Source organism: Pangasianodon hypophthalmus, chromosome 20, assembly GCF_027358585.1.
Source record: "Pangasianodon hypophthalmus isolate fPanHyp1 chromosome 20, fPanHyp1.pri, whole genome shotgun sequence".
Taxonomy (NCBI): Eukaryota; Metazoa; Chordata; class Actinopteri; order Siluriformes; family Pangasiidae; genus Pangasianodon; species Pangasianodon hypophthalmus.
The window spans coordinates 5,425,562-5,486,509 of record NC_069729.1 but is presented as its reverse complement, the minus strand read 5'-3'; the positions used below and the strand labels follow the sequence as shown (position 1 = coordinate 5,486,509).

Sequence of the window (60,948 nt, the reverse complement as noted above, 5' to 3'; positions counted from 1 at the left end):
AATTTAAAAAATAAAGGTGAACTGATTTGTCGGTTTATTTTTATTTATTTATTTATTTATTTATTTATTTTTTAACCTCAGTCATAGATGTACTTTCAGTGTCCTGTCATGTAGCCTGTAGTTTAGCTTTCTAAAGTTTCTAAATGTTTACATTTTACATTTACATCTACGTTTATTCATTTAATAGATGCTGTTATCAAATAAATCAAGGATTAAGAGCCTTATCTCTTGCTGCTTTGTCTAGATGTGTAAAGCTTTTAAAGGACTTTTGTAGAAAAAGTTTAGTAGCTTACCTGAAAAATGAAATAAAATAAAGGAGAACCTTTTCATTTATATATATTTACCTCAGTCATGTCATGCAGCTTGTAGTTTAGCTACCTAAACTTTTCTGAGGTAAACATTTCCATTTTCCATTTATGTCAGCATTTATTCACTGAGCAGATACTTTTTTTTCAAATAATTTGAGGATTAAGAACTTTACTTTTGCTGTTTGGCGAGACTTACAAAGCTTTTAATGGCAATTTTAAATAACTTTAATGTAGCTACATTTTTGAAGAATAGCATGTAGCTTAGCTACATTTTTATAGTACATTTTTATATTAGCTTTCTCAACTCTGTTTTGCTGACATAACGTTAATGGTTATTAACACTTTAATGAAGCTATATTTTTGAAACATAACTATAAGTTATGGAGAATAGTATAGTAAGTACTTAAAAATAGTAAAGTACTTAAAATTAGCTTGCTCACATAACAAAATAAAATAAAATAAATGAAGGGGAACAGATTTTTTTTTAAAATTCAGTCATACATGTAGCTTCATTCTCATGAAATGGAGTTTGTAGTGTACCTAGAACTACATTTCTCTGTGGTAAACATTTGCATTTTAGAGCATTTATAGCTACATTTATTCACTTAGCAGACACTTTTAAGTGACCTACAACTGAGAAATAAACACTTGAGGATTAAAAATCTCTCTATTGCTGCTTGGTTATAGACACTGAAACCTTTCAATGGTTATTTTAACTAATGTTTAAAGTAGCTATTTTCATTCTTAGCCTAGCTAAGTGTATTATTTAAAAGTAGCTTGCCCTACCCTGTCTGCTTTGCTGACATAACATTTATTCTCACACACCCACATACAGACACACACCTAAGCACTCACACACATTGCTTGTCTCCTTGGTAATGTTCATGACCTGTAATATTTCATTTATTTTAGCATTTATTCAGGGACTGGCATGGTTTTCTTAAAGACTTAAATGAAAGTAATTACATCTGTGATTAATATTCATGTTGGCTTTGTCAATTTATCTTCAAAATAAAGCTCTGCAAATTGCCCTGACTTTTCACTCGGGACCAGACAGACAGTTTACCACAGCTGTTAAAATGTGTGGGCACAGTGCAAAACATAACTATCAGCATTAGGCTTAAATGTCACAAACACACGGACACACACACACATACATGCAAGCACTCTGGAGACACCTCGTTTTACATCGAGTTGTGTGTGTGTGTGTGTGTGTGTGCGTGTGTGTGTGTGTGGGCAGATGATCAGAGATATGACTCAAACAGAGAATCCCTCTTCATGTCTGTGTGTGTGTGTGGGGGCTTTACTTCAGTCACACAAGCTAAATTGCACGATGTAAAGTTAGGAGTAACACACTTTGATCTCTCATTATTGTACCATGTGTTACGATGTGTTTGACATTTCAGTTCAACATTCATCAGTCACTAAACAACACTGGCCTCGTTAATGTGTGATTATTCTAAATATGTCTTCTGCACCTCAGTGATTATGATAAAGAAAGTGTTCATATATGGTTATGTATGTATCACAAACACACACACACACACACACACATTACGCAATAAACCATGGACATGGTGGACACACGATACAGCTTTTCGCCCACTACTAGTGAAACTGCATTAATGTTTATTAATATACGGTTTGCAGTGATGGAGAGAGTGGTAGGGAGAGATGGAGGGGGAGAGAGAGAGAGAGAGAGAGAGAGAGAGAGAAAGGGCACAAGCTGAGAGGTGTTGGATAGCGTGAGCTGAGAGAGGAGAGTGGGAGAGAGTGAGAGAGCAAAAGAAAGAGAGAGAGAGAGAGAGAGAGAGAGAGGAAGAGACAGAGAGTGAGGGAGAGAGAGTAGGAGGAATGAAAGATAACAGTTTGTGTGCACGTCTGCATCAAAACTCTATGCACTTCCTCCTGGTGCTGCATCAGACCAGACCGTTGTGTTCATCTGGGAACAACAAGGTAGGGCATGCATTTCTAAAGTGGTGTGTGTATGTGTATATATATATATATATGTGTGTATGTGTGTGTGTGTGTGTGTGTGTGTGTGTGTTATGCAATTGCTTCAAGATGGCATTCTGTACACACCTATATTTCAGATTTGAAAGTGTGCAGAGAGTTACAACATGCTTATTAGGTCCTAAATGTAAATAGGATATGTGTTTAATACACAAATGAATGAGTGTTAAGTAATAATAAGGCTCAGTGTAAATGGAGAAAATCTGTACTCTTGGTAAGAGAATGCATTTATGCACTGATGTGCAGGAGCATGTGTCTGTGTGTGTCTACACTATTGTGCAATTGTGTCAGCACTTTTTTTTCTACAAGCACCAAGATAGCATTCTGTGCACACTTAATTTGCTGAAAAGTTTTTCAGCAATTTATCATATATAATTTAGATAGCTGTTTAATATACAGTCTGGTGGTAGTAACAGTGTTCAGTGTGGGTAGGGATGAATATTATCAGTATATTAATTCAGTATAAGACTTAATTGTATGAAGATCTATAGATTTGTGAATATTATTTATGAGCCACACACCTTTTCATGTGAAGATTTATGAGTCTTGCCACTTTTACACAGTGATTATAATAATTTCAGTTATTTGTATTTCACACATACTGTTTTTTTTTTCTTTATTATTTTACATAGTCTCAACTTTACAAATTATGTTTCACATTTCTTGAGTGGTGATCACTTAGCTTCACTTTTCTATATGATGTTTAATAATAGATGAAAATGCTTACTGCATCTTTAAGAGATTTATGAGAGAAAAAGATTTTTTAGTTTTAGTGGCCAGAGTGCATAAGTCAGGATGAGGCGTGGAACCTCATGGTTTTTCTGATCATGTTGCATTCCTTAGAATCCTTAGTTTGCTAATTGAAAATTTTTCTTGTGGATTCAATTATTTTCATTTGTAAATAATTTTTTTTTTTAAATAAAGAAGATGCATCAGTCGCTAGACTGTCCCTTGTTTGATATTGAACTAGATCATACACATTAAATCAGGTTTCATAGCGTACGCACAGAAGACACTATTTTGCATTTTGATGCTAGATGTTAGTACATACTGTATAACAGATTTAATCTCATGAAAAGTGCATGCTACTGTCTCTGTACTGTACTGGCACATGGTGCTATGTGTTTGCATCCTGTTATTCTTCTTAAACTCTCAGGAAATGTCCAGATTTATATTCATCCCTCTCATCACTGCAGATTTTTCCTGTTAGTTTCACTGTAGTTACTGAATCATATGCTTTAAGATGAATGAATGAATAGCTAGGACTTTAAAGGGTTAATTAGAACACACACACACACACACACACACACACACACACACACACACACACACACACACACACGGTCTTCCTTAATAAGTCTTGTAATCTGATTTATATATCATGTTTAACAAGCTTTAATCTTTGTGTCTCTGTATCTCTCTTTCTCTCTGTTTCTTGAAGAAAAAAAACTACGTTTTTTGCCTTTATATCAAACAGATGGATCGACATTCAGAAGTAGTACAGATTTATTGAGAAACAGATCATTTAACAAATGGAAGTCCTTCATCCACTCTGTATCAGCTCATTTTTAAATAAATAAGATGAAGTATATTACAAAATAGTATCCATGTTCATCTCCTACATCTCAGAAGCACTTGCATAGCAGTTTCTGAATGTTTTGTGTACTACATCTAATCCCGGGGAATTATATTTACATTTAAAGGATTTCACAGATGCTCTTATCCAGAGGTGGCAACATGGCTAATGAGAAAATCCAATGAAGCACAGAAAAAAAAATTGATTTTTACTACAAAAACCCTAGCATATGTTGGTGGATAGGAAGACTTCATGCTAACAACATAAATGATTCAACATATATCAGATGAGTCAATATTTAGCTATGATTTGGTCGAGTGTATAACCTTACTTTATACAATTGTTACTGTAGTCTTCTCCAAGTCAGATGATGCGCATAATAACAAAAATATATACAGTAAATATATATTATAACAAGTACGCCGATTCGACCAAGAAAAAAACTATATTTAAATCCTCTTTGAGCTTTTTTAAAAAAATTAAAAGCTCTACTAATCAACACATCACATGCAAAATATGTCTAGATACATTCAGTGCAAAGCAAAAGTGCAAGTCTTTCACATCCTGTGTCCTTTCCCCTTTAGTGAATTGGCTTGTGTGATGGCTGAATTTGGATCTTGTTAACACTGCTTCAGCTGAAATAAATAAATAAATAAAACAAAAACATAGTTTTCAAGTGGCTGCTGTATCACCTTAGCAATGGGTCAAAAACCTCCAATGCTTTGACTAAACTGTAGAGGTTGGTGCCTCTTAAAAAAGTGCCATGCAGTCTCCATCAAAAACATATCACCATGCTATTCCAAACAACTCAGGGTCTATTAAGCTAAAACCTTTTTAGAGTGCAACGAGTTGGTACTCCAACAAAAAACAGTAAAGTTTTTTTTAAAATCAGTGCTCATCAGTGCTTAGTGAACAATTTGTTGTCTTCGTTTAGATTTGAAGTGCACTCTGGTTACCCTGTAGATTCTTAATATTCAAAATATTTCCATATAAATGGTTAAAAGTGACTTCTGGGGATTTTCAAGCCATTTCAATAATTGATGTGTGCATTTGAATGAATACGCCACATTCATACATAAAGATTGTAAACTTCCTTTGAATGTGAGGTTAGCTCAAACTTTTCACATTGCAAGGTTTTTTTGCTGTTATAAATAGAAACCATAAATTTCATCACCACACACAAGCCAGTACAGTTCAGCCTAGAGACGGCTTCGTCTGAATTAACAGGTGTCCTGCTGCCGTTTTATTTTAACCTTCTAGCACGAGCTGCAGTTATTTCACTCTTAACCTCCTATAGACTGTGATATGCACTTTGTTTCCATAGTAACACTCTTAGACAAGAGACGAGGTTGAAATTTGCAGACTTTAATCAAGTATCACATTGTAGAATGTCGGGGACTGAAAGCTCTCAATGAAAGTGTTATAAAAGCACTTGTTTTGGAGCTATTTTCCTAACAACACACTTGCTACTTCGTTGACCAGATGAATGTGATCAGTGTGGGGATTTTCAGGTGCAGCAGTATCACCCGTTCTTGCCTCGTTCTCAGTTTACTGTTGAATCTCAGTTTTGAAGACTCGTTTCCATTGAGTATTTCAGAAACCCAAACTTTAGTTCTTTATATTCAACATTTTGAAAAAAAACTTTTCCCATTCGGTATACTACTCTTTTTTTGTCATTGGTCCATAATCTTCATTGCGTAATTGCCACCTAACCACATAATTCACCATGTTTCCTTTAGAAAACGTTCTCAACTCAAGGTGTGCAGACTGATCCGCAGAGTTTTTCCCCACTCCCATCATCTACAATTATTCATTCAGCAGACGCTTTTATCCAAAGCCACTTAAAAGTGATCCAGAATACAGTCCAAGCATATGGCTGAGCACTTGAGGGTTAAGGGCTCAACATTGGAACTCATGGGATTTGACTTCACAGTCTTCCAGTCACTAGCACAGAACTTTAATCTCTGGGCCACCGTGTGTTTATCTCACAACCAATTCATCAGCTCATTATCAACTCCCTCAGGAACTGAACCATGTCTGATGAGGTCAGGGGGAACTTAAAAGTCAGTGTACACTTAAAAAAAGGTTCCTAGTAGCACTCTAAAGAGTTTTTCAGCTTGTAGCCCTGGGGAAACCTCTGGGGAAGGGATTTTGTTTCAGAAAAGCTTCCAAATAGAACCCCTTTAGAAAGCTTGGACCGATAACCATCCAAAGAATCCTTGGGAAACCTTTTTTAAGAGTGTAGGGCAGTGGGTTTCTAGGACTGGAGCTGAGAACCCCTAGCTTAGCCAAAAACACATCAGAAGTAGGAGTCCTGTATGTACACTGTTTAATAAACAGGTTCCCCAGGGGGTTCTTTGGATAGTTGAGACTTTGTGAAGTACTATGTGGCGAGGTTCTACTTTAAGAGTATACATGTTTCTGTATCTAAAATGCTTATACATTTATCAAAAAGGGTGCAATAACACATTTGTCCTCTAACAGGAGACTGACACGTCTTGGACTTCACACTGAGGCGAACCCAAAGAACACTGATGTGTCAACCTAGAAATCTACGACCTTTCAAATCTGGACTGGATAAATTCCCCTAAATTGGATTAAACACTAATCAAATGGAACTACAGCCATTTACACTTTATTTAGGAACTAGCGACAACATGTGAAAAACACACCCTCTGAAAGTAATGTGCTAGAATACTTGGCCTCAACATGGCAGCTAATGGCTTAAGGGGTTCTCCTTCCATTCCTAAAACCCTCCCACCCAAGAAGAGGAATTCAACAGATAACTCAAACGAAGCTCCAGCTGAGCCAGTTTTCAAGACACCTTCTCCTTTCTGGAATCAGAATAACTTCAGGAGATCCAGGAGGACACGGGAACCAGCAACCGTCTCTTACATAGATCTTCAATCCGCAGCCACGTATCATCCACTGTGGACTGATGCTGGCTGTGCCTCAAACCAAGTTCTTTTACACCCATTAGGTGACAATGGTACATTCCCTTCATGGGGTCCATATTTTGAAGGCGGCGAACAGCTACTAGGTGTGTCAAACAATAATAGGAATGATCTGATGAGCGTCCATGATTTTTATGGAGCTTCTTCCTACTGGAGCTACGTTCCTCTTGCAGAACAAAGAGATTTGTTATTTAAAAGCTATGGATGGTTCTCCAATCAGTACAAGCCAAAAATCATAAAGCCTGTACCTCGGTCTTTGGTGTCTCATTGCACCAGAAGCGTTCTCCAAAAAGATTTCCCAAGGGGGCAGATTGACGTGGGGAGTGTGAGAGGTGCTCAGTGGGATGAGAAACTACAGAATGAGAGTGCTAAAAATGATATGAGGATGAGGAAGAGGAACTACATAAGAGAGGGAATGAAGCAGAATTCTGGTCAGTTTGCTGAGTCCGGAACAGATCTTTCCAGACACAAATATTATTCCAAGTTTAAGGGCTTATCACAAATGAAAGCCGCCAAGACAGAAGATCTCCAGCACCAGCGGTTTCCTGTTATTCACCAGTCTTGTTCCAGCAATGAGCAACTAAAGTCAGGGACTGAAGTGACACTGAGAGATGGGCACCCTCTGCTGGCCAGGAGTGAAAAATCAGAGACACAGGAACAGCAAGAACTTGCGTTACCTTCCTCTCGACTTTTGACACGCTTTTTTGAGGGCTCTCTGATTGAGCTTGATGGGGGTCGGCTGAAGCGTGTGGAGGACTTACAGTTGGAAGATTTTGAGTGCTGTACTGCGTCATGCCCAGAGTTAAGTCTGACGAGGTTCACTGTGAAGAAGATCACATGCTCTGATAAACCTGGACTGATCTGTTTGGAGGTAGAGGTTGAGGATAACCTCCATTCCAAGGTACACGCACAAAACAATGGTTAGAATACAATTAGCGGAGAAGAAAAATCCTTTAGGAACCCTTTTGAAACATAGAGATTTAGATTTTCCAAGGGACCTCGAAAGTGCTTTTCCACTGGACAGTATGATACAGCATGGTACAGTTGTTAATCTGAATCCAGAACTACCTGTTGGAGTGAGTTCTTGTGTTCAGTTCCCTTTATAAAAGAACAGTGTTTTCACAGGGAGTGGTCTATGAAGCACAGTCAGGGGTCTGTGATTTTTAAATGTTGTTACAATGGTTAAAACACAACCCACCATTCTCAGACTTCAGTCTTTTTGAATGGTTACTTGAACTGAATGAGTTTTATCCAAATCTTAATTACTCAAAAACATGTAAGTGTATATTAATGCCAGCTTAGACTTCATATGTTCTTTTGGCACTACGTTCAGTTATAGAGATATCCATGGCTCTAACAAATACACCTATATATTTTTGTACATATGTACACACAACCCCTGATCTAGAAGTAGAGTGGTAAATATTACCCATGTAATGCTATTTGATAATTGTTGAAAAGTGTAGCACTGATGGAGGAGCTTCGAGATTTGGTTTACTTTTTACGCACCATTGAATTCTAACCAGAAAAACAAAGCAGCCAAACAAAAGGAACTTTCCGGATAAGAGTGTTATTTTACAGGACTATTGAATTTTGCTGTACAAGTCGGTAGACTGAAGCTTAATATGATATATCCCAACCCGGTCCCTGGTTTAATCCTAAGCTTGGGTTACTGTGCAAGGTTTCAGGTGTTCTTCCCGTATCCATGTACTGTTGATTATTGAAATGTATTACAGCGATGTGCTAGGCAAGATGCAGCCACTGTTTTTTTTTTTTTCTTCAATTAAAGGCCTTCACTATTCCTGGCTCCAATCATATTCTGTATTCTTGGCACCCTGCCTGACCAAATTTAGTATGGTTACTTAAATCAGCCAGCATTGGAAATAATCACAAAACTGCTTATCTGTTTCCATACCATGCTAGTTTAATGGAAAAGTGCTATGAGTGAGTGATTGGTATCCATGAGAAAATTGTTTGCTATCCTGATGTTCATTGTTTTTAAATAACATGAAGTAATTAAGCTGATATTCACTGCTATTTCCAAAGGGCAAATAGATTCTGCATGATTCCCTTGAAGTTCAGCAACCTAGCACATGTTGTAAGTGTGATCTTTGGCAATGACAAAGCTTGAGGATCTTTATAGGAAATGTGAATTAGAATGTGACAGCTGCATGTTTGCCCTTATTCATTACATTCCACATTAAGTGAGTGTCTGGTTGCTATAACAATAAAGCCTGGGTGTGTTTCGCAGATCTCGCTGGAGGTGTGTGAGGAGTACCCGTTCTTTGTGTGCGGTCGTGGCTGGTCTTCTTGCAGCCCTGACAGAACCGCTAATCTCTGTTGCCTGCACTGCCAACAGCTGCACCTGGGGGACATGTGCCTGGCACTAACACCTGTACCAGTTCCACCTGCTGAGCCGACTCGGCCTGGCACAGGTGTGGGTGACGTCGGATTTCTGAACCGTGTGGAGGGAGCAAAACCGAGTAAACTGAGAAGGAGACACAGTTCAGCCCCAGAACTCAGAAACGTACAATAATATCAAACAGGACGACAGAGTTACAAAGTTTATTTTATAATATAACTATATACAACCGCTTACACAATGAAAAGATGATGATAGGGGCAAAAAAAAAACTGTCATATTTTCTATAGATCGACTTACTATGAAATTGCACTTAGGTGTTTTGTAAAAAAAAAAAAAAATACCAACAGTTGAATAAAATAATTAATTGTGTCATTTTCTAAAAAAGTTTTTAATGTCCTAAGGCAAGAATATTTGTTGGATTTGTGCAATAAAAGAGTCAATCCCCATCTGACTGTAGTTATGCGTTTGATGATCAACTTGACAAATGGGAATATAAGTTCTAAAAAGACTCCCATCTCCCATTTCTCCAAAACATCTGGACTTGTAGGTTGTATTCCCTCATTATTGCGAGTCTCCGTAAGCTCTGTTGTATAATAACATTCGCATGACCAAGAACAGCTGTAGAATTCCAGTTCTCTGCAGAAAAAAAAAAAAAATCAATTGCACCTGTCCCTATCCAGACAGTTCTATTTAGCTGCTTTATCATCCGGTCTATAGAGAGAACACAGATGAGAACCACATGCTGCTGTCCGGGCCGCCACCCGCAGCTTTGGACCCGCTTCAGAGGAGAGGACGGAGTAAGTGATGGTCCTGTTGCCGGCAGTTAACACATGCTGAACACTCGGCTGTGTGATAAATGCAGTGTGTGGGATGGGGGTTTAGCCACAAGGGGGTTGAAAACACACACACGCACACACACACACACACACTCACGCACACACTCACACACCTGCATGTATAAATTACACCCATGTAAATCTTTGAAGCTGACGGGGAAAAAAAACAACACTTTTACGTCACTTTGATTCCTGTACGCCAAATATGAAAAGAATTTCCCACTGTTCATCACACTGATATAGTTTTTGACCCGGTCTCCAGTGACTCAAGCAAGGAAAGTGTGCCTAATGCTAATTTAACACATCTCTTCATGTGCTCTTTTGCTGGACGTTTTACCATTCTCAGTTTTACAGCATATAATGAAAGCAGCCCCCATTCTACTTGGCTGCAGTTGTGACACACTTGAAACACGTGGGCACCGCTTTTCCCTCTAATAACGAGTCCTATTAAACCTATGGCTCCTGAAGGCACGGCTGGCCTCAATTCGATCTCCTCCTTTTCTGTCCTCCGAGTGTATGCGTGTCCGTCAGTGGCAGCCGCACGCTCGGACCACCATGTTGCGATATTTCTTGAGGATGACGTTGGAGCTGTCGTCGAAATACAGCACGGAGATGCCGTGGAGCTGAGTGGGGGCGCAGCACGGCTTCGGGACAGAGTCTGGGTTTATGAAGTGAACCTGCAAGAAAAAAATTGGAATTAATAAAAGAAGATAAACTTTGCAATTTCCCTTCAGGAATTAATACTGTTCCATTAGTGTAATGTGTTACACACGTAAACAGTCAAATACAGCAGAAAGTATATTATTGCACTTAGAGAGATATCGCATTATGAGATACACTTATATGGTACGTATGGAATAAAACATGACAAGACATGCTGTTATTAGACAATAATCAATGCCTGGGTTACTGTTACTGGGACCTACTGGTGTTTTATTCCTCTTACACCACAGAAATTTGACAACGATAACATTTTTGAATTTATTAAAGAATGACATCATACTTTTTATCATTTATAGTTACATTTAATGTTGTGGAATCTCCAAAAAACGTTATGTCCTGCCATTAATTACATCAAAACAGCTATAAACTGCCCTTCCCTCACCAGTCTATCTTTTTTCTCTTTCTTAAAGTTAATAAGTTAAAAAATGCCACATGTAATGGCACCGATAAACCTGAAACCACAAAGCCCTCCATCCAGAAGGCTTTCTCATGGCAGTTACAGCTTTACGTCTGAGTTTACAAAGTGCTAACGCTGAAGACTCCTTCCAAGAATGTTAAATAAACTTCTTACAGAAAACTTTACTAAATCAATGAACACACATACTAGCTCCTGTGCATGTTGTCACTATAGAATCAGTAACATATTAGAAAAAGCACATTAATATAAACTTGTGATTTGAATTACTATAGAAAATTAATAAACAGACTCAGAATGAAGAATTCAACTGCACTGTGGTATGAGAAATATTTAAATAATGAATATAGTCAACAGCTGCTCATAGATGATTATAAATATTTGAGCACACATTGAACCATTGTTATGCAGTGCTGTGCTATAGTAAGAGTAGTTAGTGCAGCTTTGCTGTGTAGATTATGTAATACACTCTGTGGTGAACTTACCAGAGTCTGCACAATGGCGTGGTTGGTGGCGTTCATGTAGGAATTTAAAGGGAAGGCGCACTCGCCCTCACAGTAGTATGCAGCATAGCCTTCTGGGGCAATAATCCAGTCCTGGATACACAGGGAGAGATGGAGAAAGATTATGAAGGAAGAAAATAAAGGAAGGGTGGGGTAAAAAAGGGGAACATGTGTTATCCTCAAGTTGTCCTCTCTGAGAGAGAGAGAGAGAGAGAGAGAGATTTTCATGTGTTTGATTATACCTGCCATCCCAGTTCTCTGAAGCTGACATACAGCTCATGTTTCTTGCAGCCCTGTTTTGGGTCCACACTGACGTTCTCTGTTTAGAAAAAAAAAAAAAAAGATTTGCATTAAAAAAAAAGATTAAATGTGCAGACCTCCACTCCATAATCATTCATCTGTATATAAAAAAAATATCACCAACTACTGTATGTTAGTGCATGTGATTTATTCAGACCAACATCGGATACACTACCTGCGGCCTCGGCCAACCTCAGGGCTTCCTGGCTGGAAGGCGGTGTGTGTTTAGGAGTCTTTGGGCGATTCTGGTTCCTCTGTTTGTGTGCGGGAGCTGAGCGAACGCTACGCAAACGGACGCCTGTAGCTCTAAAGAACGCCACCATGAATGGCTGCTTGTTCTGGGGTCCTTGGTTGCCCACCAGCCCTGCAACCCTGGGGTTCACACGGTCACCTGTAGCGGGAAACAGAGAGACAGAACCGTTCAGCTAGCATTCCGGCGCAGACCTTAAAAAATAGCATACTGAAATTAGGAGAAGGAAGAGGAAGAGGAGGAGAAGAAGGAGGTTTAACCCACCATCTGCACTCTCCAGAACAAGCAACAGGCCCAGGTTCTGACCCGGGTGCAAAATCCAGTGGTTACTGGTAGCTGTGAGATCAAAAACCAGCCAGCCCTCTTCTGCAGCCCAAATCACCCGCGAGTCCAGCAAGAACAGATCTGAATCCCTGCCAGGAACACACAGGCAAACATACACGCATATATAAACATGTCGGTCAAAGGCAACTCATATTTTTTGTGTTCAAAAGCGTTTCATTTTACATTATTACTGCGCATAAATATTTACATTCACACGGATTCATTTAGCAAATGCCTTTAGCCAAGAGACTTGCAATTCAGAGATCGTATAATCCAAGCAATTAAGTGTCAGCGGCTTTGCTTAAACGTTATATATCATTCTACCCTTAATCCTATGCCTTATAGAAATATGCAGTAAAATGATATATATTAAGGGAGAAATAAGGTTCTCTAGTGCAAAACCGTTATTTACACAGTTTAAGATCATTTCTAATATCAAATATTTACAAAAAAAGAAGGGCAAATTATTCTCAGTGAAATATTCTTTTTCGTCTTTCTGCACATACATACACTGCCAGTTAAAGTTCTTTTAAACCTCTTGTATTAACATTTTACATCAACCCTATTCAAATAATGGGTTAAAGTTAAATTATTATAAATCAGACCATGTTAGGTAGATATAAATGCCTCGCATTTTTTTTTACAAAATCTGTTAATATCAACTGCATGACAAATCTCGGCTTACGTTAAGTGCATCACCAAACAAGCACTTGTTTAGTGGACAGTGAACAAATCCTTAAATATAAAGATCTGACTAGTAGAACTGATGCGACACTTGATGTGGGTAATTAATAAAATGCAAAAAAAAAAAAAAAAAAAAGTTCAAAAATGTATGAGCTGCTGTGTATATAATCAAATATACAATATAAAATATTAAATTATATAAAATTGTACTTAATAAAGAATGAAAATACAGATATAATATTTTCTAACTGAGGAATATATAATTAAATATATATTTAAATAAATATATAAAATGGAAATAGATTTAAATTGCCAATTTGAGCACCACTTGCTTTATTTTACTGGAATTTCAATCAAAGAACAAATACTTTTGTAACGTATGTTAGCCAAAAATAATTCTTTTTTGAGAAACTTTTTTTAAAAAAATGGTTGTATTGGCACAAAAGACATCTACAGCACCTACACTATATGGCCAAAACACCTGACCATCACACCCACATGTGCTTTTCCAGATTTAGTCCCCTTTGCTGTAATCCTTTGGGAAGGCTTTCCACTGGATTTTGGAGCGTGGTTGTGGGGATTTGTGTTCATTCAGCCACAAGAGCATCAGTGAGGTCAGGCACTGATGTCAGGTGAGGAGATCTGAGACACAGTTGGAGTGCTAATTCATCCCAAAGGTGTTCAGTGGAGTTGAGGTCAGGGCTCTGTTCAGCATACTCGAGTTCTTCCACTCCATCCTTGGTAAACCATGTCTTTATGGACCCCTCTTTGCGCACAGGGGCATTGTCATGCTGGACCAGGTTTAGTTCCAGTAAAGGGAAATTGTAATGCTACAGCACACAAAGACATCCTATACAACTTTGTGCTTCCTGCTTTGTGGCAACAGATATGGGTGTGATGGTCAGGTGTCCACATACTTTTGGCCATATAGCGTACTGTCTATTCATTTCGTATTCTTTCGTGCGACAGTAAAACAAACATCGTGTCATGCCACGACCGCAGAATTATAATTAACAGGGCTTGATGTCAGCACAACCCATATCCTGGGTCCCAAAAAACATAATGACTCTAATCACTAGCAGCTTTCATGACTTCTATGTGACTAGTAGACACTTGTGTGTCTGATGAGCTGTGATGACTTTGTGTTGTCAACAAATAAACCAGAAAACATCACAAAAGTCAGTCGACAGGCCACAGCTTGCCCTCTACATCATGTCCCAGATCAACCTCACTAAATTGGGACGTCTCTTATCGCAGATTAAAATTCCTGTCTGATTCAGGAGAGATACTGGAGCTGATCTGAGGAACAAATGGCATGTTTGCGGGTCGGGTTTCAGCCCCCTGGGGGGCACCGGGTAGACGGCGTCTGTCTGCGTGACGCGTCTGCATCACAATAGGTGTACGAGCGATGATTCACATTGCCAGAGGGCTGATAAGGAGTTTGAGTGTGGAGCTGATGTAGAGTGTGTGTGTGAGTGAAAGGAAATAAAACACAGAGGCTGAGCTAGAGAGAATTGAGAACGTGCTGCTCAGAAGGAACACTGGGATCAGACTGGAGATATGGCTGGAGATGAAAAGACAGACTATGCGAGTGTAGATGGTGGAGATAGACGAGTTTCTCTCCTGCTCAAGCCTCTACAGCTCACTAACTGACAGTAATGGCTTTGTAATGGCCGGCGTGCTAACAGCTGTGCTGTAAATCAGCGGCAGGAATTCAGTGGGAGACCTGGCACTGGACACCTACCATCGGGCAGGCCCATCAGTGTGTGTGCGTGTGTGTGCGTGTGTGCGTTTTCAGACCCAGACTGAGTGGGCGGCAGCACATGTTTCATCTCGCACAGTTCACCCAGTCTTTCTCTCAGGCTTTCACACTAAACTCTAATAAAACTCTAACGCAACACAGCTGCATGCTGACTTCACACACTGGGTCGACTATTCAGGACAAGAATAAGACAAACAAACATCTCCGACTGGAAAAAGCAGCATCACAAACATGTTTAAAATAATCTAAACACACACAAAGTTCAGTCCACAGCTGCACGGTTACCTGTCATCGTATTCCCGGAGCACTTGATACACACTGACGTGAAAGGTCTCGTTTTCGTAGCGTTCGTGCACAAAGTCCTTGTAGACACGGAATTCGGCGGCAGTCACGGCTTCTCCCTCGGGAATGCGGGACAGATCAAATCGGTGGAACTGATGGAACATATGCGGGTCTTCTTCAGGATCAACTAAGAATAGAGAACAACACACAAACGAAGAAGTTTTACTTGCACCTCTTTTTAAACGAGAAAAATTATTTTATAGGATTCTACATAGAATCTATAAGGCTTCCCCCAGAGGAACAATGTTCTCTACTACAGTACAGGGGGAATTACTCGTCAGACTTTCAAATTCTTATTTAAAAAAGTTCCTTTAGACCATTCAAACAACTCCAATTTTCTCAAAAAGTTTAACTTGGAAACTTTTGTGAAATGAAAACTCTTCATTTTCAGGTGCTAAATGGAACTTTTTTCAAAATGGGTATGTGGGATTTTCTGACTTATAAACATACAATCTTACAACTTGTTGTGTTCAAGGGTTCTTCTGAATGGTTAATGAAAGTTTGTCTACATAGAACCTGTTCCAGAGAGACAAACCAAAGAACTCGTTATAGTGCTAGATGGAACTTTTTAAGAGGGTATAATCGAAAATGGCTTCTGACTTTTTAAAATTACATTCTTTATTTTATTTTATTTTTTTTAATTAAGGCATATTTGGATGGTTACTTGTTCCAGCTTTTTCTACGTTAGAACCTTTTCTGAAATGAAAACGCTTTTTTAGGGAACAAGAGAGACAAACCAATGAAGCTTTTTTGTTGCTATGGAACGTATTTTCTAAGGGGTGCCGAGGGACAACTGTTTTTTTATAAGGGTTTCCCTTATAAGGAATTTCCTTAAGAGTTGTTTGGATGGCTAGCTTTCTTAACAGGTTCTACTCGAAACGTTTTCTGAAAGAGAAACACTACAGGTTCTACCTAGAACACCAAACAAGCTTTTGTGGTTCTAGATGGTTTAAGCCCATAATCCATGCTCAGTGCAAAATAAATTCTAAAAATTTTGCAAACTTGCGAATAAAAATCCTAAATGTGGTTATTGGGTGATTGGGTGATTTAAACAAACACCAAAAACTTTTGAGGACCTAAAAAGTTTCAAAACTATCCTGAACAAGAACATGGACACGCACTGCAAGGACAAATAACAGAAGTGATGAGACGACATTTCAGCGTGCGGCAAAATACAGCAGCTCGGTGAAACTTCAGAAGACTGAAGATTTGCTGTTTATCGTGTGAATATAACACAACATTAATGTAGCATTTTCACAAAGTTAACGCTTTTTGCTGTTTCCATAAGCATCACTGCCATCGAAGCATGTACAAATCAAAATCCTGCAATGTTTTGGACTCACTGTTTGTGTAAAAACAAAACGTCATGGAAAGATTCTGGTTTGCCGGTCCTGCTGCAGTGCCTCTGGTATAAAACGAGCTTTCGTAAACACAGGTGCTGGCCAAAGAAGCTTGCATTAGAACCAATCAGTGACATTCAGCAAGACAAGCTCCACCCCTAGTTCATGGTTTAGAAAATAAAAAAAGTACTAAACTAAAAAAGTTCCTGGGACTGTAGCAGTGGAAGCGGAAACACAGTGCACGCTTCTTAAGCCAGCGGACATAATTGTCTCATTTTCCTCTATTCACTCATCTGTGTGTCCTCGTTCCATTTTGAATATCTAGGCCAAACCACACATCGCACACCACACACAACTCTGAACAGAAGTCCTCTCGTAAAAAGAAAGACTGCACTCTGTCAGAATGGCTGAGCAATCGCACGCAGAACTAACGCTTGATTGGTGCGCCCACATCACTGTGGCCAAAAAAGAAATGTTTGCTTCCATAAGCCAAGTCGGATCTCAGGCCCACATGAATTATGGGAACATAGTTTGGGAGGGGTTGGGGGGGGGTGGACTGAGCCTGGCTATGGACTCAAATCACACACATGTGTGACCACAAGAAAAGCTCTGTAAAAGGCCTGGCCCGGAAACTAGCGGTGCCCCATATGCACAGACACACATGTAGACACACACAGACACACACTTTCTTCCTTTCTTCCTCACGCACACACACAGATTAATGCACGCGCATTGTACTGTTACTTGGGAGTCGTAAGTAGTAGCCCTTATGGCCTTTATATCCCTTGCTAATCCGCCAGTGACCTTGGCTGCACTCCACGCCAACATCCTGAAAGTGCAAAAAATAACCTCCTTGAAAAGGCCTCCGACAGCGTGCCCTGTCCCAAATTGAGCTAAATTCTCTGAGGCATCATGAACCACAATTTTAGAGCAACAGGAACTGGATTAAATTCCCTCTGCCCTCAGCTACTCAACTTATTACAATGGATATTAGTCTGGTGAATATTTTCATATCATCTGAACATGATGTATGGAGGGAAGAGTCTGAGATTTAAACATACGCTTTTTCTCAAAAATAAAAGATCTACCATGATGAGGCACGACTGTTCATGATTAGCCATTTCTCATTTCTGCAACAGCATCATGTCCAGATGTCTTCACAAACTCGAATGAATCCGTCTCTCTTTCTCTGGGTACTTTGCAGAAGGAGGTGTAGAAGGAGGTGCAGAAGGACACACCGTGATGTTTGTCACATTTAGTCAACAGGATGACATTTATGAGTGTGTTTATCCACACACCCTATAAAGCAGCAAAACTACTCAATGAAGGGGGAAAAAAACTCCAGTGTATATGTGAGTAAGTGACTTTGTTGAGGAAAATCCATGATTTCAGAATGAAGCCTTGGCAGATGTTGGCTGAGTGTTGTCCCCACCCCGGGCCGGCTGAGATCCTCTCAGAATTTCCAGCATGTGGCACAAGCTCAACCTTTCCTGGAGGTTTCTGGGAAGCTGTTTTCTCAGTGCTACACTATCCGTTTATCCTTGGGGGGGAAAAAACGCCCTGCTTTTCTGGTGCAAAAGGTGAAAGGCAACACCTAGAATGTTTTTACAATGCACAATCAAAAACAAATAACTGAACGCGAGACAAGGCAACTCGATGTTCATTTATCACCAACTTGAGAGAAGACTGGAATGGTCCTAACGATGATGGGATCATCACTTCGTCCTTCTTTACATGGTGAAGTTTTTGGAAGGACACATTTATTTAGCATGCTTGGAAGACGTCTCCAGCGTCAGGTCTTCATAACAATCGCACGTTGCACTTTACGGTTTCTCAGCGACATGATAACCTGCATTTTTTTCTGTCTTATTAACTTCAAGATACAACTGAGGGAGCTGTTTATAACCGCTATAATGTAAGTGACAGCAGGAACTAACTTGTTTTATGGACGTGCGACGTAACTATAAACAGATAAAAGGTGATAAAAAAAAGGTAAATAAATTGTTAGCACTGGAAACCTGCTGTGGTATAAAAGGAATAAAACACTTCAGAGTGCACCATTACTGAAGAAGAACCAATTTTACAATGCTAACAGCGACTCCGCTTCATGTTGGGCTGCATCACACCACCCTGTCATTGATTGCTTTCCTACAACTGCACGCCCCCAAGTGTTTTATCCCTTACATACTGGATGAAATCAATTTAATGTCAGCATCTTCTCATTGTCCATGGATCCACTTTCCCTATCTTTAAACCACCAAGAGCTACAGTATTCTTTATAAATTGGTGACTCTTTCTTACATTTTTTTTCACTCCTTGCAAAGCTGGTGCTCGAGCCAACACTGATTTGGGGGACTTTTTAGGAACTAGCCACTGGTTTAGACACTGAACCATTTTGTTATTAGATGTGGCACTTCCCAAATGCATGACGTGATGTCTTCAGGTAATGTAACTGTTTCTGGAAATTTCTGCCCACCATATTTATGGCCTAAATATTTTAAACATGTAGTACATATAGCATTAATGCATGTAACATATCACTCATTCAGCACTTCAACAACCACTCGCACTATTTATGTTTATGGTGGCAGTGTAAAAACTGAAATGCTTTAATTGTTGTCGTGGTGACAAAATAATCCCCACCCCCTGGTTCCTGACGCCACTAGTTCTCAGTTCCAGACCAGCTGCATTTTAGTACTGGAACCGAGCCGACTTTGGTGGCCACTGGGGAACAGTGGGGAGCAGATCAGGTACCAGTACCAGTACCGCATCCGTATAAATGCAGTAGTTCTGTGCATTTTTGGTGTCACATGTGATCAGCAACAAAACCATAAGTTCCTTTTGGAAAACCATAAAATGTAGAACTGGTTGCTGATGGAAAAAGCACAGTTCCAGTTTTCTGATGCCAGGTTCCGGTGCTTTGTGCAAAGGAAAAAGGCCTGTAAAGTGTGTGTATGTGTGTGTGTGTGTGCTGGTGGGGGTCAGTCAATAATGATGACAACCATGATTACTGCTGCTTTTTACACACATCCTGCCTGCATGTGCTGCCACGTATGACATCATAACCTACAGAACGGCCGCAGTGCACGTGCTCAAATTGTTTCCATCATCGCGCAATAATGAACATGCATAGCCAGCGGTGAGTGAAAAAGGGAGGGAGGATAAGCTCTCTCTAAGCCGGGCGCATACTGAAGGCAGAGAGTCATTTATTTGACCGCAATTGAATGCTGGAAAGAAAAGCACCGGCATTTTGTGGAGGCAATAATTGCTTGTAAGGGTTTGCTGTGTTTATGTTAAAGGCCATTAGGCACAAAGATCAGCGTTCAGATATGCAAACTGCTCCTTGCACACACACACACACACACATTTCAACACTTCGCTCGCAGCCCATAGGTTGATACGATGAGAAATTACAGTGCAGGGTAAACATGCTAATTAACGTCAACACTCAACAATTATAACAGCAGGGTTTCAGCAAACAGTGCAGCTCAAGTTTAAACTGCTTCCGGTGTTCGTTGTGATAAAAGCAGACAGAATTTCATCTCGAATTTTTATTGTTAAACGGTAGAGTGAGCATCACATTAAACACTCTCTTTACCAGTTATGATGAAATTAACTATACAATTCCAGAGATGGAGATGTCTAAAGTTTAGCTTCAGATGAAGCAGAAACGCATTTACATTAGTGAGACCAAATGCAAACTAATTCACTGAAGGGGAAAGGACACGGGGTGTGAAAGATGCATTCGATTACAAACTAGTAACTCTGAATTTCCAACCTCAGACTAGGAAAAAAACAAAGAAAACACCCCCTCAATTCGTAATTCCTCCTCGGAAACTCGGTACCGTGTCCTCCACACTGAGTTCAAAACAAGATGCCTAAACAACATGGCTGCTCACAGCATCAGCAGTAAACAAAGCAGTATTTCTTCACTTTTAAATGAGTTATGCGGTATACACTACTATTAGCTTTGGATTAGTCAACATACGGACATATCTGCTTATTAAATCTATAACACCGACTATACAGTTTGCTGTTTTGAAGAGGTAAATATATCACTCATTACAGTTAGGTAGCTAGATGGTTGCTACCAAAAGACAAACATGGATGCATCCATGTTTTTTCCCCACTTTGTAGCTCATACACATGGGGGTTGAAAATGATTTATTTCCGAGTTCTGACTTCCCATTTCCGTTACTTCCATTACTGTAGCCTCTTGGGTTGGTATTCTTTGTATTATTAAACAGGGACCACAACAGACTTTTTTCTTGCTGCGTTTTATTGTTGCTTGGTGCAAAAATCTGAAAAAAAAGAGACAAAATTGTCTACCAACACATGCTAGATGTTTTTTGTGGGCAATCTGTGTTAAAGTCTATTTTTTTCACTATCTGCAGGCTAGAACTTTCTTATTAGCTGTGTTGGTGCATTTGCATTGCTTTAGAAGATAATGACTAGTTAAAAAAATAAACCAACATTTAATTACTTTAATTTAAAGAATTTAAATACTTTAAAGAATTTAATTACGTCAAGGATTTTGATGCCCTCAACCATAGAAACATTTATGCTGTGTTAAAGCGTTTAAGATTATTCAATACCTTAATAGCTGAATTTTATTATGTGAAGTAAAAATGCATTTTCCTACAAATCTTTCCAGAATGTTTGAAACTAACAACTAGAGACACTTTAAAAGAGGGAATTGGTTTTCTGAGAATTTTATTCTAATCGGATTTCAGTGTTATTTGGCCAAGCTGGCTTATCAGCATAAACATTTGGAGCGTGACTGCTTCTCTGCCGAGTTACAGTGAGCTGCAGGGATTGTAACTTTTTTTTTTTGGGATAAACAATTGCGACACGACTTCAGGTGCTTACACCCTTCTTCTCAGCCACGCTTAAGATAGAACTATACAAATAACCATGTTTTAATACAATATCAAACTTCATTTCGATTGCTCGTTAAACTAAAAAGCGTGACTGAAATCACAGAGCACAAAGAAAGGTCTGAAACTAAAATGGAGAGTAACCTGATCTTACACGTAGCAAATGTCCAGGGCGAAAACAATGTCACTGGAGTTTATACAAGTAAAAACCGAAATTAACAAAAACTTCTAAGCCCACCTGGTAACCCTAGCCTTAACCATTCATTACTCGTAACAAACTGACCAAGATCATGTTGAAGAGGCAGTAGTGTGTTAACGCAAGAAAGAACAGATTGCAGACGGTCTTTCCTCTCCAGAGAACAGCTGGCTCTTGCTGAGAAAAAAAACAAAACCTCTCAGACACATCTGTAGCAATCCATGGCACATTCCCAGGTAAAACACAAGCTGGGAAAAATGAAAGCCGACCGGTTCCAAGCAGAAGCTTCAACACTGCTCTACAGCTGGTGTGCTGGACGGAGTATGAACTTCACAGGTTCTATCAGACTTAAAGTATTTGTCTTTTGACTGCAGTGTTTATGTGGGATTTTATCGTTTGTACTTACTTTACTTATTCCCTTCTTTTCAGTTAAATTGATTTGGCTGTAACACAGCATTGTCCATTCAAAAGGAGGCAAAATCAGATCCGCTATATATTCTCCAAAGAGAGGAAACATATTTTAAAAACCGTTAATCTGGTGAACTGCTACATTGTGTGATTACGTTACTATTTGTGTTGTATTGACTCTCTTAACCCTGTACCCTGTACAATGGATCTTCTCATCTCTTTCCCTCTGTATCTCGAGTTATCTTTGTAACCAGCAGCTGTTGAATAGTTGAAAAGAATTTTTAAAAAAAGGGCAAAAAGTGGCTTTCGCTTTTTTGCATCTAAACATTTTTCAGTTCAAACTGAACCTGAAGTGTTCAAATATTAACACAAGCTATTTAAATGGTTTAGATGGTTTGAAATTCACATGCTACAAAAAAATAAAAAAGAAAGAAAGAAAACTAAGCTCCGAGGTGCATGTCTCAACTCTCTCCTAGTAGCTGTGGTTCTGTGGGAAGGAAATACCTTTAATACAGTCATTTAGGGTGGTCCTGGATTGAACACAGGCCTGCCTGCCTCAACACACATCTCAACAAGAGGAGGAAATTATCCCGTCAATCAACAACACAACATGGAGAATAAAAACAATGATCCTGAACGAAGCTAGGCCATTTTTAAAGACTTTTCCCCCACTGCGGATACCTTATAAGCTCATCGTATCCGTGTCTCAATAGTAAACTGTTTTTTTTTGAGAGGATTACACAAGTGACAGCTGGCTCTGCTAACAAAGCTGAACTTTTTCAGAGGCCACCGTGCACCATTGAAAGAGATTTGGTCCGAAACCTTTAGTTCTTTGCTCTGAGGCATGAAATTCCCACTGAAAAAAAGCTTGTGGATAAAAGGAAGGGAGTACAGAGAGGGGAAGGAGACTCGTGTCCACTACAGGAATGCTCCCTCGCTACAGTGAAACACAGGCAATGCTATAGTTTCCAAAGGAAACAAAGGCAGAATTCAGGTTTGATAAGTTCAGTAATGTCCAGGGAAGTCCCCGGTCATGCTCACGGCTCTCTGAACACACGCAGACCTTCTTCATTATCCACACAGAAACCTGTGATCACTCACAAGCAAAGCCTTCTATTACTACTAATAATTACTCCTACTATTACTAGTATTGCAACAATATTATCTTTCAGTCAGTGTTAATCCCATCTCTGTCCCACTCTCTCCACAACAACACACTTGAGGGTCTCCCAAACTGGTCTTTATCTCTTAACAGCTTTATCTTACCCCTGTGAGGTCAAAAATGCCTTCTCAAATTTTAGTCATGCCAAACTAAGCCCCGTGAACAGCCCTCTTCACAGCATAGATTTGGATTCTCGAAATGGCAAACCATTACCTCCAAACAAAAGAAAAATTCTTCGTTTTACAGCCTTCTAAGCGGCATGGAAAGCAGCCGTGTGACCGCCTGGCGAAAAAAAAAAAAGAAAAGAAAAAGGCGAGCCATTACAGTGTATATTGACATACCAGAATGTCTTTTGGGATCCAAACAGATCTATATCATCTCATGAAACAGCTCTTGGAGACAGTGCTGCACGGCAATGTCCTCTGGTTTCTGTTGTAGTTTACTTTCCTAATGAAACCTGAGCTTAAGCCTTAAGTGCAGATGTCCTACTGCCTCATGTTGACCTAAGGAGACTTTTTACTCTCACCGACTGAGTTTTAAGATCTAAAGCTCACTCATTTGCCGTCATGATTTGTATCTTGTTATGCAAAAATATCCTGAAAAATATCCAAAAATATTTTTTTATTTAAGTTTCATGTAATCTTGTAGTCTGAGTGCACTGCTTTAAAAATGCCAGCTGCCAGATAAGCCCAATAAACAAAAAAAGAAGAATTAGCTCCAGGCATGGCAGATTTTTTTTTTAAAGGTTTTCATGTTTTCCAGGCCAAATGTTTAAAGTAACACCCACAATATTATCAAAAACAGTCGTTAGGAGGGTGTGGCGATGCTTCTTCTCCAAAGGAGACAATAACAGTTGATGTCAGTGTTTATATGTTCATGTTCTGAGTGTGCGTAAAGTGCGTAAAGTTACATTTTGGCGTCTCTTTGGAAGAATATTATGTAATCAAGTTACAGAACAGAACAAAATATGTGTAAACAAACAAATAAAAAAAAGCAATTTTTAAACCTTAAATACAAAAAATCCTGGACTCACCCATATTGACGAAGCTCATCACCATGTCCGCGTCGCTGAGATAGCGCTGGTCCCGCCGTGTCGGTGCCGGAGCCGGAGCCAGAACCGGAGCCGCAGCGCGAGAGAAACCGGAAGCAGCGGGTTCCAGCGCCGCGTTGTACAGCTCCAGCATGTAGATGGGCGCCGCCGTGCGCCGCTCCGGAGAGTGCGGTCGCGGCCGCCGGTGCAAACCGAGCACGGACAGGATCTCTCTCTGCACTTCCCGGCGCTCCTGACTGCGCAGCGCTCGGTGCACGAAAGCCGAGCCCAAGTCGTTCTCCATCGTGAAGTTTGCGGCGACCAAAACGGCGCAGCAGCACCAGCACACTGCCATCAACCTCAACAGCGACATGCTGCAAGTTCGGCTCCTGTGTTTCTGTAGCAGCTCTGATCTTCAATTGGGTTAGTTCCTAACTTTCTCTCTCTCTCTTTCAGTCCTCAGTCGTCTGTGTGGCTCCTCCGCTCTTCCCTCGTGCCCTCACGCGCTGCGCTGCCGGTTGCGCTCCACTGAGCGCAGACTTTAAGGAGCGCGCTGCACCTCGGGGGTGGACCTCATCAGTGATGAAAGGGGCGTGGTCAAATAGGGGTGGGGTGGGTGGGGGGGGGGTGCGGTTTAGAATAGAAAAGAATAGAAAAGAATAGAATAGCTTTATTGTAATTGGACAAGTACAACGAAACTGGGTGTGCAACATCCTAACTAGATGCTATATAAGAAATAATGAATAAAGAATTAAAAAGAGTATATATCCTATGTCAGCACATTTGCCTCACACCTCCAGGGCTGGGAGTTCGATTCCCACCTCCGCCCTGTGTGTGTGGAGTTTACATGTTCTCCCCGTGATTCAGGGGTTTCCTCCGGGTACTCCGGTTTCCTCCCCCAGTCCAAAGACATGTGCTGTAGGCTGATTGGCATTTCCAAAGTGTGTGAATGGGTGTGTGAGCGTGTGTGCGATTGGGACACCCCGTCCAGGGTGTCCCCCGGCTTGTGCCCCAAGGCCCCTGGGAGAGGCTCCAGGCTCCCCGCGACCCTGAGTAGGATAAGCTGTACAGAAATAGATGGATGGATGGATGGATGGATTGATATCTATGTGTGCAACTGTAGTAACGAAGTAACATCATAGGCAGTATAAACAGTATAAACACTGTTTGGCAGTAATAGTGCAACAGCTCAGATATACAAAGCAACAACAAAACCAGTACAGTATGGGAATGTAGATCTGGATTCTTCATAAATAACACAATGAAAAGAATAATATTTAATGCTTTAGTCTGTATGATTTTTTTGTCGCACACGAAAATCACACATCGTAAAATAATTCTTTGATCGTACACCTGACCATTACATCGATGTGTGGTTCTTCCCCAAACTGCTGTCACAAACTTGGAAGCACACAATTGTATAGAATGTCTTCGTATGCTGTAGTATTACAATTTCCTTCCACTGGAACTAAGAGGCCCAAACCTTTTCCAGCAATGACAATAACCCTGTGCACAAAGCGAGCTCCATGAAGACATGGTATGCCAAGGTTGGTGTGGAGGAACTTGTGGAGAGCCCTGACCTCAACCCCACTGAACACCTTTGTGACGAACTGCACCCCAGACCTCCTCGCCCTGACTTCACTCACGCTCTGGGCCCAAAAATTCCCACAGCCACGCTCCAAAATCTAGCCGAAAGCCTTCCTAGAAGAGTGGAAGTTATTATAAGAGCAAAGGGGGACTAAATCTGTAAAAAGATGTTCAAAAGTCACATCTGGATTTGATGATCAGGTGCTTTTGGCAATACAATGTATGTTCAAAATGCTAACAAGATAATCTAATGTTAAGATCAGCAGCGTTTAATGTCAAACATAACACAACTTGAGTTTGTCTAACGCAACCAGATTCTGTTTAGATTCCTACAACAGAGGGTTTTGTTTTCAGAAAAAAGTAGACTCAATTTGGAAGTGCAACCTGTTTAGAAAGCTAGAACCAGAGAACACCTGAGGAAATCCTAGAAATTTCAGTACGTGTAGAACAGGGTTCCTCTTCACTGCGCTGCCTCTGCTACGTAGCTGAGGTGGGTCATAATGCATATTGTGCCACTTTAATATACTTTGTCAGGTACAAGAACAATTTTTTTGTTTGTTTTTGTGTGCGTGTTTGTTTGTGTCTTGTTTTCGGTATTTGTAGCCTATGGGCAACTTATAGAGTTGATGGTTGATGGTTGGTTTCTTACTGAAAGGACAGCTATAACTGAAATTATACATAGTCTTGATTTCAAATGAAAATGTTTTTGTAACGTAAACGGTTGCATTACTGGTACCTTATTTTTCACGTAAGCATCAGAGCTCTGTAAAGCATCAAAGCTCTAAAAGCCACCAATAGGAGGACGGCTTAGGATTACGCAAAAAATTCACGGGACAGCTACAAATACGGTAATGTCAGTGCCAAAACACAAACACAAAATCCTAATGTACAGAATAAAAATATGCTTTTTATTTCAAGCTCACTTTGAAGGATGGTTGTGTTTACGTGACCCATTTTCTGATTGATGATGTATGTAGAACATCTTAATTTTTTTAATCACAGGTCTATCGTTAGAGGATCTTCATCATATAAGCCGACATGGAGAACACACTTTATCGCATAGTCTTTTATAGAATTCAGCCTGGTTTTATTGGGAACATCTCGTACAGTGTGGCACAGCTTTAATCACACACTATAAAACCGACTTATTATTGATATTTTAAGATTGTACTGCCACATTTTATCATCCTCTCATGCGATGTAAACATGTGAACGGTAAGAAATGTAAGCGGTGAAATAACACACTTGTTGTATATACATAATTGGCTGTTGATAATCCTAAGTAACCATACTGCACTCATTTATAAGGTTTTGTTACAATGTTTAAATGTAACAATAATTAAAGTTATATGAGATGAGGAATAAATTCTGTGTATATGTTATTATGTATAGTATATGGATTTTAAACATTTTTATACAGTTGAGTTTAACTGATGACCTGAAGCAACAGTCGGCTCTGTTGCAACTGTGACCATGTGAAAAAAACAAAACTTTTTAGGAAGCAGTATACAGTTTGTCACAGGGCTGTCCCAGATTTGGGATTAAATGGGTTAACACCAAGGCACTATTTCAACAGCAGTCTGGGTTTTGTTTTGTTACATAGCCGTTTTGTGTCTCGAACCCTCATTGCCCTCCCCCTTCCCCCATGAGACCCAAATGCCCCGTTCCATAGACCATATGTTTTAGCTTCGGCGCTGACTGTAGGACACCTACTACCCTGCAGAGTTCACTTTGAACACAACCTGCTCTAATGTTCAGAGGCCCCTGAAGACCTTGCTTACCTATATCACATGTGATCAGAGTTTTAAAGGCACTGGCACTAAACTCTCCAGGAAGGGAAAGTAACTGTTAAGACACTTTTGGGTGCAGCAGGGGTGTTCAACTTTCAACTCTGTCTTAAATCACATGCTACAACTATAATAACTATAAAATAACTATAACAACTATAATAACTATAAAAGTGTGTTCAGTGTAGCATCCAGCATCTAGAAGATTAGTACGTAGAACATACTGTAGGTTATGCAGGTTTGTAGATGAAAGCTTAATTAAATTTGAATGCTAATCATTTTATAATTTGATGTTAAATGATGTTAAAATGTATCTGATGGAAATAACTTAGAGCAGCGTTGCTGCCCTATTCAGGGGAAAGTAGTTAATGTGTGTCAAAAAAGTCACTAGAAGTCGTCAGATGATGTCACGGATTAATTCACTGCATCGTCATGATCATTTGCGTATCAAAAAGTGTCAAACGAAGAAAGATGTTCTGAACAATAAAGAAGTCGTTTTTAGTCTCGGCACAAAAACTAACTATTTAGTACATATTTACAAAATAGAGCCAAATGAACTATTTACGTATTTACAAAATAGAGTCTAAGTAGAGTCTAACCTACCATTTACATATTTACAAAATACTACAATTTCTACCAAGAACGCAGATAAAAAGAGGTGGTACTGAGTAGCTGGGAAATAGACATGAAGGAAACAGGTACGGATTAACTTCTGATTATTACTTGTAAACATCACCAAGAACAATGGTGATCAGTGATTGGTCATTGGTTAAAAATGGTGATCAGTCATTGGCCATTGGTAAAAATGGTGAGCAGTGATTGGTCATTGGTTAAAAATGGTGATCAGTGATTGGTCATTGGCTAAAAATGGTGATCAGTGATTGGTCATTGGCTAAAAATGGTGATCAGTGATTGGTCATTGGTAAAAATAGGGATCAGTATTAGTTATTGGGAACATAGCCTCGCACAAACGCAACGCAGGCTTTACTTACGTCATTTAACCAGCAGCTGTGATGTGAGCTGGAGAACTGTATCGAGTCCTGGATAGTTGCTAATGTCTGCTTATAAGGTCACTAGATTTATAACTTGGCTTTTTTGAAATAAAGTTGCTCAAGGGTCTAAAAAGTCACGAAAAGTTAGCACCACTGGTTCAGTGCTAACTGACATCAGTTCGTTTACTCAACCAACAATGTATGCGGTACTATGTGTATTTTTCATTTTCTCTTCATTAGCTCTAAGGCGAATCTCTTATCTACTACAAGCCCTTCCCTTGTGTTTATACACACTACACTAAATGTATATGTCAAATAATACATAAGTATGTGATTTGAGATAGTTTATGGTTCTCCCAGCTGACCTGATACTCATGATGGGTTTGATAATTAACTGATCTACTGGCTCAATCAACAGGTCTGTCAGATTTAGGGAAAGGTTTAATCTCTGGAGGGCGGTGGGTGCCCAGGCTAGGAGTTGAGAAACCTTGCACTAACACACCTAAAGACCTGGTCATTAACCGATAAGTTGAATCAGGTGTGTTTGAGCAGGGACGGCACTTAAAGGTGGTTCACGCCGAGCCTCGACGATTCGCTTAGAGGCTTTTTCCATCAGATTGTTTACACCGTGCCATTTGTGTCAGTGTAGGCCTTCTATAACATTATAGTAAAGAAGCTTGAGCTATAAAGGTTAAAAATAAGTTATGTAAACAAGTTGTGTTTTGTGTCTAAAGTTTGCTTCTTTAGTAAATAATGTACATTGCGGGAGTTTACGTCACCCAAAAAAAGATAAGTTGAACTGGGCTGAACTACTCCTTTAATCCTGGTTCAGCTCCATAACTCCCAGAATGGCCAATGAAAAGCTTTGCCACTGCTTTCATTCTGATCCAGCAGTGACCCGGCTTAGCCTCCGACAAGTGATGACAAGCCTCTAATTGTCCTTTGTCCCGTTATTGGGACGCGGCAAAGATCACAAGTGACATCTCCAGTGCTCTGCTGCTTCCCACCTGCTGTGCCTGCCCCCCGTTTCCCACTGCCACGGCGACCGTAGCCTAGAGACAGCAACCTGGCAATCATCGCCGCCCTCATTCCTCTTCCGGAACAGGTCTAAAGGTCAAACGTGTCCCACACCCTGGTTAGCTCATGCACGCTGTGAGCTCACCATCATCTATCTGTGTCTCGCATTTAGTTCTTACCAAACGATCAGTCTCAAGCACAAGCTTTCTCACGGCGCGACACTCGTCTGCTTTATTTTCCTCTTTTTTGAGTTGCACAGATTAGATTTTCTGCTTTGCTAAAGAATATCCTTGATCAGAAGAATGCAAATATTTAAACTGAGACTGAAAGCGACACATTTATCTCTTGATCTATAAGTAATCCAATCATTTGTGTGGATTAATCACTGTTGATCACGGTCGCCCTTTTCACACATGGATGATCTAGGACTTAGTGCCCTAAAGCTTAAATTAATAGTTTGTGCAAAAATTAAATGCAAATAATTTTGTCGTTACCCCAAAACAAGATATGTTTATTGTCTGAAGTTAGGCAGGCATCTTCAATTTTGCACTGGAGCTGCAAGTCTAATGATAAGAATGTAAAATTTAAAGCTACCAGTTCAGCATTGTGCAAAAATATATTGCTATAGCAAAATTACATTTTTAAGGTGTTGTAACCAAAAAATTGAAGACAGAATTGTGTGTGGAAAGGGATTCAGATGCTAATATAGTTACTAAGGAATGACACTACTGTCACCACCCTGAAGCTGAATATTTTCCTATACAAACACGTCCCGAAGTGTTTTATTCCTCTTATACCACAGCAATTTGCCAATAATTATGTTTTTTTTTTTATTATTTAATAATGATGATAACATGAAACAGGTTAGTTCCTGTTATCACTTATGTTATAGCAACTATAAACTGTTGTTCCCCCACGATCCTCTCTTTTATTTCTCTTTTGTGAAGTTAGTAAGACAAAAAAAAAAAACTCAGACTGTCATGCAGACTGTCATGTTACCCGAGAAACTGCAAGGCAACATGTCCTGAAGACTTTCCTGTGTCAAAAACTTACAGCTTTACCTCTAACTGTTACAAGGCTCTGACACTGGAGACTCCTTCCAAAAATGTAAAATAAACATCTCCAGATAGAAATCACAACCATATCGATATTTAGACATGTTTTTAATACAAAGCGTCCTCCATGCAAGTCTCTGGGTAAACTATAGAAATGATAACAAATTAGAATGAGCGCATTAATGTAAATATTGGAACTGGCACTATAAAACTGATCAACACTCTCTGACCAATCAGAATCGAGAATTCAACAACGCACAGGTCACGACATGCAAATTTGTACTGAAGGCTATACACTTCCCTTATCTGTTAGTGCAGAACTAAAGAACCAGAGCTCAGAGACTAAACATGTCTCGATTGATTGACTACATATAGATAATGCAATACCACTATCTCAATTTATTACAAAATAAATTTCAAACAGCACGATATTAATCTGAAACAGAAATAAGTGTAAATTAGCTAAACAGCAACAGTAAGTACTATACTATGTACTTGTAATTATACTAATTATAATAAGGTTAATGATATACATTTGCAAAGAAAATCCTTATATTTAGAATCCTGTAAAAGATCACAGATGGTCCCAAGTAGAACCTCTTTAGAAAGTTAGAACTGTTAACCATCCATGTTTATTTTTAGTGTAGAGAAATCTTAGGTTTAACCCTTTAAGATATCACATAAAGGTTTTATGTAGAACCAGATAGCAGACTGGGTTCCAGGTAGAACCCTTTAAGACGATGAAGAAGCCTTAAATATCCAAAGAACCCATAAGGAACTCTTCTTTCTAATCGATGTGGTGTAGATATCAATGCATTAAAGACCTGAAAACCCACGCCTGATGTTAAAAGTTAGTCGTTTGTAGTTTCTTGTGTTTGAGACACAGCACTCTGCTGTGGTGAAAGAACGGGGGGAAGGAATCCGCCGTCTGCTTTTCTTTATCAAAGGCTAATCCCTCATTCACACTGGGAGTGTGTGAACTACAACACAAAGAGCTTACACACACACCCTAGTCATGCCAACATCACCTCAGCATACAGCACAACCCAGGTGTTAATGCTCACACAACTAGGTGCTAATTGGTCTATAGGGAGGTGCAATGATGCGTGCATGTAGGTGTGTGTGATTTAAATGAGGTGGGGTTTGAAAAAAAAAAAAGCTGAAAATGGTTTGTTATGAAATGGTGCATTTTAATTTAATTTATCATGAAATGTATTTATTCTTAGGGAATATGCATGTTTTACAATACAATAATTATATGTATGTATGTATGTATGTGTGCGTATATATATATATATATATATATATATATATATATATATATATATATATATATATATATAATTATTATTATTATTATTACTATGTGAATAGAACCTGGTACTGATTACTACTTTTTCTTTTTGCTTAATTTTGTAATTTTTTTGTACATGTGAACATTCCTTCACACTAAACAAACACTTTGTTTTGTTTGTGCACTGATATCTGTGTATTGTGTGTTTAAATGTGATTAATCTGTGAAATTAGGCATTTAATATCTCATTAATACATTATTATAGAGTAACTAACGATTTAAAATCTCAACCTAGTCTACACTGCCACCTAGTGGTCTGCACAGTGTAAGGCAGCACTTCTTTCCCTTTTCAGTGTGTTTAGTATGAATAATGAATGTGTTCTTTTTATATAAAAAGTTATTATTCATGCAGGACTAGTGCACACTAATGTACTAATTACACTTATGCCTACAAATGTGTACTTATAACCGTACTGGATCGTGTAATCTAACCGAATCTATTCAGTGAGTCAGATCACTTGACTCGGCTCACTAATAAGATTCGACTCGTTGGCCACGCAAACGGCTCATTGCCATGTTTTAATAAACCATGGCTGAAATTGCTTCATGAAATCATGAAATGAAATTAAACAATTGTTAAATCAGGAAGCCGCTTCAAATGGGCTGTCAACGTTCACCTTAAAGAGCCGACCCAAAGAGCCGACTCAAAGAGCCGACTCGTTCGCAAACGACACATCACTCGTTCGAGCTGCAACTTTGGAAAAACATCCTGTACGAAGAAGCTCATGAACTAGCAATAAGTTAGCCAGCTAACGTTCATGATGTATTTACTTCTAATAACAGCAAACTGTATGATCAATGCTACAGATTTAATCAGATAACGTGTCTGTTGATGAATCTAAAGTAAATAGTATTATAATCTCGTTTAAAAGTAGAGAAGTGGTACTTTATTTACTGTTGACGGTGTGAGCAGCCATGTTGATATGACGTCACGATCTGAACTCGGGGTTGAGAAGACCTTCCCGGTTTCCAAGTTGAGGGGATTTATTTAATATCTGTGGTTTTATTTAGTCAGTGGTCTGAAATTCAGAGAGACAAGCCTTTAGTCGAAAATAGCGGAAACAGCGCGTCACGTCCAGTGCGCATGCGTATTACGCGCTTAGAAACAACGCATGCGCACTGCGCGCTTTAAATGAAGTCCGCGCGCACGCGGTGTCTCAGTCAGTCTGCAGTGCCGAGGTAAGCTGCATGCTACATGCTCTGATATGAAATTTGTGTTTGTTAATAAGGTTTGGTGTAATTATTGAAGTCTATTGAACTGGTTGTGTAGCTGTTCAGGCGGTGTTGAGTAGTTTAGACTGGTTTAAAGCGTGTCTGAAGGAAGAGGGCTGTTTTGGGGGAACACGTTGTTCACAGGCCTGAGCTGTTAGCTGCACAGAGTTTATTACCTTGTTTAGTGTATTCATTGAAAACATTCAGTTATGTGTGTGGAAAATGCTTATTTAACCGAGTAAAACAAACAAAGTTACATTATCACGTTAAATATATTCCTGAATACTATCTAAGCAGGGTTTGTTTCTTCAATCCTAATTTACATTAATATAGTTTGAAATACATCTGACCCAAATGTAGAACTTGGATCAGTAGGTTGCATGAATAGCATTAAAATAAGCAATAAAAGTGCTAATAATGATGAGGTAATTCTTAAATATTTTTCAGGCACCACGTGGGTCCAGCTGGCTTCACGGAAAGGATAATGCAGCCCGAGAGCCCTACTTCCGGCCCCACTTCCGGCTCAGGGGTCACGTGGTTACCCACCAGACTGGGAGGTGGGACTCATTCCCCTTTTATGTAGAAGACAGGAGTCCCATTGGGAAATTGTAGGTATTTCACTAAAATGTAGTGATTTATTTTTTCTTCTGCAATGATTAAATTGAGTTTGTGGTCACTTGTTTTTATTTTTTAAAAAGTCAACTTTTTTAAAAGTGATTTTAAGAAAAAAAGAACCTTTGTTTCAGGTACGATGAGCCAACAGCAGAGAGAATTGGGTGATACAAGGCTGCACATCCACTTGTGCAGGTGGGAACTGTAACGCTTTGTTCCATTATGGGAAAAGGAGGCATGCATCGTCATGGTCTCTGAGAACGTGTATCACGGTGAGATTCCCTGTTGGTCTCCTGTGTTTGGATTTTCACCAAACATGGCTCTGATGACTAAACTTTTTTCCCCAGCAGATCGACTCTGTTGAGTTTTTTTTTTTTTTTTAATTTTAAGCCAAACTGTCTGAGCCATTGTCACTGTGTACAAATACAAGTTAAACTGCCCTCTGAGAACCCGTCATAAAAACTTTATTTTTTCTCCTCTAGAACCGGGGGTCCAGCACATCTCCAGATAGCTCCAGGACTTGGCTTTCTTTCTAAGGATATAAATCTGGTGTGTTTCCTGTCTCTCTTTCCATTTGAACCGTTGAAATGATCTTGGTGTTGTGTTGGATTAATGGCATAAATGATGACCAAACTTTTTTCCCCAGCAGATCGACTCTGTTGACTTTTTCCAAAATTAAGCCAAACTGTCTGAGCCATTATTCTGTGTACAAACAAGTTTAACTTATTTCCAAGAACATGCCCTGAACACTCATTTTCCTTTTTATTACTTGTAGCTCCTGAGGCCCGTTGGATGAACGTGTTCAACACTTGGCTTTCCAAAGTTGTTAAACAAGTGAGTTTCCCTTTTGTATGAGTCATCATATCTGCAGTGACTCATCAGACCGTCGTGGTGTAAAGGATGTCTAAACTTTTTTCCCCAGCAGATCGACACTGTTGACTGCTCTATATTTAAGCCAAACTTTCTGATACACCTCTTGGAACGTGTGCTTAGAAAATTGCTTACATCTATTGTCCTGAAACATTCTTGTCCGATCTTTAATTAGACCACAGCATGAAGAATCTGGAATGGATTCATGGATGCTCCTCACATGGAGATGCACAAAGGTATGTTTCTAAGCCTTGTAGGCAGTTTACACTTGTGTATGTTTGTGCCTTCGTGATGACCAGTTTTTTTTCCCCGGCAGATCGAACATGTTGACTGCCTGTGAATTTAAGCCAAAGATTTCTGATGCACTGCATTCATTAGTATTCTGACTAACGATGTCTAGATTTGAGTTCTAATATATTTTCTTTGTTTCAGGGCCATCATGGATTGCTGTAGCTTTCAAGCTGACAAGCTGATTGGTGCTGAAGTTGCATTCAGATTGATGGGAGACATTAGAGACTACGTTTACATGCACATCAAGTGTCCAAGTAGAGCAGGGAAGGCTGGCATCATGCTGTAGATGTTCCTTATTCTGTTCTTCAGGCCCTTCAGATGGTGTATGTTTCAGGTTTTTTGTTTCCAACACACCTGAACCAGGTATATGGTATTTTTCTTGGATTGGTTTGGGTGTGTCTGAATGAAAATGGCAGGAATGTAGACTGTCTGTAGGGCTATGAGGATTAGATTGGGGCAAAAACTTCTACAAATGTGCAACATGTATTTGAACCATGGAACTATGTTTTGTAAAAATAAATAAACAAATGCAGATTTAAATCTTTTTCCTGGGTGTAAAATTTTTTTTTTTTTTTTTTTTTTTTGGTGTGTATGTAGTGTTAGTCTTTTGAATTCTCTTGTGCTATAGGAACAGTTGTAAAATGGAACAAGTTAAAAGGAAGGTATATGACTTTTTTGAAAGAAAAAAATTTTAAACTCAAGGTACTTGTAATATTCTTTTATTTTGTTAGGTTATTACAATCTCATGAATAAATAGGATGACTTTACACATCAGTTCATCAACAAACCCAAAAAGAGCCTGAAAATATAGAAAATGTGACTGAACACCAGCTCAGTTCTATCTACTGTCAATATAGTAGATATAACTTTGACAAACCTCAGTCCAGGGTAGATTGTTCCTCTTTTGTGCAGTTCTCCCTACAATTTATTCTGTCAGCAATATCACTAGAGACACTAACTCAAATATTGTACCAGCTTGGAGATCCCCCCCAGTGCTTGCTTGATAAATTATGTAGGTGATTATAAAAAAAAAATCTAAATATAACTAACCATGTCATACTGCATTTGTTGAAAAGAGCACCAGAATAAAGAACCATTTCACAGTAATATTTCAAATACACTTCTTTTCCAGATTTAGGAGGGCAGTGTACCAGATTGGTCTGCTTATAAACTGTTCCTGTTCTTGATTGTGTGCATCTTCTCACAATGTGAATGATCACACTGATGCCTGTAGAGACAATCCAAGTAGCACAGCCAGTACAGCAACAGCCAGTACAGCAACTTCACTGCCATTGGTGGTTAATTGTTGTAGCCCTGATTTAAAAAAAATAAATAAAAAATAACTATTAGGAAATTGTCAAAGCTGTAGAATGAGAAACTGGAAGTGTAAACATTAATAGGCAATAGTTTAGTGGTTGAGCTGTTTACATGCTGTCTAACATGAATGGAGACTGATTGTACTGGTGTACTATCAGTACAAGGTGGGCCGGCATTTTGACACAAAAAGTCAAAACTACACTGGAATGTTCACTCAGCTCACAGTAAATATGAATGAAACCATTACATTTCAGTTTTCTTGTTTTTTCATTTAAGAATAAGGGATAAGCTTACCTTCTATCTTCAGTAAGACAGCTCGTGGTTCTCCTTCCCGAGATTCATCATGGATGAGACACTGATAAAATCCAGCATCAGTCCGGTGAACTGAACTGATGTGAAGCGAGAGATCGCCATCTAGAAAGCCTTCTACTGACATCATAAATCTGCCTGCTGAGGCTTCCTCAGTAGTCACAGATCTGTTTTCATGAGTGTACAGCAGAAACATTAGTCCACCTTTCCTCCATTTTACATCTTTAACTCCTTGCTGAGTGTCTCCGTAGCACGGGAGGGTGACGTTCTCTCCCTCAAAAGCCTGCACGACTGTCGGAACTGTCAGACAAAAACAAATGTCGCGTTATTCTTTTTAGCTTTACTACTTTGCTTTTCAGTAAGAGCCACACCTGTCCCAGTCAGGTTGGTTAGGCTTGACTACAGACATTCAGAATGACATCTTTCCCTCCTGCTGATGACAGCAGGTGATGATACTTACCATAAACCTTAAGTTTTACTTCAGTAACTGGATCTCCATCACAGGTGCACCTGTACGAGCCAGCATCATTGTAGGCAGCTGACCTGATCATGATGGAGAAATTTCCTGTGCTCGTATCTCCTGATACTGCACATCTTTTCTGACAATGCTGTTCAATCCAACATGTCCGGCTGTGACATTTAGCAATGACTGCTTTGCTGGGAATGAAGCGGGTCCACAGAACCACTGGCCAGTTTCCAGAGCAGGTACACGGGAAGGTCACAGGTTCATTAACTAAGATTTCTCTGACGATAAAAGCTTGGCACTGCAGCTTTAACAGGTAAACTAATGGATCAGACAGCAAAATAGATTAGACTTTCTGACTATTTGACAATTTAAATCAGAAGAAAATCCTTTCTATATGACAGCTGATAGCTGTTTTAGTTTAAGAGCTCTTTTCGAAGTAATCTGGACGCAGTATGGGTTTAAAAACAGTGAAACTTACCAATCAGAGGGACGCCTCTTGGTGTTATCTTCATGGTGTTACCTCACAGCAGTGGGCCTACAATAAATAAGCTCAGGAGTTATTTGTATATGATAAGGAAGGAGAAACAAACAACAGTCTTCATTTATATCTTTCACACATGCCATCTGAATCTACCATCCGAACAATGGACTCTTCTCTCTGTTGCGGTCAGGGAAGCGCTTCCGCGACCTAAAGGCCAATACAGAGACGATGAGGAGGAGCTTCTTCCCGCAGGCCATTCGGGCCCTCAACCAGTACAACACCAAGGACTAAGAATCATTCATCTACATCTACATACATAACATTAATAATTTAATTTAGTATTTATTATTGCATTTATTGCACAATGCACACTGCACTTTATATCAGTACTGTCAGACTGCTGCTGCCACCATATATATATATATTCTTATACACTTTTTTTGTATATATTTTTCTTATATTTAATATTTTTCTTTATATGTATTTTTTTATGTATATATTTTTCTATATTTCCCTTTCTCTGTTGGAGTTGGGGATAAATAAATAGGAAGTAGGTGTCTATAGACGTGCGCGTGTTTGTGTGTGTGTGTGTGTGTGTGGTGCAAATAGTTCCTAACATTATACATTACTGTTCCTAACATTAACATTATACACATTATACTTTCTCCAGCACTGCACATTAAACTGTTTGCCTCACTTTCCTTCAAAAATATAAAGTAAAATCAGTAAAATAAAATTGTTGCTGTATGTCCAGTACATGTCAAGTGTCACTACTGTTAAACAGAACAATTACAAAAGAAGAACAAAACTTACCGATGCAGAATGTAATTTTTATATATATATAAAAAAAGTTTCTCAGAGACTAGCTCTTACTCAGCTTTAAACGTCTTAGTCTGATTGACTGGAATCATACTTAATGCATGCTCTTTACGTCACCGCACTACTTCTGTCATTAGTCACATGACTTGCTGGAAGTGCAAGTACTTTTTCTTTTTTTTTTTTTAAATTAATTTTTTTTTTTTTTTTTTTTTTTTTTTTTTATAGTAACAGTACTTGAATGTTTTCTAGTGTTGGGCAAATCAGTTGCTCCTACTTGAGCAAGCTATAACTAGAGTAATAGTTAAGTCAGAGATTATTTGGCTGGCTTGCTACACCTCGGTTAATTCATCACTTTGTCCAAATGAATATGTTGGTAGCCTTGTAGCACATTGCTTGGAGTATGCTTTATATAAGCTAACAGCTTACGCCATAATATAAATCACATTTCAGGAATTAAAAAAGACAAACAAGAAGAAGATAGACAAATAAAACACAGACAATGAGAAACGAAATTGAGACAAAATCCAGACAAGAAGAGAGACATATAAAGAACATATAAAGCTTCATGAAAGGAGAGAAAAGAGAGAAACAGTAGAAAGGCAAGACAAGAGAAAACCACAAAGTAAAGGAGGATGAGCAAGAGGAAGCGACAGACAAAAGTAAGAAAAAACGAAAACAAGAAGAGTATTATATATAATAGCATTAATATTAATATATAAGAGGGCAGACAGGCTAGAGAGACAAGAAGAAGAGAGAGGGTAATAACCAGACTACTGGGAAACAATTGTGTGTTTGTTTACTGTGTTCAAAAATGCAATCAATGCAGAATACTATAGGTGTTGGTGAAATTTAATGGGTATAAAAATACATTTAAAGTACATTTTGAAATATTTAACAAAATAACACTTATTTATAATACATATTTTAAATATTTTCAGCAACAATCCCCCGGAACCCCTGTAATTATGCCACAATGAGAACACGGACCCCTGGTTGAGAAACACCGCGTTTAATTTGATCACGTGACACGTGAAGCCGCTAATGATTGAGTCCAATTACATCGCTTTGCTTCCAAACAGCAAACCGCCTCCACGGCAAAATTACCAGAAAGTCTTTTAATAAACATAAAAATGAAGCTTATAAGGAAAGAGAAAGAATTGGACATGGCAAAGCTTTACATTTATATTATAGTTTTATATATATATATATATATATATATATTTTTTTTTTTGTTTTTTTTTTTTACATTTGGTTCAACGAGCTGTAGCTGGTAAGTGATACACTCTTATTGCTCGGTTAGCTAAGGCTAATGGTTTGGTGCTAATTAGTTATGTAAAGGCTGTAATTTGTGAAAGCATAAATATAAATATATATAGCATAAGCATAAATATTATGTTTGTTAGCATTTACAAACATTTAGTACATGAGATATGGGAGCTAATAGGAGCTCAGACTAATTCTAAAGCTTCTTCCAAACCCGCACTAGAGCATGTTTGAGCAGCAGGCTGTAGAAACTGCTGATGTGTCGTTCGCGGAGTCGGTTCTTTGAATCGGCTCTTTTTTTAGGTGCACGTGGAGAGACGACATGCATGTGTGAGCCGTTTGGGATTGATTGATTGATTGATTTACGTGTTTGTTTGTTTTTTACTCTATTACTCTTGCAGCGTAATTTATGCTTCTGATTGGCTGTGTGTGTGAGGCAGCATGACAGGGAGGACCCTCTGCACAGCTGATTATTGTACATGTCTGCTATACTGTAGTCAGGTGTATAATTAGGGGAGAGAAGTTTGCAGAGTAAAGTAATTAAAGATTAATGGAAATTAATCTTCTAAATGAAGCGCAGAAACAGCAGGGACAATGAATGCAGGGATGTATATTACAGCTATTTGTTGTGCTTTTCTAATTTCATAATTATTCTGATTTAGCAATGATCTGTTTAGGATCTGAAATAATCAACTTGAATTGGCTATGTTTACATGCACATCAGTATTCCGATATTAATCAGAATTTGGCAGTATTGAGTCATGCATGTAAACACCACAATCAGATTAAGACAATATTCTTATTCCCCAAATTCCAATTCCCATCCCTGGAATATTCCTGTTTTATTCACAGATTTGTTGCATGTAAACATCATATTCAGAAAATCCACTGAAAGGAGATATTTGCACATGCTCAGTCCGCAAAGAATTGTGGGTACTAACAGATTCTTAGCTGCAGGCTAGGTATTTAGGAATGGCACCTTGGGCATACTCACAACAACCATGTATACAGGAATATTCCGATGCCTGTACGCATATAAACATCATATTCGGAATATGGCTGCAACCCGAATGTAGACCTTAAGCGGAATTTGATGTGCATGTAAACGTGGCCAGTGAATCAGATCATTTGGCTCAACTCATCAATGACTACGTCTGTATTCGGGTTGCAGCCATATTCCGAATACGATGTTTATATGTGTACAGGAATCAGAATAATCCTGTAAACATGGCTGTTGTAAGCATGCCTGCTATGGCTGATGGGTGTATTCAGGCAGTCCATGGAGTTTTTTATTTTTTATTGTTTAAAAGGGTCCCTGGATGCACAAAGTTTGAGAACTCTTGTTCTAAGTAATGCGGTAATGCAGCAGTGTCAAACTCATGCCATATCAGCATTTTTGCAAGACTCTGAAGGGCCGTAATCAAAGTCTACAATTTTTATTTTATTTTATTTTTTTACTTATTTAAGATGTTCTGTTATTTGATTAACATTGTAGTCTCTGAAATTAAATAGGATGTTTCTACAAAAAAGAAGCGCTAACAGAAACTATGCACTATTAGATAACATTTATTATACTAAAAGTTATACAAAAAGTATGATTATAATAAAAGTTATTTTTAAAATATATTTATTGTATTTTCACCACCACCAACAATAAAAAAAGAGAACATTTATTAAACGGTAAATAGAAAAATAAATAAATAAAAAATAAAACCAGCTCATTTCAATTTTTAAAACACAAAATGCAGTTTCAGAATATTAAAGTGTACTTGACACCAGCTGAAGTGGTGGTATACATGGTTCCAGTCATTGAAATTCATCCAACATAATATCTGAGACATCAGGCACTTGAAAAATTGTTCCCATACTTTAGAAAAATAATCCGTTTTGGAGTGAGAAATACATGTAAAGTATTCTATTTGTACTAACTCCATTAATACTGAAAAAAGTTATTTTAATGAATACATTATTTTGCAAATCAGTCCTGTTATTTTTACTGTAAAAATAATGTTAAAATAAAATAATGTTTACCTTCAAAAGTAAAGGTGAAATACTGTCATGTGTTAAACAAATGTTACCTTTCATTTTTTACAACAGACTGTTACATATGCAGAGTTTCCTTGTAAATCAGTGGACATTTCATGAACTGTTTAAAAACGACAAAAAAACTATATACCACTAACAATTTGTCCAAAAAGAAAGATTTGTTAGTTAAATAATACATAATAAATGTTAGTTAAAAAACATTACAAAAGAAAGTGGTCAAATCTCCCATTTTCCCCAGTGTTGCCAACCTTAAAATGTATTGCTATGTAAACATCAAAACAGATTTTATTTTGTAATGTCTTTTCATTCTTTGATTATTTTAAAAAGTTAGTGCAAAGGGCTATCAGGGCTTTGTGCATTTGTGTGCTATTCTCAGTCGAATCCATAATTTGTTAGTGTGGGTGCAGGGTTTCAATCCAACCAAGCAGGAGTCTCACCTGATTCCACCTGTTTGATCTTCTGATCTTGTGTTTAAAGATACCATCACATGTGACTCCTGCAGGCCTTCTCCAGTTTTTTTTTTTCTTTTTTCCCCACCCAAGGTCATAACAGCTACATAAGCTGATAATTATGTTGGCTACTTCATAATTATGAGTAAGCTACTTCTTCTTCTTCTTCTTCTTCTTCTTATTAGTATTATTAGTATTATTGAGAGACCCAAAAATTCTAAACACTACCCCTCCTTTCAGTTTTTGGGATTTTTGATTGCCCGCTACAATAAAAACGTAAGTTCGATCAGTTCAAAAAAAGATACAGCTTGATAAGTCAGAACAGCCTTAAGGGCTGTTCTATAAGTTAGCAAACATCTAATCAACAAAGACCGAATATATATAACATGTATAAAAATGAAATGTAAAGCATTTATAGCTGATACACATACTGCATATAAAACTGGCTCTTTCTGATTTCACATTTCTTTTCATTTGAACCGCAAAAATGATTGAAATAAAGCCGGAGTATCAGCACACCAGAACAAGCAGAACCACACACAGACAAGGATGCTAAAGCACCACCATGCCGCTCCTACAGCTTTGCTGAATTTCTAAATTGGCTTTCTACATTTTGCTTTTCAACTTTTGCTTCCCTTCATAAGAAAATTTTCCAAAGCAGTGGGACAGGTCTTTGTTAACTATGAACTAGTCCTGGATTGGCAGTGTCGAAGAAGGCTTTGGGAGCATTTGGAACTCCTCTTGAACAGGAGCTCCTATATTGGTGGATGTCGTATCTTGAGGTTGTGTGAATCTTCTCCCACAGTAAATAATTGCTCCGATGATGCCTCCGAGGAGCAGTCCTAGTGTTATTCCTACTGCTAGTTGTTTGTAGCTGTTGGGAGGTGTGGGTGGTTGGTGCTCTGGTTGGCGTTCTACAGAGGATAATATAAAATAAGTTTAATTTTTTGGTTATTTCAATTGAAATGTCAGTAGACTGAGAAAATGACATTTATTATTTATTTAGAAACATCTAAACTGTGGAACCGTCTACTATACTGACAGGGTGCGTGACTTCTAAATAAGGATAAAGCATTTCAAATTTCTAATAGATTAAAGGATAAACTTACCTTCCACCTTTAGTAGAACAGCACGTGGGTCTCCATCACGAGATTCACCCTGAATAAGGCACAGATAAAATCCAGCATCAGACAGGTGAACCTTACTGATGTTGAGTGACAGATCGCCATCTAGAAAGCCTTCTTCTGACATCATAAATCTGCCTGCTGAGGCATTGGTACTTCCATAAAGGTACTCCAGCAACTTTTTTCCATCTTTCTTCCACTGTACATCCTTGGCGTCACGCCGAGTGTCTCCGTAGCATGGAAGGGTGACGTTATCCCCCTCAAAAACCATCACAATCCTAGGGTCTAACATCAACAAAGAAATCCATAACAAGTTATGTTTTTAATGATTATGTTTTTAATGACATAAACTAGCCTGTGTAAGAATACTGTTATATACGCTTACCATAAACCTTTAGTTTTACTTCGCTAACTGATTTTCCATTACAGGTGCACCTGTAGAAGCCAAAGTCGTTGTAGAGAGCTGAACTGATGCTCATGGAGAAATTTCCTCTGCTGGTATCGACCAAGACTGAAAATCTTTTCTGAAAATGCTGATCAATCTGACACGTCTCATGGTGGCACGAAGCAATGAAAGATTTGGTAAGTCTGGGATGGAAGATGCTCCACTTGACCTTTTGCCCAGAGCAGGTACATGGTAGAGTCACAGGTTCATTCACTATGGCTGATATGTCGGGAAAAGTCTGGGGCTGCACCACTGACAGACAAACTAATAGAGCGGAGAGAAAACCAGAACCCAAACAGAAGAAAAGAACAAAATATTTAGTCCATTTACTCCACTGCAAGCCTTATATACTGTTTTTGTAACTGATCTACCAAACATCAAACATTCTACAGTGATATTAGGGAGTAAATTTTTTTTCTTTTATTGGCAATATGACACTGTAAAAGGGCATTAACCAGTAAGGCAGAAGGGCTTACAGGCTGACTCTATACGGTGGTAGGTACCAGTGCAAGCGTAATACCATGTGAACACTGAGACCTACCCATCAGGAGGACACCTGTGAGCTTCATATTGGTCAAGAATACGTTCTTGCACAATTAACCTGCAATAATAACATTGGAGTTATTTCACATGAGGTAATAAAAAGGAATAGAACAAACAAAGAGTGGTGTCTTAATACATCTTTCACTCATGACCTGTAAGTACAGATCAGGTAGCATCACGGCATTTATACGAGAAATCGAAGGCATAGGAGTCTCTTAATGCTTACAATTTGGTTGTTTGTGGGCATGTAATCTTTTAAGATTACAACATCGTTGCTAAACGTGCCCATTGTAGGCAACTCCTCCGTAAGAACGTGACCTAGATGTCTAGCATTAGATAGCTAGTTTCTTGATGTACATTTTAGGTGAGTAGGAAGGTTTATGTATGTAGGCTTGTTAAAGCAATATAAATTAAGAATTAAGTTAGCTAACTAGCAAGCTAAGCCTATTAAATTCACTGATATGCTAGTTAGCTTCTTAGCTGAGATGAAATGGACAAGTTACCCTGTCTAACTGCCTGTAACCACAACCGTCTTCTGTTAGCTTGGAAAGGTGTCTGATTCAATAGTATGCGGTAAAAAGGAATGTGTTTATTAACACTTTTGCAATTCTGACACCCAACAGCACAACACCAATGTTTCAGAAGACAAACACTGGTGTGCTTTTAAAAATCACTGTGATCTAAGCAATTACCCAGAATGCAACACATTTGTAACTATGCAGCCATTTTGATTCTTTAGATAAATTCCTAATTGATTTACCTATATGTACTGTACTTTAGCAGCAAGATGGATCCCCCGTGCATGCGTCAATCAAAGTCACATTACGAAACCTCAGTGCGCAAGTTTATACAGACGCGATACAAATGCTGCAATATGAACTTTTATCATAACATAAAATAGTGTAAGGTTAACAGATTAGGGAATTTTTTTGTTTAGCCCTTGAGTAATATAGAATATTTTTTCCAATTTTGTATTCTTTAAAGTGAATCGTCTCCAGTCTTTTTATAATGTAATCACAACATATCAGAACTACCAGTTAAGCTATCCAATTTCCATAAACCAATGCTTTTAATTTATCATAATCATTTTAGTTGGTATAACCAAGATAATCAATTTAAAAATAAACCTATATTCCACAAGTGTCTTAACAATATTTTATTAATTTCTCAGGTCTTTAATGCAAAAGGCTGTGTATATTTTATTTACAGTTTTTAAGTTATAAAAACACTACTAAAAGAGAATTTACTGTGGTATTTGCTGCTATTCCTAACAGGGATACTGTACTTTTGAAGGCTTTTTTAAAGTCCATCTCACTCTCTTGCACAAGATTTGCCAGCATCATAAAAGCATAAGATGTGCGCATGCGCAATGCGGTGTAACCCGGAAGAGATGGTTTTGGATAGCAATAGCGAGTAGCATTGTTTTTTCCGGCTAGTTGACAAGTTATTGTCACAAATCACATAACAAACATACCTGCCAAAAATATAACAGCGTTGACAGTCTTACTGAAAGCGTGCTGTATGTCAGTGTTTCTGTCCTCCTGTGAGAAATGAGCGGCGGGTTTATCTGCTGCTTGTCTGCGGATTTAGTCTGTTAGTGCGCGTGTTAATATCCTCCAACAGATATTAAACACTTCCTGAATGACGAAACGAAAAGTGCACGCTTCTGCTGTTCTTTATGATTGCTGTTTTCTTGTATTTTCAAATTATTGCTGGAACTTTCCACTACAACCGCTGGGCCGGTAGCTTCTCGTCGTCGTCCTCCTCCTGCTGCTGCTGCTTCAGCTTCTCCTCCTTCCTTTTCTTCTTTTTCTTAACCAACGTTAGGTGCATTCAGGCCACCTACTGGGCAGGAGTGGGGACCATCGAGGAGAAAGGGGAAAAATCAATCAATCCTACTTTCTTTAAATATCTCAATAATGCATTCTATATTTTATACTGATCCAAACCATTATGCAGCAGTTTTTAAAGTGATAATTTTCCTATTCCTGTTTTCCTTAATTCCTCCAGCAAATGTGTCCTTTCTCTTAAGCTTTACAGCATAGTAGAACATGATCCACATTAACTGCAGTTTCCAGACTCATGTTTCCCAGTTTTGCACACAGAGACTAATTTAAAGCTGATGAGCAAGTCGAAGTCTGGTTATAATTGTGTCTTCTCTTTTGTTTCCAAGATCTCTTCTTTCACTACCAACCTGATATTCAATATGATATAAATGTCTTCCCGCTTCTTCCTTATCCCAAACTTCTTGCCACTTTCTTTTTTACAACCGTTCTGATAATTACCTTAACTTCTGTTTTATATAAAGGGATATTAACCACTATATTAGAGCATTTCAGAGCTTGCTTTGCCAAGTTTCTCCTGCTGTGCTACAAAGAATCTTACTTATTTTGTTATTTATATCCTCAGTCTCGTCTACCGAGTCCCCTATTTCTTCCATCCTTATCTCACTTAAATATTTATACTTATCCCAGTCAGCTGATGTAAATTCCACCTAAGGAATCTTTCCTCAACAGTTTGGGGTTTATTAACCCTTATTTTGCAAGTGATTGGAAAATGGTCACTGCCCATTAGATACTGATCTGAAATATCCCAAACACACCTCCTTGCTAGACTTTCAGTGACTATGGTTAAGTCTATGGCAGAAAACGTCTCTTTAACTAAGTCAGCTCTTGTTGCCCTGCCATCATTTAGACACACTAAGCTGTTCCAATCTAGCGTATCTTCAATAACATTTCCACTGAGATCTGTTTAATCACTACCCCATAACGTACTATGCCCATTAAAATCACCACACCGTACTAATTTGTGACACTTTCCAACCCCTAATTTCCTCTAGAGTTTCCCTGTTTAGTGTTTCCGTGTGGATTGTAAAAATTGATTATTCTTAAATTCTGGCCCCCAGTCCACACCTCTACTACCACAGTTTCAGATTCAGCATTCAATTCTAATTCCCTAAACCCTATTCCTTCCTTCACAAAAGTAACCAATCCCCCTCCAGTTCCAGTTTCTCTGTCCCTACGCACTGAATTGTATCCCTGCAATGTAAAACTCAAGTGAGGTTTAAACCAAGTTTCTAGGATACAAATAACATGAGGTTTTCTGTCCTGATCCGCAATAAGTGTTTTGAATACTAATCCATTTGCAATAAGAGTCCTAGCAGTCCACTGTAGGATTAATAGCACCGTTAATTCACACCACATTTTGCTTGATTATTTGCTGCTTGCGTCTTGAGTTTATCATTTATTAGCTCTACAGTTACCCCCTCAATTTTAAGGTATTTTTATGCTGCTCTAATTATGATTCTAACCCTCTCCGTTCTTCTCTCATTTTGAGTCGAGCAGTTCACTGCTTCCACCATGAATATTACAAATGCTGCCTTATCTACTTCTAGGAATTCGCCATTAATACTTCCTCTACTAGAATCTATTTCTCTGACTTGGGGACTAGAAGACAAGCTGTTGCCACTTTTTTTATTTTTGTCGGTCTTTAATAAATAAAAAAATAGTAATTGTTGGTGAATTGCTTTGGTATAAGAGGAATAAAACACATCAGTACATGCTGGTTTAGGAAAATTATCAACTTTTGGGTAGTAACAGTAATTCTGCTTCATCAAAACACCTAGATGTTGTTTTATTACTTACGTAATGCTAAGTTTAACATTTGTTAATGTTAATTGATGGAGTAGATTATGTATTATTATGTATGATTTATGATTATGTATTATTTATTATGTAAAGCATCACCATAATTTAATTATCTCATAATCCACACAATATAATCTATATACATGTCAACTTTGTGCTAATTGCATTTCTGTAATCAAATGTTTTTTTTATTCTGTATATCTTCATAAATAAATTATCCTGATTTTGCAGTTAATCCAGTGTATTGTTTTGGGGGGTTTGGGTTCATTTTAAACCTCACTGCTCATCTTTTTTTTAAACAAGGATCTTTATTGAAATGTGCAAACTCTGCTCTATTCTGTGAAAGCTGTTGTAGGGGCTCAGTGGGTAATCCACTGGATCCATGCCATGCCTGGTAAATTAATCATCACCTTCATGCTTCCTGTCAAACACAGCTCCATCTTTACCCTTTTTGTCTTCAGCTTAACCCTGTCTATTACGCCACAGATGGAGTGACTGAAGGAAATAAGAGGTTCACAAGATAACATGAAGGTCATGGGTGGAAGAAAACACTCCTGGGACATGTACATGCTTAAAGTCCAGGTATGTGCTGATAAACTGTGATATTGTTGAACAATATGGTTATCATAGACACAACAAATGTAGTACTCAGCCAAATGGCAGATACATTGTAAATTTATATCCTACCTAACATAATTCCAATTCCAAAAAAGGAGAGTTATGATATTTTTGTGGTCATATGTCATACTTTCTTATTCAAACTCGGCAAATAGTATGCAGTTTGCATTCAATAACATTAGCTTCACTGCTCCAAATAGATTAGGGAGACAAACGTACAACATTAAATTAAATCCTGTGAGTCATTAGCAGTTTCGTTAGTGCTAATGGCTGTCCTGTGAAGGCCTGTGGCATTGATAATGAATAAATGCAAGTCTCTCGACTCTGAAAGCTCTGTTTACAAGAGCAGGAATTATGTTAGCTCCTGGATAGCAGCGAGCGAGCGAGGGCCTAAACTATTGTCCTTTGCACTGGTGGCACCTGATTTATAGTGAATATTATTTTTAACCATCCATCTTTTGTAGCGAGCGGTAACAGAATGTTGACTGAACATCCTTTTAATTTACATTTAATTTGATTGATCTGCAGATGCAAAAGACCCTGCCGGCAGGAAAAAAAGCCACGTTCATAAACATGGTTAAAGAGCAGAGGGGGAAAAGAGATTTTAATTAAGCATTCTCCAGCTGAAAGCTCTGAAGTGATTTGGTGTAAATCAGCCACTGCAAGATAAAGAATTCTGCAGGAACTGCTAGTTATGAAGTCCTTCACTTAAACTAAACTAAACACTAAACTTCGCTGAATTATTCAACATCAGCTAATCAGGAGAAGTTGAATCTGTTCTGCAGCTTATAGAATAGCACTTGATCCAGCACATCTTTTTTTTTTTTTTTTTTGCATTCTATGTGTTTTCAAATCATGCTCCAACATCTTAATGTGGTCACAGGAAGCTAAATCAAGGTCTTGAAATCATACTGTGAGCACTGGGACATAGGCTACTTTATTGCGCATTTAATCTGCCATTTTGAATTATTGAATTAATAAAATAGTGCTAATGATTCTGCTCTTTCTGAAAAAAAATGGAAAAAATAATGGACGATCTGCTAATTAATACATAAAGGTCACATACAGTAACATATATAGACGTAGTGGTCCCCCATACACTCCCTATCCCCCCCCACCCCACCCCCGGCTCCAGGCTCGTCCTCCCTGACATCAGATACACTTTTAACACATACTTATATGTTGCTTACATGAAGGCTTACCTAACAATCTTTTCCTTTCTCTCCATCTCTCTCTCTCCCTCACTTTCTGTCGAGCTACACACGCTATTCCTGAGATGCCAGTGATGCCAGTGATCCTGACCCCTTCTGCTCCTCCTCGCTGCCTGACCCATCCTGATGCCCTACTTCTGGTTGGAGTTCTCATCGGTTGAGTTTGCTCGCTGCTGCTGGGGGTGGCCCCATATGGACTGCCTGAAGAACTGTTTGGATTGCTGGGGATGGTGCCACCTGGGGGCTGTGGAGATGGCTTGGGGATCACATATGGGGAGCTGTACTGTAATGGCTTGGGACTGCGATTGCTGTAGTGGCTTTGGGGCTGCAGTTGCCATGAGCAGCTTTGTACTCAGGACTCCATCAGTGGACAGTGGATAGATTTTCAACCAGCCGGACTTCTTACAAAAACTGTGATGAATTTATTGGTTGCACAATTGCACTATTTGTCCATATAGTACACAACAGAAGGGATTTATTTATAATCGCACTATCCGTTGCACCCAGATGAGGATGGGTTCCCTTTTTGAGCCTGGTTCCTCTCAAGGTTTCTTCCTCATATCATCTTGGGGAGTTTTTCCTTGCCACCGTCGCCACTGGCTTGCTCATTAGGGATAAATTCACGGTGATAAATTCAAATATTTACAATATATTTTTGTGGATCCATTTATATCTGTAAAGCTGCTTTGTGACAATGTCCATTGTTAAAAGCGCTATACAAATAAAATTGAATTGAATTGAAGGTCAGATGGTATCCTACCTCTGTCAGCTTGATGGTAAAAAAGCTAGCTAGCGTTCAGTGAAGTATGATAGCTAAAAAGTATGATAGCTAAAAAGGCAGCTAAATAATAGCTGCATAAATAGGCTTTTAAATATAGCTATCTGGTTAGTTTTACAGAGCAGGCTTGTGATTGGAGTAGCCAGGCTATTTTGGTAATCAGCTACTATCAACTACAGGGTAAAGTAACAAATTAAGGTCTTATCCTTTGAAGGAAGTGTTTGGTCACCACACCAGAATGTTTTGCTCTATTCAGTAATTATTCAGTTACAGGGAAACTCAAGATGCAAGAAACTCAAAAAGCAATATCTCCAGTTTAGGCTAATTTAAAAAGGCTGTGTTCATTACACAAATTTTAAAGCCAATTGCCCACATGTAAAGTTGCTTGTTTTGTTTTGTTTTTTTTCCAACTCACAGATGACATCATTCAAGGACTTCGTGAGATTGCTCCCGATGCCGCTGTCTTGACGAGCTTTGAAAACAGGGACACAGACACAGGATCCTCTAGCTCTGACTCGGAGGAACCCCTAGCCGTGCTGGAGTCGCTGATATCATTACCTGATCCTACTTGCACACGTGCGTCACCAGAGGAAATTCAACTGAGATGCAAGGAAGCTTATCGCAGACTGAAACCGAGTGTGATCCAGCGTGATCAGTGTGGCAGAATTGAAGCTACCACTAGACAGCAGTCTAAGTGTCAGGACTGGCACTCACACAGGGTTGGTAGAATAACCAGCACTACATTCCACAGTATATGCACCACCACAGACAATCTGGACAAGACAACCTTAATGAAAATAATGCAATATTATGATACAGACTTCTGGGTTCCAGTAGTCTTTGGGATAAAGAGAAAAAAGAACCTGCCAGATAGTATTACACCAATCTAATGTCCAAGGCTCATCAAGATGTCAAGGTTAACACGTGTGATCTTGTGGTGCGTTCTGATAGCCACATCTTGTCTGTTCTCCAGATGGAATGATTATATATACTGATATACTGAATATACTGAATGATTATATATATATACTTGCTTTGGAAAAAAGCAATTGAAATCAAGTGCCCATACAAGTATCGAGAAGGTGTTCAGTGACTATGGGAATTTTTGCCTAGACAAGTCCTTTCAACTAAAGCACGGACATAACCCTACCCTTAAAACACTGGTGGTGTTCATCTCTTGTAAAAAGCCAGACTTTGGGAAAATGATTGACTGTAAGAATTGTTTAAAAAAAAAAAATCATTACAGCTGTGCACAAATCACTGTAATGGCCACTGAAACAGCACTGCCGTCAATGTCCAACTACGTGAGTGTTCCTGACCTCACTGTCCCTCTCTGTCTGTACAAAGAACCTACACCACAAAGTACAGTCTACATCAGGACAAATAAACCAAACTATGTAACAATAGTAACAAATAGTAATGTTGTAACAAACACTCATTTTACAGTTGTCATAAGCTCTTGCTAATGATGTTAGTGTTACTAGTTCAGTTCAATCATTTATGAAATTACTACAAAACAGTATGTATTATAAATATTTATTAATAACATACAGTAAGACAATTATTGATACATTTCTTAAAAATAAATAATGAATAAATTTGATTCAAGTTACAGTGTTTGTGTTCTGCATTTCATACTATTGTGAGATTTTGGCTTAAGCCTAGAATGGACTAATAAATGAGTCATATAATAGTCCATCTTTTATGACCATTTATAAGATGTAATTTCCTTTAAGTTATTATCCAGACCTGTGGTCGTAGTATGAACATATACCAGTTTATGTTAAAAACAGAGGCTCATGACTCAAGCTTCGTAATGCAATCTGTTGCAGCATTGCAGTTTTGTCTGCCATATGATGTTTCTCCATTTCACAGTCTGTTAGGAGAACGCATTTGTTTCCCACATTACTTCTTGTGTGTCATTCTCGTTCTGTTCGAAAGCTTCCCAGAAAAACACAGAAATAGATGAGCAGTACAAATGTAATATCTGTCAATACGTAGACAGTTAAACTATTAGTGCTGAGCAATGCATTATTGCTCATTATCACGTGTCAGTGGTGTAATATGAATGATGTGGGCCAAACTATCACTCACACACACACACACACACACACACACACACACACACACACACACACACACACACACACACAAAGACAGACAGCTGTGATTTCAATTTATCTATAATGTGCTTGATTAGGTTCATGCCATGTTTTCTACCAATACCAAACATTATCAACAGAATTTATTTTTGTTGTTCGTTCAAATCATGGTCCTGTTGTGTGTCCTTTTATATAATTTGTACTTTGATTTGACAGTGTGTGCTTGATGTATCTACTTTTAGTTTCGGAGATGCCAGTATGAGATGTACTCCAAAGAATCAATCATAACAAGAATTTATGACAAATTTGTGCTAAAGTTTGCAGCTTCATAGAATACATTTTACATAGTCTGAACTTTAACTTTCATGTAAAATTTTATGAATGGTTACTGGTTGGCATTGGAAGCGAAGGCCTATGGTACTCGCTCATTTTCTCCAAACTTCACATCCCTTCTCTAAATGATTCTAAATGTGTATGTTCATGTGTGTTCACCTGTGTCTGTGAACTATGATTATCACCGTAGTTGTAATTCCTTTTGAAGTGTTTTCTGGTTATCCAGTAAGTTAAATGCATAAAAATGTCATGAATGTGTTAATATCTTTTCCAGTTCAACATGTACAGCAACATCGGAGCAAAAGTCATGAAAATATACTTCACTCTTTGTTTTCAAACACAATATTATCGAGAATGTTATCAGAGCATCAGAATTTACTTATTTCAATTTGACTTCGTCCCCATTTGATGTTGTGATGTAAGTTGCTGGTTATATAATACAGAGCACCAAAAAAAAAAAACCATAAACCCTTTTCTGAAAATTTCTGTAAGCTTGTCAAAAACGACTTAAGCTTTGATATCTGAAGGTTAAAAGGACGGTGGTTTTGAAGGGGTCTGCAGAGATGAATGAGTGCTTTGGCTTGATTCTTTTCTACTGGCAATGCAGTCGTACCATTGGTCAAGGATATATTTCAGGTCTTGTAAAATTTATGACTTTGGCCGCCTTGGTGCAGGCTAAAGCATTTGGAAGCTACATCCAATCTCTTGAACACTATCCATAAACCGAGCACTTACGGATCCGGCCTGGTTTACTTCATGAAGGACTGAAATTCTTACTCTGTAATAAAAAAAACCCTGCTATATCAGGATTTTTTTGTCTTATGAACTACAAAAGAGAGACAAAAGAGGGGCTGGTGAGGATACGACTGTTTATAACTGGTGGATGACAAACTGTTATTTAAGAAAAAAAAATGTAAGAATGTTTTCTATGATGAGACGTTTACAAAACATTTATGGAAGGAGTCTCCAGTGTCAGTGCTTTGTAACAGTCAGAGGTAAAGCTGTAACATGTTTTTTCTGATATCTTCAGGACAGAAAAGTTTAAACCTTGCCATGTTTTCTACTCTATGTTAAAAAATAGATCTATTAATAAAATATGCACAGGTTTAAAAGGACTCGTTTGTTTTGCAAGTGCAGAACAAATTGTAGGAAATAAAGTAGATGCCGCATGTCAGATCCGTCAGTGGTTGTTAAGGTTGTATGTTATGTAAACTACATCCAGTAATGGAACGCTACAGGACTGTGGTTTTGACTCAAATTTCCTTTTCAGTTAAGACTTTCATTATATGCGAAGCCTCCAGGTTCGGATGTGAGGAACACTCACTTCCACCAGCAGGTTCAATAGAGATAACATATCACTACCTGTCCCATAGGGAACGGCAGTGCAGCCCAATAATTATCAGTGGAAAGATTGATTCCTCTTTAACACCAAAACAAGTCAGTGTTTATCACACAGCTGGAGCCAATGATTTGAAGAACTGCTGCTGTGGTTTTCTGTAATTGTGTCTGCAGACTAGCTGAATCTATTTAGAAGACATTAGTGACAAATGCAAAGTATTTTCAGTTCTGAAAGTTTGTCCAGTTTTCTGTGAAGATCCTGGAATAAATGGATGAGTGGAGAATTCTGTATTAAAGCACCAGGTTTTAAACCAATAAACGTGTTACACTTTATTCTATTGTCCTGTCCATGGAACACCCCAATCATTGTCCATTGCTGCTTAGCAACTAGAGCAGGGTGATATCTAAAAATGTTGTTGTTCTTCTTTCAGTTCCTGTTGGGGGTCAGCACAGCAGATCATTGGGCCACATATTTGATTTGGCACTTTTTTTTTTTTTTTAAATGTGCCAAATCAAATATGTGGCCCAATGATCCACAGTGATGCCCTTCCTGACACAACCCTCCCTAATTTTATCCGGACCAGCACTGGGAGGGCATAGTTGTGTACAGGGTTGGTTCTCTGGCTGGGAATTGAACCAGGGCTGTAGTAGTAAAAGCACCAAGACCTAACCACTAGTCCTCCAGGGATCTAGGGTGTGAGCTAAAAATAATTATCATGATATTTCCTTAATAAACTAGCACGATAATCGATATCATCACTCAGACAGCAGCATGTACCAGCATTTAAAAGGCACTGCAGCCAGCATTTTTTTCATCATGATTACGGGCGTGTCGTGTTGCTATGGTTACAGTGTGCGGTGACATGAGCCACTTTCTTTTTCATATCAACACAAAATGTGCTCCATGAAGTGCTTCTCCATGCAAAAATGCTCTACAAGCAAAAATCTCTATAAGCAACCCAAACTTACTATTAACAGAGAACATTGTATGCTGGAGGAATTATGTATTGCGAATATTATTAAAAATAAATTACATTTTTTATTTTTTTAATTTATTTTTTTATTTTAGTTCATTATGTATCATACTGTTTTTGTCTTCAATTTAATAAAAAATTCCTTTAGACCCTTTAGCCATGATAAAGTCACTGTATCTCAGGCCCTCTCATGGCTTATTGGTTTAATATATATTGTCTTGTTCTATCTGTTTCATGTAGAACAATCTCATAGAGACTGTCAGACACGGGGATAAATCTGAAAAGTTTGTCCTGGACTTGTGTAAGCAAAGTGAACATGATGTCTGTGCAGGTGTTCTGAGTTGCAGGTCATCATACACCTTCATCCTTGCAGTAAATAAAGCAGCTCAAAGCCCTCTGGAAAAAGCTAAAGAGCAGGTACACGCCTCCACAGCAGGCCAGCCGACTTCTGAATCACACTCGTTCTCCAACTTCTAGATTTCAGAGCCTCTGAACATCCATCACCACACATCCGATTACTCAATAGGATTCTTTCGTGAACATAATGAATGTCGTGTTATTCTAATGACCGTTATTCAAGCTAGTCGGCCATTTAGGCGTCATGCTTTGAGATATTAATGGAGAATATTACTGTCTGCAATCAGGCAGCAGTTAGCTAAACTTTGGAATTAGCATTAATTGGTTACACTATTGATTTTCTTCTCAAATTAATTTCATTGCCTTGGAATAATGGCTTGGAAAATGGATGAAGCCATGTTATATTTCCTAATTACAAAACAATGTGTTTGATTTGAAGACCCAGCTTTTAACCCCTGTTTTATAGAAATATCTAGAAAGATCTAAGTGGAGCAATCCATCTGTTTCTGTGTGGAAGTTTAATGAAATATGTCACATATTATAGGTTTTCTTGAATAGCATTTGCATGGCAGTTGTATCCACTTTCCTTCTCAACTGAAGTTTGAAGTTTCCAATTGGAGTTTCTGAAAGAATGTGGAAAATTTCAGTATTTTCTCATGGTGTAGCTGAGATGTGAGATATATTCATATTGTAGCATTGAGGTGGCTAAACTAGCGAGTGGCATCCAATCAGAGGTGCCCTCATTTGCATAGTCCCAGGGGTTTATGGGAAACAGGAAGAAGACCCTACCATCTAGGAGATCAGTTATGTAGCTGGTTAGTTAGTTTTGTATGTTTTCTTTTAACTGGTTGTTTTGTAAAAGATTTTTTTTTTGTTATTGGTTATGCAATAGCTCATGTGTGAGGTGTTTTTTGTTCTTGTGTCTAACAGCAACATGGGAATGAAAATTTCTTCTACACTAACCAACAGTCACTGGTTTCTAAAAGTGTTGTCAAGTTAAGCTTGTCTTAACTGGTGTTCAGTGTGTTTCTCACTTTTACCATCTACTGATCATCATTGTTCTGTGATGTTTTTATGAAATTTCAGCCTGTTTGGTTGGTGTGTCATACTGATATGTGATCACTGGCAAAATTCTAAAATTTCATCCAAAATTGCTAAAATCCAGCAGCCACTGACATTTGGACTTTCTTCTACTTTGACAAACTGAGTTATGGCACAGTGTTAACATATTCTTTTTACTCAGTATTTGAGTAACACACACACACACGCACACACCTGATGCTTCCTCTTACTGTCTGAAACTACAGGTTGAAGTGAAAAACTTCAAATGATTTAAATGAGTAGTTTGGTTGGTGCAAATCATTAAGACAAAAGTCCAATTAGCCATGGTCGTTGCTGGACTTCTATAGTGTAGTGGTGAGAATGATGCTCTCTGGAGTTGTACATCACTAGGTCAGTTCTGCTTTTCAGTCAGTTTCTTACTAGTAACCTGAATGTAAAAAAGAAACATTTAAAAGAAAGAGATGCTGGTATGAGATCTGTGGCTGAGCTGGTTGAGTTTTGGCTTGGGTGGTAGCAATTCTTGGACACAAACCCAGTCAGGTCTCTAGACTATAATAACCCAGAGTGTTGGGTAGTGAGTAGGGTGGGAGGCACTGAAGGTGTGTGTGGTGGAAGTTGGTGGAGGCTCAATTCTAAGGGGAGGTGATAGCTGTCAGTCCCACTCACTAGGCTGCAGTCAGGCCCAGAAAAATACTATTGTGTTTTGACATTACATTCTCTCCTTTTTTCCTGTCTAGTCCTGCCCTTTATTTTCCTCCCTAGCCTCTCATGAAGGGAGAAATGTGGAACAACAACCTAGTCTTCCTGAAAAGCAGTTTGGCGTGCTTAAGTGTGGCAGCAACAACAATGTATGTGAGATTATTGTGTTGGGTTACACACACTATGCAGAGTCAGACTACTAGTTGATTAATTAATGGTAAAGAAAATCATTTCAGTTATGTTACATGACTAATGTCCTAATTTAATCTTTCTGAAAGGTTTTGGACTACTTTTTTTTTTTTTTTTTGGTTGACAAAGGACAAAAGTCCAATTTCTGAATACTGATGTAGTTCTTCAGTAGTACAGTGGTTAGAGTAATGCTTCTTAGTGGTATATGTTATAGGTTCAAGCCTGCTTTTACTCACATTCCTACCAATAACCTGACTCTAATTTTTTTTAAAGGTATTCAGGTACAAGCGCTGGGCTAGGTTTTGGTTCATGCAGAACGAAAGACCAACATGTCAACAACAGCACAACCCTTCCATAGTACAGGGGTTAGAGCAATGCTCTCTGGTGGTACACACTCTGCTTTAGTCAGTTTTCTATTAACAACCAGAATCTAAAAGATTTTATTTATTTATTTATTTATTTGTGTGTGTGTGTGTGTGTGTGTGTGTGTGTGTGTGTGTGTGTGTGTGTGTGTGTGTGTGTTTTCTGGTACAAGGTTTGTTCTAGTTTGTGGTTGACAAAAGACAAAAGTCCAACATGCAAAGCCATATATAACTCTTCCATAGTGTAGTGGTTAGAGTACTGTGTTCTGGTGGTCTACGTTATAGGTTCAAATCTGCTTTTAGTCCTACTAATAACCTGAATGTAAAAGAGAAATGTTTTTAAAAAAGGGGGCTGCAGTATGAGATTGGTGGCTTACATGGTTGAATTTCGCCTCTGGTGTTAGAGGTTGTTGGATCAAAGCCCAGCTCTAAACTACAATAACTCAAAGTGTGGCATGTTAAAAAGTGGGGTGTGCTGTGAGAGTGAGCAAGCACTGTGTGGGGCGGCCAGTGTGCCATGCTGAGCAAGCACTGTGTGGGGCGGCCAGTGCGCCATGAGAGCGAGCAGGCACTGTGTGGGGCGGCCAGTGCCCCATGAGAGCGAGCAGGCACTGTGTGGGGCGGCCAGTGCGCCATGAGAGCGAGCAGGCACTGTGTGGGGCGGCCAGTGCGCCATGAGAGCGAGCAGGCACTGTGTGGGGCGGCCAGTGCCCCATGAGAGCGAGCAGGCACTGTGTGGGGCGGGCAGTATGCCACTCTGAGAGCAAGCAGGCACTGTGTGGGGCGGGCAGTATGCCACTCTGAGAGCAAGCAGGCACTGTGTGGGGCGGGCAGTATGCCACTCTGAGAGCAAGCAGGCACTGTGTGGGGCGGGCAGTATGCCACAAGCAAGAGCACTGTAGGCTGGCTATTGAGAGGGATGGTCCGTGCCCTACTGGGAAAACAGCAGAGGGCATGTGTTGAAGGCTCAAACCTGAGGCAGGCATAACAGCTGCCTCTCCCTGAGAGGTCTCCAGCAGAAAGAGATGACTTCTTTACTGAGCTAGAGAGCCCAGAAAAATACTACTACCTCCACTTGATTTTATTACTTCCTTCACCCTGCCTTCTCCTTCTCCTCCCCAGCTTTCTTCTACCTACTCCTTCCATTTCCATCTTCCAGGAACCTCCCCCACTTTTTGCCACCCACTGCACCACCACTGACTCACACAGCCAGTGTGAGCCTTGAACCAATAACCTCATAGGTGAGAGGCAAGGCTTTTACCACAGCACCACCAAGTCCTGCATAAGTAGGTACTTTTTTTGGGATGGTTGTCTTTTAAAATTGGATCCCAAAAAAAAAAAAAAACTTCAATGCTCATGAACATCAGTCAGAGTGTGTTAATAATTATCTGTAAATATCACCTTTAACCAAACTAAGATCTAGAAACATGTGCACTCTATTGTTTCAGAAAAAAAGAAGCCGCAACCAAAATAAAACCAGTGTGAATGGGGGGAGAACATTCCAGAAACTACACAACAGGCTCACATTTGTACACCTGGATTGGTGTTGATCTGGCAGCATCACTTACAGCTTCCTGTTACTGACTAAAACAACAGGGGAGGGGTTGAGGTTAAGAATCAACTCAAAGTTAAGGACCAACTTACCCAAATTTAAATTCCCAGAAAGGATTAGTTGTAGCTTTTGGTTGACGTAGGACAAAAGTCCAGAGCCGGCACTCCTCTTCAGTAGCACAGTGGTTTGAGTAACGCTCAAATGTGCTTCTACTCAGTTTCCTAACTAATAAAGTGAATCTAAAAGAGAAATGTATCTAAAAAAAAAATAGACATGCTGCTATGAGATCTGCGGCTCAGGCAGGCGAGCTTTGCCTCTGGTGCTGCCGGTTGTCAGGTCAAAAAAAATTGACTCAATTATAAGTGAGTCACCTCTGCCATGAGGTTACAGCAGAAGAGGAACATTCTGCTGTATTCTCACATAAAAAGTTGAATTTGTGTGTGTGTGTCAGATTGAGGATCATCTGTGTTGATTGTACTTGAGTGCTGGTTTTGAGAGAAGCTGTTGCACAATAACATTGCTTTAATGCCAGAATCTTACTGGGCCAGGGTGAAATGTGAACAGCGTGATTAGTGTAGGCTGGCAGGCCCGGAAGTTAGAAAGAAAGATGAAAGTAAGAGAGAAGATAAAAGAGACTATGAGAAGGAGTTGAAGGAAATGTACTGGACTCTGTGCCAAGTGTTGCGCCTCCATGATGTAACTTGTATGTGATGTAGAGTAAGAATGCTCATTTTCTAAACCCACTGAGCTGAAGGAGTTCTGCACTCCAGCCAAGAGAGGCAGAGAAGAAAATAACAAGGTGAGAGAAAAAGAAATGTCAGAACACAAAAGAACGCAGAACAGACGAGAGACACGGCTACATCATGCTACAAACGACGAAGATAATGATGACAGAACATGTCACAGGTCCAACTATCAACCTTCATGAAATACCTGAAGATACAAAAACAAGCAAGTGAGGTTTGATGCAGAGACTCAATGTGTGTGTGTGTGTGTGTGTGTGTGTGTGTGTGTGTGTGCGGTGTCAGATTTCTTTACAAATTTCTAAAATGACTTGTGCACCTTAGAGGCTCGAGCTGTCTGCGTCTCGGATGACCGAGTTGCTTTCTCTCAGCCTCATGTGAAGAAAAACCAGCCATTCATAATCTGACTGATGGAATGAAAAAACCTTCATGTGGACAGCTAAATCAGGAAAAATAAAAGCAAATTACTCAAATTACACCATACATTTTATCCACTTATAGTTACATGTAATGTTGTGGAACATCTGTATAACAAGTTCCTGTTCCCACTTACATTATAGCAGCTATAAACAGTCG

At 38.9% G+C, this 60,948-nt stretch overlaps 4 protein-coding genes, 2 long non-coding RNA genes and 4 other non-coding genes across 13 annotated transcripts; 7 read left to right on the top strand and 3 right to left on the bottom strand.

Annotated features, from left to right (window-relative positions):
• Nucleotides 1-2,143: 2,143 nt before the first annotated feature.
• LOC113539537 (uncharacterized) lies at nucleotides 2,144-9,897 on the top strand. 2 transcript variants are annotated; one of them, XM_026935340.3, is made up of 3 exons: nucleotides 2,144-2,264; nucleotides 6,382-7,752; nucleotides 9,103-9,897. In XM_026935340.3, exons 2-3 carry the CDS (start codon nucleotides 6,607-6,609, stop codon nucleotides 9,385-9,387), a joined length of 1,431 nt encoding a protein of 476 aa, XP_026791141.3. In that variant the 5' UTR covers nucleotides 2,144-2,264; nucleotides 6,382-6,606; the 3' UTR covers nucleotides 9,388-9,897. The 2 variants fall into 2 exon arrangements, with proteins under 2 accessions (XP_026791141.3, XP_034170004.2); XM_034314113.2 differs by lacking the exon at nucleotides 2,144-2,264 and having other exon boundaries at nucleotides 6,284-7,752.
• Nucleotides 9,401-33,192, bottom strand: bmp7a (bone morphogenetic protein 7a). Of its 2 annotated transcripts, none has more exons than XM_053227066.1 (8): nucleotides 33,047-33,192; nucleotides 24,372-24,940; nucleotides 15,299-15,482; nucleotides 12,508-12,656; nucleotides 12,169-12,384; nucleotides 11,936-12,012; nucleotides 11,676-11,786; nucleotides 9,401-10,729 (listed from the first exon to the last, which is right to left on the bottom strand). In XM_053227066.1, exons 2-8 carry the CDS (start codon nucleotides 24,739-24,741, stop codon nucleotides 10,580-10,582), a joined length of 1,257 nt encoding a protein of 418 aa, XP_053083041.1. In that variant the 5' UTR covers nucleotides 24,742-24,940; nucleotides 33,047-33,192; the 3' UTR covers nucleotides 9,401-10,579. The 2 variants fall into 2 exon arrangements, with proteins under 2 accessions (XP_053083041.1, XP_026791142.1); XM_026935341.3 differs by having other exon boundaries at nucleotides 33,056-33,189.
• Nucleotides 33,193-33,199: 7 nt separating this feature from the next.
• Nucleotides 33,200-35,685, top strand: LOC113539539 (uncharacterized). The gene is made up of 7 exons (XR_003403935.3): nucleotides 33,200-33,339; nucleotides 33,820-33,980; nucleotides 34,119-34,256; nucleotides 34,467-34,533; nucleotides 34,760-34,818; nucleotides 35,030-35,090; nucleotides 35,287-35,685. It is a non-coding gene; the product is annotated as an uncharacterized LOC113539539 (long non-coding RNA).
• Nucleotides 34,297-34,396, top strand: LOC113539757 (small nucleolar SNORD12/SNORD106). The gene has a single exon (XR_003403972.3). It is a non-coding gene; the product is annotated as a small nucleolar SNORD12/SNORD106 (small nucleolar RNA).
• Nucleotides 34,596-34,683, top strand: LOC113539756 (small nucleolar SNORD12/SNORD106). Its single transcript, XR_003403971.2, has one exon. It is a non-coding gene; the product is annotated as a small nucleolar SNORD12/SNORD106 (small nucleolar RNA).
• On the top strand, nucleotides 34,872-34,961 carry LOC113539755 (small nucleolar SNORD12/SNORD106). Its single transcript, XR_003403970.1, has one exon. It is a non-coding gene; the product is annotated as a small nucleolar SNORD12/SNORD106 (small nucleolar RNA).
• On the top strand, nucleotides 35,135-35,220 carry LOC117599929 (small nucleolar SNORD12/SNORD106). The gene has a single exon (XR_004580275.1). It is a non-coding gene; the product is annotated as a small nucleolar SNORD12/SNORD106 (small nucleolar RNA).
• Nucleotides 35,686-35,893: 208 nt separating the features above from the next.
• Nucleotides 35,894-38,610, bottom strand: LOC113539468 (uncharacterized). The gene is made up of 5 exons (XM_053227067.1): nucleotides 38,532-38,610; nucleotides 37,716-37,925; nucleotides 37,232-37,555; nucleotides 36,757-37,071; nucleotides 35,894-36,459 (listed from the first exon to the last, which is right to left on the bottom strand). The coding sequence occupies exons 2-5, from the start codon at nucleotides 37,747-37,749 to the stop codon at nucleotides 36,362-36,364; spliced, it is 771 nt and encodes a 256-aa protein (XP_053083042.1). The 5' UTR covers nucleotides 37,750-37,925; nucleotides 38,532-38,610; the 3' UTR covers nucleotides 35,894-36,361.
• Nucleotides 38,611-41,410: 2,800 nt separating this feature from the next.
• LOC113539749 (uncharacterized) lies at nucleotides 41,411-46,225 on the bottom strand. 2 transcript variants are annotated; one of them, XM_026935774.3, is made up of 5 exons: nucleotides 45,882-46,225; nucleotides 44,406-44,465; nucleotides 43,805-44,128; nucleotides 43,405-43,704; nucleotides 41,411-43,209 (listed from the first exon to the last, which is right to left on the bottom strand). In XM_026935774.3, the coding sequence occupies exons 2-5, from the start codon at nucleotides 44,431-44,433 to the stop codon at nucleotides 42,983-42,985; spliced, it is 879 nt and encodes a 292-aa protein (XP_026791575.1). In that variant the 5' UTR covers nucleotides 44,434-44,465; nucleotides 45,882-46,225; the 3' UTR covers nucleotides 41,411-42,982. The 2 variants fall into 2 exon arrangements, with proteins under 2 accessions (XP_026791575.1, XP_053083226.1); XM_053227251.1 differs by having other exon boundaries at nucleotides 44,406-44,469; nucleotides 45,979-46,225.
• Nucleotides 43,863-52,213, top strand: LOC128317114 (uncharacterized). The gene is made up of 3 exons (XR_008300623.1): nucleotides 43,863-44,001; nucleotides 48,541-50,508; nucleotides 51,079-52,213. It is a non-coding gene; the product is annotated as an uncharacterized LOC128317114 (long non-coding RNA).
• Nucleotides 52,214-60,948: the final 8,735 nt, after the last annotated feature.

Excerpts from the sequence above, each read along its gene's own strand:
- LOC113539537 (XM_026935340.3), top strand. The coding sequence starts at position 6,607 with ATGGCAGCTAATGGCTTAAGGGGTTCTCCTTCCATTCCTAAAACCCTC. Across the intron at positions 7,753-9,102 it reads AGGATAACCTCCATTCCAAG|ATCTCGCTGGAGGTGTGTGA; the intron begins GTACACGCACAA and ends TGTGTTTCGCAG.
- bmp7a (XM_053227066.1), bottom strand. The coding sequence starts at position 24,741 with ATGTCGCTGTTGAGGTTGATGGCAGTGTGCTGGTGCTGCTGCGCCGTT. Across the intron at positions 12,385-12,507 it reads TGTTCTGGAGAGTGCAGATG|GTGACCGTGTGAACCCCAGG; the intron begins GTGGGTTAAACC and ends TTCCCGCTACAG. Across the intron at positions 10,730-11,675 it reads ACGCCATTGTGCAGACTCTG|GTTCACTTCATAAACCCAGA; the intron begins GTAAGTTCACCA and ends TTTTTCTTGCAG.
- LOC113539468 (XM_053227067.1), bottom strand. The coding sequence starts at position 37,749 with ATGAAGATAACACCAAGAGGCGTCCCTCTGATTG. Across the intron at positions 37,072-37,231 it reads AGTAAAACTTAAGGTTTATG|TTCCGACAGTCGTGCAGGCT; the intron begins GTAAGTATCATC and ends TTTGTCTGACAG. Across the intron at positions 36,460-36,756 it reads TGTCTTACTGAAGATAGAAG|GGCTACAACAATTAACCACC; the intron begins GTAAGCTTATCC and ends TTTTTAAATCAG.
- LOC113539749 (XM_026935774.3), bottom strand. The coding sequence starts at position 44,433 with ATGAAGCTCACAGGTGTCCTCCTGATGG. Across the intron at positions 44,129-44,405 it reads CACAGGTGTCCTCCTGATGG|TTTGTCTGTCAGTGGTGCAG; the intron begins GTAGGTCTCAGT and ends CCGCTCTATTAG. Across the intron at positions 43,705-43,804 it reads AGTAAAACTAAAGGTTTATG|ACCCTAGGATTGTGATGGTT; the intron begins GTAAGCGTATAT and ends TGTTGATGTTAG.